A 72,089-nucleotide genomic window follows, 5' to 3' on the forward strand; every position below is an offset into this window, starting at 1 on the left:
AATTTTTAAATAACATTTTTTAAGAGAATGACTTTCACTTAAAATGAATCAAAACCAAAGGCTATTCCCCTTAATGTTTTCTTCTTCCTAAATTGTTATAAAGGAGACACACAGTCTTGAAGCAGTACTGCCCTTTTTGCAGACTGGCAACATCACAGTATGATGCACAGAGGAACGGTCACCAAGATGCAGAAAGGGATTATGACACAGGACTTGTAAAGTCGAGGTTATTTTCACTGTACTTCATGGCCCCCAGAATTCCCCACATTGACATGAAGAATTTCTTAGGCATCATGTGTTTGGGATCCAGGCACACAGGAGGCTGGGGCAGGATATTAGATTCCAGCTGGAGCTGCATAGTGAATTCCAAGCCATACTGGTGAGATGGTGTCTCATTATGAATATATAATCTCATAAAAATACATAAATATTTTAATTTTTTTAAATAAAAATATGCCTTTTGTTTACTAAAATTGTATCTTTGTTTTATTTTCTAAGAAATGCTGCTGTTAAGTGTAAATGGCCATGAGAGGTGAGGGCTGACGACATTACCTGCTCAGGCCATTCTCTTGTCTGGAAAAATGAAAGATTTTAAGTAGTTTATTTCTAAAATTCCTCTACACATTAAAAGTTTACTGAATTGCTCTCTTTCCACTATGATTCTCGAATTCTATAGAACCATCTATAGGACTTATGTGTGTAGTTAGAGTTTTCCTGCCTGGCCCAGTCAGGACAAATCTCTCTTACCCGCCAGTCCCACAGTTGCTCAGACCCAACCAAAAAAGCACACAGAAACTTACATTGTTTACAAACTGTATGGCTGTGGCAGGCTTCTTGTTATCTGTTTCTTCTATCTTAAATTAACCCATTTCTGTTAGTCTATACTTTGCCACATGGCTCGTGGCTTACCAGTGTCTTTACATGTTGCTTCTCATGGCGGCGGCTGGCGGTGTCTCTCAACCTTCTACTTCCCAGAATTCTCTACTCTCTTGTCCCGCCTATACTTCCTGCCTGGCCACTGGCCAATCAGAACTTTATTTACACAGAGCAATAGCCACAGCATATATGCTAGAATCCTAAACTGTACTTTAAAAACTATTTTATTTTCTTAAATTATAATTATGTCATTCCCTTCTCTTTCCTCCATCTAACCCCTCCATACACCCCTCTTTGCACTTTCTAATTCATAGCCTCTTGTAACTGAAAGGAAACTCTGTCCTACCTGGCCCGCACAGTCAAGACAAATCTCTCTCACCCACCAGTTCCCACAGCTGCTCAGACTCAAATAAACACACACAGGCTAATATTAATTTTAAACTATGGCCATAGCAGGCTTCTTTTTACCTAGTTCTTATATCTTAAATTAACCCATTTCTATAAATCTGTATTTTGCTACCTGGCTTGTGGCTTACCAGTACTTTTACATCTTGCTTCTCATGGCAGTGACTAGTAGCATCTCCTTTGCTCTGTCTTTTTCCTTCCTCTCTGTCTGTTAGGATTTTCCACCTGCTTCTCAGCTGCCTTGCCATAGGCCAAATGGCTTTATTTATCAACAAATCAGAGCAACATAGTTTCACAGCATATAAAAAGACATTACCCCACAGCCTCTTTCTTCTTTAGTTGTTGTTACACACACACACACACACACACACACACACACACACACACACATACTCCTCCTAAATACATAAATATAACCTTCTCAGTCAGTTTAATGTTACTTGTATGTATGTTTTCAGGGCTGACCATTAGTGTGCTTTTCCACATAGACAAAGCTCTCACTTAACTGGTCATTGTCATCTAAGTCAGAAGACATAGTTGGGCATATTTGTGACTTTAAGCCAAGTTGAAACATAAGCTGTTATCTGTCATTAACATTCCATACATACTTCCACTTACTTGACTTGACTGAAGCTCTTATAGCCTAAGATAACCACTAATCTGGAGATAAAAGGAGAGAGAGAGATAAAAAAAAAAAAAGCTATAGAGAAGAAAATAGTGCAAAACCAGACCAATAACAGTTGAGTCTCAACATAAACAATTCCTAGAAGTAAATCACAGATAGCAAAAGGGGAAAAAAAAAGTATGGCTTTAGTATTGGCTCTCAGAAATGTAGTAGTCTGTGAAATGAAACTAACTTGATCCATTTTGAGGAAGCTGAAAAACACACTCCACTGAAGACACAAATTACTTCCTTACTAGCAAAATTACAGAACTATATGAAATGAAGACTTTGGCCTATATATCTGTACATTTAAAAAAACCACACAACATGATTTTTGCAGGTGACAGGAGATTCAAAAGCACCCCAGGTGGTTGACTAATGCAGTTTGAGGCAGAAGTGCCTCAGGATGACAGCAGGTCGGGAAACGTGGCTGGTTGATCATTTTTTACTGTGTGCTTTCCAACAACGTACTTAAAACATAACCTTTATGTGGCTACAGTTTCCCACAACTCTTTCCATAGTTCATAAAACATTTAGGAAGTGTTTATAAAACTTTCTCAAAGAAATGGAGCCACAATGAACTTGAACTTCATGGTTCTCCATGGTCTAGCTTTAATTTAGTTTACAAGGAAGGAATTTTTTTCATTGTAAATATAATGGTAACATCTGTATTTCAGGTTCTTTTGGAAAAACAAGCCGAAAAGCAGTTCTGCCCAATGTGTGTTATTTGGCCATCACTCTGAACTATGTGATGCTCCAAATATTGGTCTCATGAAATCCTACTCCAAAATGAGCTTTCCTTCTTCTGCTAACCTCCCCCTCCTGTGTTGGCCATTTACAGTTCTCTGACCATGGTAGAAAATCATTATCTTATAAGCATCATAAAAACATCTGCAAAGAATGCTTTGTAGTACACCCGTTGTATGACCTGTCAAAATCAAAGTGGACTCTTGGATTTGATGTTCACTACGTGCAAGGGCTGACTGTCATGTCAGCTTTCTAGACTCTCTTCCCATATAGGCTGCTAGAAGTTACACAGCCACAGGAGAGGCTGGGGTAGATCTCAGCTAACAGCTGAGCACACAGAGGAAGAGCAGCCTTTGTAAGTATCAGATTGCCTTTCTTATTTTGTCCTGGTGTTGTACAGGATTAAGTGTGGAAGTGATCAATTTGGGTTTAATTGAATGTGTAATCTTCACTCTGAAATGCTCATTTGGAGCTCTATCCTTTTGCACTATGCTGAGATTCATATACTATAACTGTTAGTGTTGTATCCTATTAAATATACAACATGTTAAGTGTATATGAGCATGAGTATTATATATATTTATATGGCTGATACACAAACTTTTGTGAAGAAAGTACTCATGATAGTCCTATTTCATGTGTGTAACTCAAAAGAGAATTTGTACAAAGTTCCATGTCCATTTATTTGATTTAAAAGAAGGAATAGACCCTGTGGACACGTAGGAGGTTTTTTCCTTTCAAAGTGATGCACTTAAAAAACTAAACAGAGGAGGGCAAGATGTTAGAGCCAAGAGTCCCAAGTTCTAACTGCATGCTGCCTATGTGAGATTAACTGTGCTGTCTGTATTCAGTCATGGCTCATTACCACATGTCTGTTGGAATTTGCCCTATGGGGAAAAGTTTTCAAAATCTTGTCAAACACATGTTGTGTTTCTAGTCTCCTGAGGAAAGGCAAGCCTAGCCCGCCCTTCACTCCCATGAACTCAGAACCGTCAAAATCATTACACTATAAATTACCTTTAAAGTGTTAGAGAAAATGTAGGTAGTGGAACCAGAAAGACTAATGTGTAGAATGTGTGATTAAGGAGGCCTATTCCTTAACAGAAAAGGGAAGAATGGCTTCAACATGTGATATGGAAAACACTCTTTGACTTAGCAGATATATTTTTGATTAATTGTCCCAGCAATAAGCTTTATCATGACTTCTCCAGGAAGATATTTTGTGAGTCTCTTCAAAAGTAAACAAGCAAAAGCATGCCAAAAGTTAGCAAGTATATTCCAAACTCATTCTGGAATAATACAGTTTTGGAAAATATGAGGTAAAACCAAATCCACCCTTTAAGGAGTCATTCTCATTCCAAGCCTTGCTTATCATGTACTGAATGAGCCAGAGCAAAGAGACCCAAGCTGGTTCCCAGGAGAACCCAACCTTAAGGGTTGCTCTCAGCTCCTTTTTGGTCTCTGTGTAGCTACAATGTGACTGACCCACAGAGATTCCATCTACTAAGCCCACTGCTGCTCCCAAGTCAGGAGACAATTTTATCAAATGGTAAAGGCTGAAATCTCGTATTTTCCACAGAAGAAAAAAGCTTGGGGATAACTAATAGTGACCATGTTACTTTACAAAGTATACTGAGCTATATCAAAGAGTGCCAATGGGGGTAAAGAGGGAAAAAAAAAAATAAGTGAACTGGAACTCCCTGGTGACTTTAAGTAGGAAGGCCTGATTAACAGGCTCCACCTTGACTGATGGCCTAAGAACAGCTTTAATGAACTTGTCCTAGACACAAAATATAACTAGAGAGATGATCATTTTAAGCAAGCTGGGTTAGCCAAGGCAGATTCTAAGTGTCTTTGTGCCTCAAAATTATTGTAGTGAGCAAAGAGAAAATAATAGCCCAAGAACATGTCAAGCTATTGCTAATGGGATAGGGTTTGTCTTTTCTTAAAAGGATGGTCACAGGATGGTGGAGAGAGAGGGAGAGAAATAAGCAGAATCAAGATCCACAACAGGGAAAGAAAAAGGCAAGAGACAGGTTCCTCTATTCTGTATGAGTTTCAGGAGAGACAGTTTCACAGAGAACCATAATGAGACATGATAAGCAAACAGACTATGTGTGAAAGCACCAAGACATGGACAGGCCTATCGCAAGAAGTACTGAAAAGTAGAAACTAAATTGTCTCTTAAATAAAACATGATACAAGTATGATTGTTAAATTTAATAACTGCAATTTAAATTTTCTTCTGCTCCTAGATTTATGGATCGTGTCTCTCTCTCATACACACTTATAACTATCATTCATACTGACTTTCCACTTCATTATTTTTTTTTCTTGTATGACCATTTTCCTGTTTTTGTTTTTGTTTTTCTTTCTTTGTTTGTTTCTTTCTTCTTTTTTTTTTTTTTTTTTTTTTTTTTTTTTGAGGCAGGGTTTCTCTGTATAACTTTGGAGCCTGTCCTGGAACTCCCTTCTGTAGACCAGGCTGGCCTCAAATTCACAGAGAGCTACCTGCCTCTGCCTCCCAAGTGGGACTAAAGGCGTGCACCACCACCACCCAGCATATTTTATTTTAACTAAAACAATGTAAGAAATATGATGTAACACTTGACTGATTTCTCTTTTACAAATCTTTGTCTTTCTTTAGTTGAATATAAAGAAACAATGCTGTATCAATGAAACAACTTCAGCATTTCAGCCAACCATATGATTTGCAACTCTTTCTTGGTTTCTAAAAACATCTTTGCTGTTCCTGGTGGTTCCAGGAAGAGCTGTCAGTGATATAATTTACTCCCTGTGGTAAAGGAGTGGGCACATGACCAAATCTGGCTCAATAAGCACACATTATTCTCCCTTCAGCACAATGACACTTTAGGTCCTTGACCTCAGGTTGGCCAACCTGAACCTTCTCAGAGTTGTTCTCAGCACTGGCTGCTCTATTTGTCTCACAAGTGCCAGTGATCTAGATAGACCAGAAATTATTTTCTACTACATAGTGAGAGCCCATCCGTGTAAAAATGCCAACACACATGTACGAGCAGGGAGAAGCAGAACCAAGAGACAGAGACAGAATTTCAGCCACAGACACACCACTTGAGCCCAGATCCCATCCTTGACCTGCCAGTTACACCAGCCAGTAAATGCTGTACTTAGCTTAAGCTAGTTTAAATTGGGTTTCAGTCACTTACAACTGAGAGAGCCCTAGGGTATATAAATGTCAAACACCATTAACAAGAACACAGCTGAAACTAATACAGTGCCTCTGTGGCTTAATGATAAATGACTAATGTATGTTGCTCATATTTTCCAGAAATCTGCATTGGCTCATGCCAGTATTCATACACATGCTCAGTCTATATCATCAACTTAAGACTTACCATAGTTTGTGGAAGAATTTCTAGGACACCAATGTCTTAATATTTCTGACTTGGGATTGTAGATTTGGAATATGAGATGATCCATATTTTCTTGACTCTGGAAGACAATATAATTTTAGCCATGACATAACTAAATTATATATAAAACAAATAAAGCCAGAGATTAAATCTCATGTTGTACATAAAAAGTGTTTCCTTCTAGCTTGTCTACAATGTGAAAGAAATTTTCTTTGAGTTCAGATTTATTTTGAAGTTGTTCTTATTTTCAATAACAAGCATAAAGGATAGAAAATGCTGTTTTCCCAACATCAAGTGCATACATCTACAAAACATAATTTTTTGGTGGCTTACTATGGATCAGATGATTCAGCATATGATATGGATACAGTTTGGCAGGCACAGCACATACATCAGTGCTGAAATTAGACAAAAAAAAACCCTCTTAACTAATAGCTAATTTGGTATGTTAATAAATATTATACAGAATAAGGCAAGTATATGAATAGGAAGAGATAGGATTCCCTGAGAAAGTAGCATTTGAGACAATATCAGAATCACTAGAAGAAATCACGTGAGGAGGGCAGAATATTAAAACTGAAGTCTTGATTAAGGAATGAGATCAATATTCTGAAAGAACAAGAAGAGCAGAGCAGGGGGAGCTGGGGGAGAAGTGAGCCTTTTCAGGCTTTGGTAAAACATCTGGGTTTCTCTCTAAACATGACACTAAGTTACTAAAGGGTTTTGAAGGCAACGTACAGTGAGGTGTCAATGTAAGGAAAGCAGCAGCCATAGACACAGGGAATGAATAGCAGCTAGACAAAGGTTTCTTGCTATGAGCCAGATAAGACCATATGGTAGCTTCAGTTAGAATGAGAAAGAATACCTTGGAAATCGAATAGAAAGTGGAGTTAAGAAGACTGCTTAATTTCCAATGAAGACACAAGAGGAAAAGAAGAATCAAGAGAAAGTCCAAGCTTCCACTCCAAGTACCAGTGTGTGATGTATGAAGGGCATGATACCATCTATTATGAGGGCGAGGATGGATGCCAACAAGGGAGTATGTTTCAGTATGGAAATCCAGAGAGAATTTCTGCTTACCATTTCTGAAGGGGCTTGGGGTTCTTCATGCCCAGCATGAAGTAAAAGAGAAGTGGTTTCTATTTTCTGAGCAGAGAAACCTGGGGGTCAGTCCACAGAGGGTGATGTTGGGGCACTGAAATCATTCACCTACACCCAATGACGATGACGGTGTAGCAGAGAAACCTGGGGGTCAGTCCACAGAGGGTGATGTTGGGGCACTGAAATCATTCACCTACAACCAATGATGATGACGGTGTGGCAGAGAAGATTGGGGCTCTCAGGCCTTGGTGATGTTGACAGGAGACAATACATCCATTGTTTGTGAGAAAACAGTAAAAGATCTGGTGAAAGGCCCCACTAGCAGCCAGACTGAAGGGAACAGACCATTTAACCTCTCTTCAGTGCTGCCCAATTCCCAGAAACCAACAGAAACGCAAACCTATTCAAGAGCAAATTTGCACGGATTTAGATGAATAAGGAAAAGAATAGGAATGGCTGAAGTTCGTGAGAGCTACACAGATATAGTTCTTTGCATAGTTCTGGACCAAGGCTCACTAATTTCTGTGGAAATTGAGAGTTGATGCCAATCTCTGCAATAGATGCCTTTAGATGCTGGCAGTACCTAATATTTGAAGATAATTTTTTTTAAAAAAAATGTTCACTCTAAAATAGGCTCTACAGCAAACAATATAACCACAGATCCTTAATGTAGGTTTGGTCATTTCTAATTAATTCATTTGTCTCATGAGAAATGCAAATTTTAAGACTCTTTTTATTGTCATGTATGGTACATCTCAACTGGCAATGGCTGTCATATCAGTGATCAGACAGAATCTCTCACCTTAACCTGCTAAGTTGTGTCTTTGGTGAGATGCAGAAGAATGGTAAGGATGATTGTGTAAACAAGTATATGCTGCATAGCACATTGTTCTCAAGTAACCTTGCCTCAAACATTTTCTATCTGCTTAAGAACCACAAGTTGGAATATGTCTGATCTTTATAAGAATTAAAAAATTCAAATGCCAATTACATCCCATGTGAAAATACTTTAGGTGTCAAATATTATAAATTATAGCCTTGTAATATTTAGTCTAAAATATGGTATAATTATATTGCATATAGAAATATACAAATTTATGACTTGTTCAAACTAAAGGACTACAATGATAAAAAAATATATAATATAGTTTCTCTTAGTTCTCTTTTTCCAATAATGATTTTCTTGTTCCAAACAATAGGGCTTACCTGAAATCAATTTGTGAGTTGGTTATTATTTTGTGAGCTCATCTTGTGTTGAAACCATTACCCACTTCTAGTCTATCAAACGGACAATTAAATATGAAATCTTTAAAAACAGTGCTTCCAAAGGATATTAAAGAATCTCAGGGATAACAGGCCTTTCAAAATGAGGATGATTTCTCATAAAAAACAATTCCATCAAATGGTCTTAAGAAGCAAGCGTGTGTAGCCATCCTAATATCCAGCAAAATAGACTTCAAACTAAAATCAATCAAAAGAGATTAAGAAAGGCATTATATACTCATCACAGGAAAGATCCACCAAGATGAAGTTTCAATTCTGAACATTTATGCCCCAAACACAAGGGCACCCATATATGTAAAAGAAACATTACTAAAGCTTAAATCACATATAAAACCCCACACATTAATAGTGGGAGACTTCAATACCCCACTCTCACCACTGGACAGATCTGCCAAATTGAAACTTGACAGAGAAATAAAGGATTTAACTGATGTTATGACTCAAATGGACTTAATCACTATCTACAGAACATTCCATCCTAACAAAAAAGAATATACCTTCTCAGCACCCTATGGAACCTTCTCTAAATTTGAGCACATACTTGGCCAGAAAGCAAATCTCAACACATACAAAACAATTGGAATAACCTCCTGTGTTCTATCAGACCACCATGGTTTAAAGTTAGATTTCAACAACAACAAAAACTACAGAAAGCCTACAATCGCATGGAAACTGAATAATGCTCAACTGAATCACCAAAAGGTTAAGGAAGAAATAAAGAAAGAAATTAAAGATTGCCTGGAGATCAAAGAAAATGAATATACCACATACCCAAACTTATGGGATACTATGAAAGCAGTGCTAAGAGGGGAATTCATAGCACTAAATGCCCACATAAAGAAGTTGGAAAAATCTCACACTAGTTACTTAACAGCACACCTGAAAGATCTAGCACAAGAAGAAGCAAAGTCACCAAGGAGAAATAGACACCAGGAAATAATCAAATTGAGACTGAAATCAATAAAATAGAAACAAAGAGAATATAAAGAATTAATGAAACAAAGAGTTGGTTCTCTGAGAAAATCAACAAGATAGACAAGCCCTTATCCAAACTAAGCAAAAAACAGAGAGAGAGAAAGCATCCAAATTAGCAAAACCTGAAATGAAAGGGGAGACATAACAACAGACAATGAGGAAATCCAGATAATCATCAGGTCATACTTCAAAAACCTCTACTCTACAAAACTGGAAAATCCAAAAGAAATGGATAATTTTCTGGATAGGTACAACATACCTAAGTTAAATCAAGACCAGATAAAATATTTCGATAGTCCAATAAACCTAAGGAAATAGAATAAGACATTAAAAGTCTCCCAACCAAAAAAAGCCCAGGACCAGATGGTTTCAGTGCAGAATTCTACCAGATCTTCAAAGAATAGTTAATAACAATACTCTTTAAATTGTTACACACAATAGAAACAGAATGAACATTACCAAACTCCTTCTATGAGGCTACAATTACCCTGATTCCCAAGCCAAACAAAGAAAGAAAACTACAGATCAAACTCCCTCATGAACATTGATGCAAAAATACTCAATAAATACTGGCAAACAGACTCCAAGAACACATAAAAACAATTATCCACCATGATCAAGTAGGCATCATCCCAGGGATGCAAGTGTGGTTCAACATACAAAAGTCCGTCAATGTAATGCACCATGTAAACAAACTGAAAGAAAAAAAAAAAAAACACATGATGATCTCACTAGACGCAGAAAAGGCATTTGACTAAATCCAATACCCTTTCATGATAAGGTCTTGGAGAGATCAGGAATTCAGGGAACATACCTAAACATAATAAAGGCAATCTACAGCAAGCCAACAGTCAACATCAAATTAAATGGAGAGAAACTCAAAGCAATTCCACTAAAATCAGGAATAAGGCAAGGCTGTCTGCTCTCCCCATACTTATTCAATGTAGTACTTGGAGTTCTAGCCAGAGCAATAAGACAACATAAGAAGATCAAGGGGATACAAATTGGAAAGGAAGAAGTCAAGCTTTCACTATTATCAGATGACATGATAGTATACATGACTAACCCTAAAAATTCAACCAAGGAACTCATACAGCTTATAAACACCTTCAGCAACATAGCAGGATACAAGATTAACTCAAAAAAAAACCAGTAGCCCTCCTATATACAATTGACAAACAGGCTGAGAAGGAAATCAGAGAGATATCACCCTTTATAATAGCCACAAATGATATAAAATACCTTGGAGTAACTCTAACTAAGCAAATGAAGGACCTGTATGACAAGAACTTTAAGTCCCTGAAAAAAGAAATTGAAGAAGATGTCAGAAAATGGAAAGATCTCCCATGCTCGTGGATAGGCAGGATTAACACAGTAAAAATGACAATCTTACCAAAATCAATCTACAGATTCAATGCATTCCCATCAAAATCACATGACAATTCTTCACAGACCTGGAAAGAACAATACTCAACTTCATAAGGAAAAACAAAAAACCCAGGACAGCCAAAAGAATCCTGTACAATAAAACAACCTCTGGAGGCATCTCAATCCCTGACTTCAAGCTCTACTATAGAGCTACACTATTAAAAACAGCTTGGTACTGGCATAAAAACTGACATGTGGACCAATAGAATAGAACTGAAGACCCTGACATTAATCCACACACCTATGAACATATAATTTTTGACAAAGAAGCCAAAATTGTACAATGGAAAAAAGAAAGCATCTTCAACAAATGGTGCTGGCTAACTGGATGTCAACAGGTAGAAGGCTGCAAATAGATCCATATCTGTCACTGTGCACAAAACTTAAGTCCAAGTGAATCAAAGACCTCAACATAAATCCAGTTACTCTGAACCTGATAGAAGAGAAAGTAGGAAGTAGTCTTGAACACATTGGCATAGGAGATCACTTCCTAAATATAACACCAGTAGCACAGACACTGAGAGAAACAATCAATCAATGGGACCTCTTTAAACTGAGAAGCTTTTGTAGAGCAAAGGACACTGTCAACAAGACAAAGCAACAGCCTACAGAATGGGAAAAGGTCTTCACCAACCCCACATCTGACAGAGGGCTGATATCCAGAATATATAAAGAACTCAAGAAATTAGACATCAAAATGCCCAACAGTCCAATTAAGAAATGGGCTATAGAGCTAAATAGAAAATTCTCAACAGAGAAAGCTCAAATGGCTGAAAGACATTTAAAGAATTGCTCAAAACCCCTAATCAGCAGGGAAATGCAAGTCAAAATGATGCTCAAATACCCCCTTACACCTGTCAGAACGGCTAACATCAAAAACACAGAAGACAGCTTATGCTGGAGAGGATGTGAAGCAAGGGGAACTCTCCTCCACTGCTGGTGGGAATGCAAGCTTGTACAGCCACTTTGGAAATCAATATGGCACTTTCTTAGAAAATTGGGATTCAATCTCCCCCAAGACCCAGCTATACCACTCTTGGGCATATACCCTAGGAATGCTCAATCATACCCCAAGGGCACATGCTCAGCTATGTTCATAGTAGCATTGCTTGTAATAGCCAGAACCTGGAAACAACCTAGATGCCCTTCAACTGAAGAATGGATAAAGACAATGTGGTACATATACCCAATGGAGTACTACTCAGAAGAGAAAAACAATGACATCATGAGGTTTGCAGGCAAATGGATGGATCTAGAAAAAAATCATCCTGAGTGAGGTAACCCAGACTCAAAAAGACAAACATGGTATGTACTCACTCATAGGAAGATACTATATGTAAAACAAAGGATGACTAGACTGCTACTCACAACTCCAGGGAGGCTACCTAGTAAAGAGGACCCTAAGAAAGACACAGGGATCGCCCAACAACAGAGAAATGGATGAGATTTACATGAGCAAACTGGATGTGAGGTGGGAGGGGTAATGACAGGCAAGGGTTGAGGGAAAGAGAATTTAACAGAGCAGGAGATCCTAGCTGGATCAAGAACATGATAAATGAAGACCCCATGGGAATAGGAAGAAGCAAAGTGCTAAAGAGGCCCCCAGAAATCCACAAAGATACCTCCACAATAGACTACTGGCAATGGTCGAGAGAAAGCCCAAACTGACCTACTCTGGTGATCAGATAGCCAAACACCCTAACTGTCATGATAGAACTCTCATCCAATGACTAATGGAAGTAGATGCAGATTTCCACAGCCAGGCTCCATGTGGAGCTCCCCGGGAGTCCAGTTGGTGAGAGAGAGGAGGGATTGTATGAGCGAGAAATGTTGAGACCATGATTAGAAAAAGCACAGGGACAAATAGCCAAACTAGTGGAAACACATGAACTATGAACCAATAGCTAAGGAGCCCCCGTGGAACTGGATCAGGCCCTCTGGATAAGTGAGACAGTCGATTAGCTTGAACTGTTTGGGTGGCCCCCAGGCAGTGGGACCCAGACATGTCCTTAGTGCATGAGCTGGGTGTTTGGAGCCTGGGGCCTATGCTGGAACACATTGCTCAGCCTTGGTGAAGGGAGGAACAGACTGGACCTGCCTGGACTGAATCTTCTACCAGGCTGAGCTGAATCCCCAGGGGAGTCCTTGCCCTGGAGGAGATGGGAGTGGGGAGGTAAGGAGGGGACGGGAGGAGGGAGGACAGGGGAATATGTGGCTGATATGTAAAATTAAATTAGTTATAAATTTTAAAAAGAATAAATAAACAATTCCAATGAGAGGATACTATCTGTAATTCTAAAGAATATCAGTTGTCACCTGTGGAAAAACTGAGTAGTGACAAATCTTTCAAGGGCTTTCTATCATAAAGAAAAGTAAAAATAGGGCCAGGAAGATGGATCACTGGCAAAAGCACTTGCTACCAAGCCTGGCAACCTGAGTTCTGTCTCTGTGACCCGCATGGCAGAAGAAGGAAACTATGGCAGAAGAAGGAAACTGACTCATGCAAGTCGTCTTGTGACCTCCCCACATGTGCTGAGGCACAGGCATGTGTATGCACACAAACACAGTAAATTAATATTCAATTTAAAGAGTGGAAAGCAAAAGTACACATTTTCAGGAACTTGTAAATTCTGGTGTCTTATTCACAGTGCTTTTTATAGTCTATACAATTGCTTACTACAACAGTAGGACAATTACAATATACACAGAGAATGGAGACTATCTCAATTATCTGTTTAAGCTATAAAACTAAGCTGTGGTGTGTAAAATAGCACATATAGACAATGTATATTACAGATGAATATGTTTCAACACCTTGTTCAAGTAATAGTCATTAGAACTCAGGAGAGTTACCTATTAAAATATATGTGGGCAGTATAGTTCAGGAATCTGCCATTTGAAACAAGACTCATAAATGAAATCAACATAATTTCCATTATTATGTGTTGTGCCTGCTGGAATTTGATGTGCATGTGATTCAGTGTTCTCATTACCACTAAGTTATCCCATTCCCCCAGAAAACAACTTTGGAGAATCTAATATCAACTATGTAATTCTGGAAATAAATGTGATATATGATCTAAATAACTTTGATGAAAGTCTCATAAGAAAACATTTAGAATTCATTCTTACTTTATTTTTTTAAAATTTTGTGTGTGCATAAATTTTAAAAATGTGTGTGTGCATACATGTTTATGTGTCTCAGCATGTCTGTGCCCTGATGTGGATACCCACAGAGGATGTCAGATTCCCTAGAGCTACAGGCAGTTGTGAGCCACCTAACTTGGATGCTGGACACCCATCTCTGGTCCTTTGCAATAACAGCTAGTGTCTATATCTGCTTAGCCATCTTTTTTGTCCCTAAGGTCCCTAATTAATCATGGAAGATACAGAGCAAATACTCTGGGTTTGCTAGCCTCCTTTTATTTCTGACTGAAATAGTACTCTATCTTAATTTGCTAATCTATGCATTTAATTAAAATGGTCTTAGTAAAATAATAATTCATATTCCTCCTACATCTTGCCATTGCAGCTACAGTGAGAGGTAATTTGGATTCTACATGTTCTAAAACTGATTGTTTGAAAGTTTTTAGATTCCCTGAACTAACCCATATGCTTCCCATAAGTTCTTTTCATTTTCTTAAGCTCAAAACAACTCCAGGAGACACAATACATAATAATGGAAATCAGCAGTTGAGTTTCATTTATGAGTCTTATTCTAAATGCCACAGATCCATGAACCACACTGCCCATCTACATTTGAATGGCCAGTTCTCATGACTATTGCTTGAACAAAGTGTTGAAACATATGAGGCAATGTGCAGTTCATCTGGAATATCCATTTTCTGTATCTGTTCTTTTTTATGCACTACCAACAATTTTTATATTGGAAATTCTCTTCTCATTTTTCTTGTATGTGTTGATACAGTTTCACTTGCAAAGACATTTTCTTAGGCTATGAAAAACATTAAATTTTGTTCAGTTCATGGAAATTGTAATAATGCCTATAATAATGTATTTTATCACAGAATCTTATTGGAACATTGCCTGCTTTATTGGTCTTATTTGACTAGAATTAGATAAAAACTTGGAAGCCTACACACATCTGAAGTGGATGATGGTCGCATGTCTCACCCCATGCCACAGAGGACTTCTCATACACTCAGAGCCTGTGAGGCTTATATTGGGAACTAGTCAGAAAAAGGCTTTGGTGCTGCAACAAATAAATAAAAATTAAGTCAAGCCATGGGTTTTTGGAGCTTATATACTGATGAACAGACCTATGCTGTGTCGATGGTTGTTGTGGGGATCCAGACTACCCACCCTCCAGATTAGGTTTTGATAAGATACGTTCGTTGCATTTTGGTCAAAAGTGTAGTAGAAGCTGAAAAAATAGGCAAAGTTCTAACAAACTCTTTGTCTGCTGAAGCCAAAACTGATCTGAGTTGCCATCTCTTAAATTAAGAAGAAAAAACACTGTAAGATTTTTTTGTTTGGTTGGTTGGTTTTTGTTTGGTTTGTTTGGTTTTTTGTTTGTTTGTTTGTTTTGTTTTTTGAGACAAGGTTTCTTTGTGTAGCTTTTGAGCTTGTCCTGGAACTAGTTCTGTAGCCCAGGCTGACCTTGAACTCACAGAGATCTGCCTGCCTCTGCCTCCTGAGTGCTGGGGTTGAAGGCATGTGTCACTGCTACCGCCGCCTGGTGGGATTTTTGTAAGAGTCCATAAGCACTATTAGCAGATCTCAACATGTATTCACACACACACATATCAACACTGGCTCTGTTTTCAAAATAGTAAGTCTCAGTTCATGACACATGGCTTGTTTGGGGTAATACTAACATAATTGAAATCCTTTCAAAATGTTATTCTCACAAGAAACATCATCCTAGAACAATAACCAGAGAAGGATCTCACTACACAACCAGGGTCTCTCCTTCTACATTTACCAGTAAGACTGACACATCTGTCACTTACTCTTCCATGCAGGCTGGAACCTGATTTTGGACAGGGTGCTCTTGTCTTGGTGCACACCTAAGCTTCTCACTTCCTCTAAATTTCATTATCTCCCCAACTTAAAAAAAAAAAAAAAAAAAAAAGATGATTCCTAGGGAACTATGAAACTGTCCAGAACAAAATAGGGTGACATTTCTTGATCTCTGTAGGATGTTCCCATCATGGTTACATTGAGAAACGTTTTGCTTTGCCTGGAAAGAAAGATTCAGAACAACTCCGCACTATAGTGGCACAGAACTGGGGAGATTTACTAGGAAATGTGAGCTAAGCATATTGTGGTTTTTTTTTTTTTTATCTGTTTTCCCAAGTCCTTGAAGTATGGTACTTTCCCCAGCAAGTTCCCAGTCTCCTGGTACAAGCTTCTTGAATTATGGTCACACATCTACACCCTGTTGCTCTATAAAGATAATAAAGAAACATTGTAACGTGTTAGGTTTGGACAGCCTCTCCAAGAGCCAACACAGATGGCAAGAGAGAAAGGCTATCAATCTAAAACTAAAGCGAGAGGGGAAAATTAAAATGAAATCTTCAGAATCAATCATTTGCTGGCGAGTGGGTAGATGACAGCGTGTGACAGAGCAGAACAGCAGCTCCGGGGAGGAGGCTCCAGATCCTGTTTCAGAACCCAAGTGTCATATGTGCCTGGGGTTAAATTAGAGCATGTATGGGTGGGAGAAGGAACTGCCAGGCTCAAAAATTCCTAAGAATCCAAGCAGTGGTCCTTTCAGAAAGGCTGATTCAAAGCCAGTTATAAATCTACAGTCAGCAAAGCTTCGTATGCGTTATTCTCCAGCCACCAGCTCCAACTCAGAGCTCTCAACATGTGTGTGCAATTGTACAAGGAGAGAGAGGGAGGTGGAGAGAGATGGAGGGGAGGAGAGGGAGAGAAGGAGGGGGAAATAGGGAGAGGGAGAGAGGCACAGAGTGAAGGAGAGGAAAAGGGAGACAGAGATAATTCTCTGTAACACGAATCTTAAAAGGTCTTATTAATAAAAACAAACCTAGAGCCAGGTATTGGAGTGAATGCTGAAAAATCAGAGAAACAGAACAATCCAGCCAACCTTGCCTCACCAATTAATTCCTCAGCTGATCTTGTTTCCTCAAACTGGAAGCCTCCGTGTCCTCAGCCGAATAGATCTCAGCTGAACTGCTGATAAAAGCCTAAAAGCTGAACCTGCCTAGTTCCTGGTCCTCACGCCATACATACTTTTCTGCTTTCTGAGATTAAAGGCATGTGTCATCTTGCCTGGCTGTTTCCAGTGTGGCTTTGAGCTCACAGAGATCCAGATGGATCTCTGCCTCCTGAATGCTAGGATTAAAGGCATGTGCCTTACCTCTGTGTTTAATATAGTTGCTGTTCTGTCTCTGACCCCCAGATAAGTATATTGGGTGCACAATATATCAACCACAATTCTCTTGCTGCTTTGGTGGTAGTTGTTATCAACATTACTGGTAGTGAGGCTCAGGCTGGGAATTGAACACAGCCCCATGTACGCCACAGAAACAGTCTCCACCTGCAAACAGTCCAGACCCAGCCTCCTGGTTTCGTTTTTATTTCTTCAGTAAAATAAGGTTTGAGCTACAAGGCTTTGGGAAACAGGAACACCATCTATCCTTACGCATAGTGCATATGCATGGTGCACTTGTAGCTGCTAAGAAATACTTCTCTATAATCAAATTAAATGACTCATGAGTTTTAAAATTCTTTGACTAAACAATGGAAAGTATGTATGTAACAAAATATACACAGAAGAAGGAAATACCTTTCCTTTGAGTATTTTCAGAAGAAAATAAAAAATTGCCCAAATTGGCAAACTCTGCTTGGCAAAGACATCTGCCTTCATTTTGTTTCGATAGGGTTTCAGCAGACACATGACAGGCCAGAATTCAATATTTTAAAAATAGAGAAAATCCTTAGAACCAGCAGTTTATTTCCGTTTTGGAAGAGTTACATTTTGGTGCTGGGAAACTTTCATTGGGGCAAGTTGACCATCCTGTTCTTGATTCTGTGGCACATAATTGGACGTCTTCATAGCAACAGTCTGATTCATCTGAAATTCAGAAGGCTCTGGTTAAGCAAACTCTTCATCTTGCCTAAGTGAAGCTGCTAGAAGCTTACCAGAGAACGGGTAGAGAGCAGTTGTGCTGGAGTTCTCAGAGGAGGTGCTGCTCCAGGAAGAGGGCACCTGTAGTTTCCATCTCTATCTCCATGCTTGTCTCTAAAGCAGTCGAGCAGCAGGGAGCAAGATCAAAGGCCTCTTCTTGAGTAGCTTATGAGGTTTTACCCCAACTCTTTCCTTGGGGGTTCTGGAAGGTGTGCAGAATCTTGCATGTGTTAAGCAAACATTCTATTATAGGGCTTCATCCTCAGCCCCTTTGTACCTAACTCTCCAGAAATAACTTCCTCTTCTACTCTACATCAACCCAAAGCATCATCATCAATATCATTCTCACCAGTTACTGAAAAGAAAGTCTCCATCCTTACATCTCAAGATCACCCTTTCTAGCCTCTTACTCTACTGGTACCAAGTTCAGACCACTTGTGACTGGTAAAGTTCGAGCCCTATCATTTTTTGTAACCTGAAACAGAATCCATGCTAACACCTGACTATACCAAATACATATAAGGAAGAACTAATATAACCTCTTCTAAGCATGAATGACTCAATAAAACTAGATATGGTCTCAGGAAGTTAAGGCAGGAGGATTGCCAAGCTATTTGAGACCAGCCTATGCTACATATTAAGAACCAAGCTAGTCTGAGCTACAGTAGAGACCTTGTCTCTAAAAACAAAAATACACCACTAACAACAACAACAACAAAAAGGAAGTCAATAAAACTTTTTGAATGTCTGAAGTACACTGGTCAAAGCAACATATTTTTCTTATAGTTTTAGACAATACAGTAATTTATTTATGTATGCTTTCTTTGCACATTGATGGTGTCCCAAGAGATCCTAGAATGTCTTTCTGGATGGCTTTAGGACTTTAAATTTGATGACCATCACAGGGACAAGAGGCCTTGCATTTCTACGCACCAAGTAATGTAAAATAGTTCCTTCATCCCCAAGCCTGTTAAGAAGCGAGTAGAGTCACTGCATTGCATTAACTTGTACTTCTGGGCCTCTAGATGGTAGTTGTAAAACTGTAAGTGTTTGGATGAACACTTCACAGGACTTGATGATGAGAGCTTTTCACAGAAAAAAATGACTCACACAGCTTTTACAAGGGTATCTGCCTCAGGAAGAAAGCCTGGAGACCTGGAATGAAATGTTGGCCAGTGCCAGAAGGCTGTTGTGAGGCAGACCAAAGGACAGTACATGAAGCAGAGGAAGTTACATTGTGTAAATCAAAGTTTCATTTTGCTGTTTAGAAAGTGATCCTTGGCTGCATGCTCACACCATTTGCAACAATAATGAGCGATAGAAGACTGCAGAAAGGCTCGGAAAGTTTTCATAACCCTGAGTTTCTGCACGTTCCTCCACATTGGGTATCATTGCAGTGTCACTTTCTCATGGCCAAAAATGATGGAAATGTTTCCATCAATGCAGTACATGGGCTGTAGAAATGGGTCAGGGGTCAAGAGCACTCATTGCCTTCAGGGAACCAGAGTTCAATACCTAGCACCCACATCAGGTAGCTCATAACTATGTGTAACTCCACCTCTAAGAGATCTGATACCCACTTCTGACTTTCATAGTCACCCCCTCACATACATGTCATGTAAACATAAATAAAAACTAAAAAATTAATTATAACTAAATACTATACAATCCCTATGCCATATTGAAATGAGCCTTAAGTCAATAATCACATTAGGATTTCAATGGGCTAAATGTAAGAAGCCTGTCAAACAGTTAATATCCTCAGTGCTTTGGACTTTTTGCACATTTACTCTAGATACAAATATCTCCTATTTATTCAAATTCAATGTACTTCTGGTGAGGAAGAACAATTATATGTAGAAGCACATCTCTAAGAGTTAAAAAACAAAAAAGTGGCACTATTAATGTTTAAAGATTTTTTTTTGACAAAATGTGCATTATGCTTTCTCTGAATCTGTTCCCACATAAATCTAGATCTTTTCAATTAGAAGTGACAACCACAATAAAGGGGCAATGAAAAGAATTTTAATCTATTTTTATTAGAGAATGCAATTTAAATGTCAATCTAGAAAAGTTGTTAGGGGGTTACTCAATGAAAGTCCAACTCCATTTCTTTTTTGCTTGTTTGATTTTAATTAAATTAAAATATTATTACATCACTGTGTTAGTTAATTGCTGTGAAGAGACACCATGACCATGGCAACTCTTATAAAGGAAAAACATTTAATTGGGGTGGCTTACAGTTCAGAGGTTTGGTCTGATATCATCATAGTATGTCATAGTGGTGGGCAGGTGGACAAGGAGCTGAGAGTTCTACATCTTGACTTGCAGGCAACAGGAAGTGGTCTGAGACACTAGGTGTGGCTTGAGCATATGTGAGACCTCAAAGCCCGCCTCCAGAGTGACACATTTCCTCCAATAAGACCACACCTACTCCAACAAGGCCACAATTCCTAATAGTGCCACTGCATTTAGGGACCATTTTCTTTCAAACCACCACAATCACTTCCCATTTTTTTCTTTCCTTGCTCCGACCCCTTTCATGTTATCTCCCACACACAGATTCCCTCTTAAATTCATGGCATTTTTCTTTGATTATTATTGTTATATGTAATATATAAATACATAAATATAAATATGACCTGATGAGTCATTTAATATCCCTCATGTGTATATGATTTCAGGGCTGACCATTTTCTAACAGATAACCAAATCAAAGGATCATCCCTGGCACAGACTAATAATCCCTTTCTCAGCAGTCATTAGTTGCCTGTAGCTCTTTGATTAGGGGCAGGACAATGTGAGATTTCCCCTTTCCACATTAGTGTATATATTGTAATTGTTTATGTCTTGTTGTAGAAGCCTTATTGTTGAGGAATCAAGGGTGTAGACAGCATGACAAGATAGTAACTAAACTGGCTGGCCAGTAAGCCCCAGGGATCCTGTCTCCACCTCCTCACGCTGGTACCAGCTGATTTTTATACGGATGCTAACCACCTGATTTTTACATGGATGCTTAGAATCCAAACTCGATCCTCAAGTTTTCACAGAAAACACTATCGTGACTGAGTCATCTCCCCAGCCCCTAAATACTGGTTTTTATATAATATGTATTACTGATGTTGTATCACATCAGTACCTATGAAAAAGAAGTCACACCAACAAAAAGCATAGGCTGGAGACCACACAGAGGCACAAAAGTGCCCGATTAATCACACAGTGAAAATATAACAGTTGATTCATTTTCTAAATCATAAGCATTTGTCCCCAAAGCACCTTTTCCCAGACCACCAAACAACCTTAGGACATTTACTCTTGTGCTTAAATGCAGTTAAAACAAGTTGATATTCTGTTGCCCCTAAACATATCCTAATGTTTCCCATACTGTACAAGTAAATAATTCTAATTCTTAATTTCTGCAGTAAAATGCAATAACTTCTGGCAAGCAAAAAGCTAAGAATTAAAGCATCTCCCAAGTGACACCAGTCACTAAGAATTTTCTAGAACTGTATAGATAAAAATATGCCCAGAGAAAAAATACATGTAAGGCTAACGATAAGGATAAGTTCCATGAAGAAATGAGGAAAGTGGTATTTCTATTTGAAATCAGAATATATTATAACATTTTCCATTCCTGAAACTAAAATGCCTTTGGGATCTTTCAAAAGAACTGGGTTGGATCCAACCTCTTCTCTTCTGGGGATGTGCCATTTTTTTTTTTTTTCTGAAAGCCCTTAGTAAATACCTCTGTCTTTCTTGAGGTTTCTTTCTTGGAAGAATATCAGTTCAACCTCAGGCTTACCTAGTATATGTCACATTCCCAGGAAGATTGCATTGCTAACCACATCAACACATGGCATGCATGCAAAGCCTTGTTTGCCATTAATCCCTGGGTCTCCATCTTAAAATCAATACCTTAGGGATATTTTGAAGGGAAAGCTTGTCAAACACATGGCAAAGTCTTCAGTTTCCATCCAGGGACCACAAACGTGGGAATGCATTTACACGAATTTGAAAAGAAAATATTGTCGCATAAACACAGACACTGACATTTCAAATTGGAAAAGTTAACATCAATCAAGTTAGCATTGCTGACGTCATTGGGGAGGGAATGAGAACCATGCGATCTTCTCCATTTATCCCGCAGTAGAATCTGTCTTCTTTATCTCATCCCCACAGGACAAAGTTCATTTTTTTGTCTTAATCAGATTTTCTTTTTGTTGCTGTGATAAAATACTTGGGAAAAACAATGTAAAGGGTTTATTTGGGCTTATACATTGAGTTCATGGAGGACTGGCTCTATTGCTTTAGGCCTAAGATGAGGTGGAATATTATGGAAATAGATGAGGTCCTATGGAAGAGGAAGCTTCTCACCTCATTACATCTAGCAAACAGAGATAGAGAGAGGAAGTTAAAAATGGTCAGGAACAAGATATCCCCTTTCCAGCAGGCCTTCAGTTAACTACTTTCTCCAATCAGGAAAAGTTCCTCCATCACTTACCAATAATGCCATCAACTGGCAACAAACCATACCTCATGTGACCAATAGGAGAAATTTCATATACAAACAATATCACTTCCAAACCTCTGCTACTTCCTGTCCTAGAATGGTTACATGCTCAGCCACGGCTTTGCCACTTGCTAAGTACAAAGCTAGGCTTCATTTTCTAGGCTTCTTGTGTGTTTGTACTTTGGGGTTTGGTGGTGGTGGTATAGTTTTATTTCTACATAGAGGTTGTTAACAGTAGGTATCTGCTTTTTGTTATGCCTTTTCTTCTCTTTAAGTTCAAATAGATGAGACCAAGCTATCCAGCCACAGTCTATAGGGATCTTAGGATAGTAAGGAGACCCTGTCCCTCTGAACTGATATAGAAGAAAATGGTCTTTATTGTGTTGTTTCTCTGTTTTCAGGTGTTGTTTTTTTTTTACAGTATATATGTAATACTATTAAACTATCCTTTCATTTTGCCTCAAATTTCTCTTTGCTCCACCTTACACACAATTTCTATCCAACACCAAACCGAAAGTGTAGGAGTATCGGTGGGAATTGGACTTTGAGTAAAATGACATGAAAATACTATCCACAAATTGAGAAAACATCCTCAGTAGTCATTTCTTGCTTAAATACCCAAGATAGCATCACTGTCAAGTCACACCACAGCCAAGTAAATCTGTTACTCTTTGGAAATCTAAAACATTTTCATTGTGTAAGTGTCAGCCATGGCCAAGCCAGTAGGAACTTTACAAAGTGTCTCTCAGCTGGAGTTTCTCTTTGCATCTTTCTTACCCATGACTCATCCAATGACCATCCTAAAGCTATTTCCTCCTTTGCTACTATAATTCACTTGTAACAACAGAGGCATTCTTATAGTAGGATGCTGACCTTGGAGATCCACAGAGAGCATACAGGATGAAAGGGAGATGAGATCATTTTGCATAGAACTTACATAACTATGATTTCAGAATCACTGAAGTGTTAAATCATGTTAGGCCACTACTTTGGGTCTTGATAGAAGTGTACAGTACTCTACAGGATAATAGCCAATTCCACAAACCAGAGATATGTGGGGAAAGAAGGAAACCCAAGTAGCCAAGTGAAATTAGTCTTATCTTGTAGCTATTACAGAGTTTCCCACACATAACCTTTGGGAGCAGTCTGCTACAATTCTTTGGTGATTAAAAAACACAGGGATCTCATTAGAAATCCAAGCCCTGTTTGACACATTGGAATTTTCAACTATTGCTTCTAATTGAAAAAGCATAAAATAATAAACTTAGATGTTCTGAATGTGGCCTTTGGAACTTTCTGTGTTGATGCTATCATGAGCACACTTATTAAAAGTGAAATGGAAGATGAATAGTTTACAGGGTAAAGAAATATTTCCCATCTTCACAATCTATGGTTTCAAGGCTCCCTTAAGACCTTAAAATGAAGTCTACTTGGTGGTCTCAACTCTAACCCCTGGAGAATGGATTCCACATCTCCAGCACAGAACACCTGATTCTGCAGAATTTGACACTTTTTTGCAGCCTCCACACAGAAGAACTGGAGGACCTGACATGCATGGAAATTAAATTATCTTCCACCCCAGAGATATGCTGTCCTCCCAGGTCAGGGTTACATGGAGGCCAAAGGAAGGAGCTCACATTTCAACCAAATCTGCCCTAGATGTGAATCAACAGAAAACATAGCCTTCTGGGTTTTTGACATGATGCTACTTCCTATATGATCCACCATGGTATGAGTGAATAAAACCATCAAGTCAATCAACTTAAAAAATATTTTTATTGTCAGATTAGGTCATTATCTCCAAAGTCTGGAGTTGCCTTTAAATAGTGACTTTGCCAGTAGTTTACAGATGCATAAAGAAGTCAGAAGCTGCCATGGAGTCAGCCTGTGTTGGAGAAGTCTGACCCTTACTATTTCAAGACCTTCTGAGAAAGTCGGAAGCCTCACACTTGGTTTTGCTCATTGGTAATTCACAAGCCCATGTAATCCCAAGTGGCATAAAGGCTGTTAAAACAGAGAGATAGGACTTCTCTTCAGGGTATTCATAAAAATTCAGAAACACTCAAAAAGTGAAATATATATTTTCAAATAAGGATTAATCACTGGTTTTCATGGATACCTTTTGAATGCATCATTGTAGCAGACTGATTTAAATGCTATCCATAGTAGAAGAGGACACCCCCACTAAGAGTGGTAACATAGACTACACTTCCTTTGCTCCTAGGCTCAGTTGCTTCTCAGCTGGCATATTCTGCTACCCCAAACACAATAAAAATAAACTCGGCCAAATAAGGAAAGTTAGAAACATATGCAACCCCTCAGTCCAACAGAATGCATTCATCTCATTTAGGATGTGTACCATTCCCCACACTCAGGCAAACTTTCAAGAATTTAGTGAATTTTATGCAATTTCTGGAAATGAAAATGTGTGTTTGTCAAAGCCTCTGAAGACACCCCAATCTTTTTTTTTTTCATTTTTCTTTACTAATCAATTTTCTACTCACTCTATATACCACCCACAGATCCCACCTCCTCCCTCCTCCCTCCTCCCATCTCCCAGCCCTCCCTCCCACACCACCCCACATCCTCACATCCCCCAAACCAAGGTCTCCCATGGGGAGTCAGCAGAGCCCAGCACACTGAGACTAGGCAGGCCCAAGCCCCTTCCCACTGTACCAAGGCTGCGCAAGGCACTGCAACACAGGCAGCAGATTCCCAAAAGTCTGCCCAGGCACCAGGGACAGATCCCAATCTCCCTGTCTGGGTGCTCCCCAAACAGTTCAAGCCAAACAACCAACTTCCGTATCCAGAGGGCCTAGTCCAGCCCTGTGGGGGCTTCACAGCCTCTAGTCTAGAGTTCAGGGGCCTGCACTAGTGTGGCCGTCATCTCTGCATGACCTCCCGTCATGATTTCTCTTGAAGTTCCCCTTCTGCAGAATCCCTCCTCTCTCTCATCAGTTGAATTCCCAGAGCTCAGCCTGGTGCCTGGCCACGGATCTCTGCATCTGCCTCCCTCAGTCACTGGATAAAGGCTCTATGATGATAGGGTATTCGCTAGACCCATCACCAGAGTGGACCAGTCCAGGCACCCTCTGGACCACTGCCAGCAGTCCAATGTGGTGTCAACCTTGTGGATTCCTGAGAGCCTCCCCAGCACCCTGCCTCTTCCTTTTCCTATGATGTCCTCATCTATCAGGGTGTCTTCCTCCCTGCCCTCCCACCCTGTCCCTGTTTCAGCTCAACCCTCCCATTTCCATATGTTCTCATTCCCCACTCCTCACCCTCTGCCACACACATACACACACACACACACACACACACACACACACACACACACACACACACACAGTCTGCTCATGTAGATCTCATCAACTTCTCCTTTGCTGGGTCTCCATGTGTCCCTTCTAGGGTCTTCCCCTGTTAGCTAGCCTCTCTGGAGCTGTGGATACCCCAATCTTTGAGTGCAGAAAATATGAAGGTCCTCTCCTCCTTTGTCCTTTGTACTGTAAAATGCAGCCCCTCACCTTATGCAAGAGAACAAGCTTTTCTTCATTTCTGTGTTTTACAGATATACTTTCCTGTGGACCCACAGTTTGATGGAAGGTCACCAGATCACACAACCTCTGCTGTCTTATGAGGAACAGTAGATAAGTAAGATTAGGCCTGATTCTTCAGAATTCCAGCAATCCTCTCAATAGTGTGCATGTCTGATTAAACCAAGCAGCCAGCCTCCCAAGTCTTTGGTCAGCCGTGCTCACATTTAACCACCCTCTGCTACATCTGCGAGACTTCCTGCCACAAGAAGTTTATGTACAGGGAAAATATACATGACTGAGCAACCTTCTCACTTTCAGACTCAGGGAGAAAACCCTCCTAAGGATAAGAAGTACAAACAAATGCAGAGGTCTTTCCCAAACTGATTAAAACAAGCAATGAAAGGCAGTGAGTCCCAGCTACCAATTACCACTGCCTGATTTTCATCAAATTACTTATCTTTTCATTATTATTAAACATGGAAAATAAGATTTTAACCAGTGGATGCATAACACATGTGAATATAAAATGTATAAGACAAGTAATTTTCTAAACTATCAAATCACTTGAAAATCATATTTCAAATGGAGTTTACAAATAAGTTATTTCTAAGATGTCTGGCCATGACAACCTGTTCTTATAGTGAGTCTAGGTCCCAAGACTACTTTAGGTCACTATAGAATATCATTATTCTTGTGTCCTCTCAGACTTTAGATCCCTTTGCCCAGATGTGTACAAAGATGTAAAAAAAAAAAAAAAAAATTAAGTCCTTTTTTCTGATTAAAACTGCAAAATCCTCTATAAAGGCAACAGAAATGCTCCATAGGTATATAAGTAGACATAAACAACTGCCACAGCAGCCTGCTAAATATGACAGCCCCCAGAGAACTGTGCAGAATGGGACTCTCAGGCTCCTGGCCTCAGCTGATATCATCTGAGGACAGTTTTACTGACACTCCAACTGAGATTATCAATCAAAGCAAAACCACAGAAAGTTCCCATTACCAAGAGAAAAATATATATAACCAACCAGAACATATTACTCTATTTATTTTCATTTAGAAGTAATAACAAGTAATATGTGTTGATAATAAAAAAATTAGAGAAAAAGTCACTTCCCTCCAGTACCACAGCCAGCATATTTCTGCACACTAATAGAAAATGTTTGCGTTTACTACAATTATTACAATGAAATACCACAAACTCCATAATTTATGAGCAACAAAAATTCATTTACCACAGTTCAGGGGGCTGGGAAGTTCAAAATCAAGATGCTGGTAGATGAAGTATCTGGGTAGAGCCTATTTCCTCATTTCTAACTTGTCTCTCTTCACTGCATCCTCTCATTGAAGAAATAACAAGGATGATTCTCTCCAATAGAAGGTAATTAATAAGAAGATATTAATAAAAACAACTCAATCAAAAGGCACCAATTCCGTTCATGAGGTCTTGACCTTTACTACCTAGTCTCTTTCCTAAAGGTTCTGCTAATACCATCCCCTAGACAGCTCAGATTTCAACATACAAATTTGAGGGAGAAAACATTCAAACACAGCATATGAAAAAATTAATAGTTAAATTTTATATAGCTCTAACTATGTGACAGCCAAGCATGTCTGTAAATTCTAAATCACATAGTCCACGCAAAAATGGTTTCTATGAGACTTACTTTTAAACTCGACAATGCATCTTAGAAATTTTTCTAAGAGAATGGTGGAGTTGGAATACAAAGTGATTTGGGGATATAATACCTATTAGACAATGTATTACTGGTTTATCATGTCTCCAGGTTTTGGTAGTATGTTAGAAATGGAGTACAGAACAGATATTTATTTCTCTTTCAAAATCCACAGCAAGGCTGAACAAGAGGAGCATGAACCATATGACTTTTCCCTAAGGGAGTGCCGGATACAAGGACGAAATGATAGCATCAGCTTCTCCTCCTATGGTTTATTGCAAGACAAAAGAAACCACTTATGAGAGATGGTGAAGAGGGCACAGAGAAAGGAAAGGGTCATTAGAGACTGTGCAATAATTTGCATTCTTTCAAACTATAAAAATGAGCTTGCTGTGTATGATGACATACACCCACTGGAAAATTTCACAAGCCCTGCCCTGTAGCTGAGGCCATGCCCGCCCACCCAAAAAACATGAAACAACCAGAAAACAAAGGTTTTGAATGACTATAGGGGAAATTTTCATATTCATGGTTTCCTGGTGCTGAAAAATGAAAGTTTGAATAACGTCCTTAGTGTAACACAACCATGCATGACCCACAAACATCAGACTTACTATTTGTCTCGTTTAGAATTTCATGTTTCCATGAGGTTCCAAAGGAGAAAGCCCATTTTTTTCCCTCCAGATTAAATTGCTTTTAGCAAGCTAGAATGTGCCCAGAGGACTCTCCAAGCTGTTATTGACTAACACAATGATAAATTGTAACCCAGCCAGCAGCTGGTTTTCATGGAGTTGCTTTGCTGTGCATTGAAATGATGGGGGTGGATTATCTGTGGGTTCTCTGTATGGAGTGCATCTAAGAGAGTATAAGACTATAGAAAACCATGCTCTCATCCTGAAAAATGTCTGCTATACTTATTTTATGTGTTCAGTCAGACACATTGGCTAGAGCAGATGTAACGTGGTGGTAGATGTAGTATCTGGATATCCATGGGATGGATGACAGAGTTTTAGGCCCACACTCAAGACAATGGAAGTTCATAAAGGGAACATGTGAGGTTTCTGTTTCACAAGATACGTTATGTTCAAGAAGTGTGTGAGAGCCAAAGAGTCTGAGTTTTAACTGGCCAAGATGCGCTAAAATGAAGAGGGATGTCTAATGTATGCTTGCTAAGGTAACAGTAAGGGTTGGTGGTCTCCAGGGGACTTTGTTAAAAAGGATGCTGCTTTGTTCACTCAAGATGCTGGCACCCCTATTCCATCTGATTTTCTATCAAATTTGGCACACAATAATACATAAGACAAAATCCCACCCCTCTTCCTATAAAGTACGAGATTTACTCCTACAATAAAACACTGCCAAATGTTACCAAGTGGTTTACAGACTTGAGAAGGATAGCACATGTTAACTAAAGAGAAAGCTGCATTTGTTGAAGACTCCCATTCATGTCTCATCTGGCTTCAGTAAACTCCCGATTCAGGCCATTGAGTAAAAGCATCTGGATCAAATACAGAAGCTCACAGCCTTCTCTCCTCCTCAGCTATTTCAGCAGCCCCTGCCTGAAAGATGGGTACAGTTAGTGGATTGAGAACCATAGGTCAAGTGCCTTTGCTACATGCTTTACACAGTTCATTTTTCATCTCTTGCTGCATGAAGATGTATGGTATATGAGAACGCCTGACAGCATAACCTTCCATTTCTAAATGTGGGCAGAAGATTTAAGTTCAGAAGTGATGCAAGCATGCTAATATCAAAACTCAGGTAGAAACTGTTATGCCAATCAGGAATGTATAGTTGATACTAAAGAAGCCACATCTACCTACTGCTTTCTCTCTAGCTTGGGTTCTACAGCTTCGGTTATCATTCATTGTTTGTACAAGACAAATGATATTTGGCAATTGTTTAGCACTTCATTTTAAACATTTTATGTGATTAATACATACAAATAATTGATTGGGTAGGCAATGATATTCTTGATTATATAACAAAATGGAGCCTCGGAAAGGTTCTTAGCAACAGGTAGCTTTTTAGACAATGTTTGAGCTAACCTGACATCTTCCCTCTTTGGGTAATATTCAAATACACTACAGCTGTCATCTAAGCCACTCAGTCACCACAAAAAAGTGTGAAAGCCACAATAATTAAGAAGATTAATTTGAGATGACAATAACTTCTAAAACTAGCTATTAAAAATGTTTTTGTAACATACTAAATCCACAAATGATTTGACTTATAAATGTTGGACTCTCTTTATCTTGCCTGAAGTCCCCCAGGTTGAATCCTGCAGAATGTCCCAGAACTTGAAATAAGATCTTTCTCAGTGAGTGGGAACCAGAATATGGGAATGAGAAATGAGGCCTTTTGTTGAGTCAAGAGTTCTCAGGGCTTTTGTGAGCCTCTGGGGGATAATCTGGTTCTTAGCATTAAAACATACAATAAAAAGAATTGAACTTTCTAGAAGACAGTTAGCAGCTTTCTTTATGTATTTATTGGAGACACAAAAAAGTTTAAATTTCCATTCGCTAAGTCTAAACTCAAGCATAAGTGCCTACAGTCAAAGGAAAATGAGATTGCTATCTCAAAGCAAACAAACAAAAACACCTCATGTTCAAACAAAACAATATCTTGTAACTTATAATTATTTGTATCTCTTATGAGAAAGTTTTCTGGTATTCTATGATTGAGTGTATATTTGCTCCATTGTGACATAACTACCAAGTTGGAGAACAATTGAGAGTCTTTTCAATGATGTTTGTTACATATAGATTGTTAGAGGCTTGATCAACAGTATGGCACTATTAGATGATAAAGGGTCATGAGTCACAACCCTTTTGGGGGTTGAACAATCTTTTCACAGGGGTCACCTAAGACCATCCTGCATATCAGATATTTACATTACAATTCATAACAGTAGAAAAATTACAGTTATGTAGTAGCAATAAAAATCATTTTATGGTCGGGGGTCACCACAACATGAGGAACTGGATTAAAGGGTCATAGCTTTAGGAAGGTTGAGAACCACTGCTCTAAGAGGTTGAACTTAGTAAGGTCTTGAGACTATTGAGGATTTGTCATTGAAGGGCTCTAGTCTGAGATGATAATTAAGAAACTGGTGAATCCAGCCAATTTGTTCTGCTGTCTTGGACTCAATTTCAATAAAACATGATTGTGAAGCACTGGTACCTGGCCATTCTCAAAGTCACCAGATTATGGTAGGCATTAATCCCAAATGCTGAAATCCTTCTGACAGTGTCTTTTTTGACAACATAACTTTTTGGTGAGAGGAAGCCTACTTGACAGATGGTCCTAAATGAAAGTTATGTGATCTCTGGCCTTTGTGTGATAGAAAGCAGTTTTTGGAAGAACGGTGTCTTGTATAATCCATCATGAAATGATCTTTCAATCTATCTGTCATGACTCCAGTTTTCCTAGCACCAACATAAATGTGCTTCAGATCATGTGAGTCCCAGTTCAGATGAAATTCTGCCTTTAGAAATCTACCAGCCATTGCCAGCTGGAACAAAGCCTCCTTGCATTAACACACATATTTAACATCCAGGCCCAGATATAGGACAAGATCTTTGTTGAACACGGATCATGTGTGTGAATGTAGCAGATGTGGAAGTGTTGTTCCCGCCAGATCTACAGTGCAGGCAGAGAGAGTTAGATGGCTCACTATAACTCTCTTTGTTGAGAGATCTGCAGGCCACCTGGTCATCTATAGCACCAATTAGTGCTAAACTGGCCATACATGTTAACACAGTAGGAGTTTTGGTTTTAAGCAGCTGCATCCCTGGACAAAGAGTTACCACATGTTTTCTCACCATGTTTGTGCAGGTAATAAACTAAAGGAGAAACATCTTGATGAGTTACAAATAAACAAATTTTAAAACCACCCTTTGTCACTCGAATCATAGCTTGGTACAGCAAAGATTTCATTTCTGTTCAGGCTATGATTTCACAATCTTGAGGAAGCCAAACTGTCAATGTGCAAGTTGCTTAATTAGTTAAAATATGATTCTTAAGTCACTCATTCCCTCTTTGTTTCAAACAGCACCGTGAATGATGTGTTCTCAGTAACAATAGGCATCAAAAGTCTTATTTCACCCTAGCTAAGTGGATGCTGATACCAGAACCACTGTGTTTACTTTGCACCTGAATTCCACTGTGGTGAGTACTAGGGAGATTCATATTCTAGGAGAGGATTCCAAATGGTGTTCTGGCAAATGGCAAAGAATACAAATGTAGTTCATTTTTGTATTAATTTATAGGCAGCCTTGTCTCAAGTCCCTTGGGCATGCTAGCAAAATTACAAAAGAAAAAAAAATGAAAAGTAACTACAAACACTTCCAAGAGAAACATATCCCAATAAAACCAAGATCAGGAGCTCAAAATAAACGGTGCTATAATGAAAACCAAAAACAGCAAAGGGAAAACCAAGCTTTATATTACCCAGAGCCCTTGGGGCTGGAGATATGATTAACTAATTAACAGTTACAAAGCATTTTGGAGCTCCAAGCTTCCTTTTGGTGCCAGCACTGTGAGTCTGTCACAGTGATTCCCAAAAGATGCCCTTCTCACCCTGACTACAACCAGCAGGAGAAACTCCAGCTCTGCAAGCTGTTTCTGGTGATTGAGAGAAGCAAATACACTGTTTGATGCATCTTGTACATTTTCAAAATAATTGACATGAGCCAGTAGATCTATCCCCATGAAGTCCCGAACAATTTCTCCTTTAATACACAGAAACTGCTAGATTTAAGAAGAGAAACTAGGAGGCTAAAGAGACAGCTCAAGATTAAAAACATGTAGTGTTCTTGCAGAGGACCCGAATTCAGATTCCAGCACCCATATCAGGTGGCACACAACTTTCTGTAACTCCAGCTCAAGCACACACATGCTTTTGGCTTCTGCAGACACTTATGCTCATGTGAGCAGACACACATACCCATATAAATATTTTAAAGGGGAACTGGAAAGAAAAAAGTCATGATATTAATTAAAAGAAGAAAGACATTTTTTAAAAATATTAAAGAGTTAATCAACTAGATGCATTACAGACTTACCTGGCAGTGACTTCAAGTATGTGAGGTGTCTGCATCTCAAAATAGGTACATATGGAATCCTTCATTCAAACTGGGTTCTTGGTGTTAATTGAAATCTGGATTTTAAATACACAGATCCTCTTTATGTGAAGCAAAAGGGAAACAAGAAACAGAAAACAGATTGCATAATATTGTTGATGTGCAGTTAAATAATAATAATAATCATTGATTTTTGCCTCCCCACATTTCTGAGCTCTCAGACTAAGAAATTGGTGCTTGATCCATAAGTTGTTGAGACCTCAGTGCAGGAACAACTGTCAACACTCCAAACTATCCGCAAACTATGCAGCAAGCTTCTAACAAGCTTAGCTTCCTTTGCATGACTTGATTTTCAGTGTGAAAAAAAAAAGGAAAATAAAATTCCTAATGATCAAGATCAAGATCAAGGTTTTAACTGGATGGATTTAGAGTCTCTTCAAACACCAGAAGAAAAATAAATTGAAACTTTTTTCTGTTAAAATTCAACTATAATGAATTTTATATAAAATACAATATATAAGTTGCAAAAAGATAAATATATAAAATACAATATATTTGCAAAGAAATGGCACAGTTTAATGTAGTGGTTCCCAAACTAATATGTACAGAGAAGAGCAGTGAGACTTTTCAGTGGAAGTTTAAGACCTATCTTCAGAATTTTATCGCCAAAGCAGATAAAAGTAGGATTAATACTGTAGGCCCAAGACTAGAGAGCTTCAGCCTCTTTCCAAATCATAATTATTTAGTTGTTTTATTTACCTGCTTTGGGTTTTTTAATGTTTTAGTGATGTACAGTCCTAGGTCATAGTGAATTATAAATAAATTTTGAGGAACTAAAGGAAGGGACAAAGGAGAGTCACATAAATGAAGCTTGGGGTACCTATGTGAGATTCGCTGCATGACCGCTGATGTGGTTAGGTGTGCTCTCAGAAGCCAAGGTGTGAGGTGGATGGGCATTTGGAAGATAAGAACAAAGAAAGGTTCACAAAAGTGGCTCCATAATGCTCTTTACATTTCTTGACTGTAACGTCATCATGCATGTGGCACTCCACAAGTCGGAATGCACAGAGCTGGTGACTATTGCTTCTCAATGTCATGTCTATACCATTCTTCAGAGCACCTAAAACATAGAGTGTGCTCCCTAGAAGACTGTCAGATCAAAACAAAAACAAAAACAAAAACAAAAACATTTCACTATGAAATTTTCATACCTGTTACATCTACACATATATGAATGATTACATCCAGAAAAGCATACTAGAGAAATTATCACTAAATTAATCAAAGATGTAGTTTATTCAATGTATCTTTATTTAAATCCTCACCTACTTCTAAACATGATATCTAATATTTATTTATTTCTATTTATGTGCATGTGTGTACTTGTGTGAATTTATGTACACCACCTGTCTACAGGTGTGATCAGGCCAGAGGCCATCAAATCGCCTTACTACTGGAGTTACAGACCATTGTGAGCTGCCTGCTAGGGATTCTTGGAACCAAATTTGGGTCCTCTGCAAGAGTAGTAAGTGTTCTTAACTGTCAAGCCATCTTCCCAGCCTTGTGAACTTATTTTTATAATTATCAAAGATTATAAATCATCAAAACACCAAAGAAAAAGCTACTGGACAATTTTAGAAGTTATTGTATTTCCATATTTGTAAATTTTATACATACATATACTTACATGGAGATGATTCTGAAAACCATTTAGACACACTTAAAATGGTGAAGATTCTGTTGACCTCAAAAGATCACAGTAACATGGGATCTCCCTGTATCTCAGTGACATTGGATGCATCATAATTTTGTCAATGATGACTCTCATGTAGAATGGAAAACTATTTCCTTGTCCATATAATACATTTATTTATAGGTGAAAATCAATTTTTGTTCTGAGCCTCTATAAATTCAGCGATGCAAGATATTTTAACTTCTGACTTAGAAAACAACCATTATTTTAGTAGATACTAAGTAATTCTTATTTAAAGGACATAAAAGAAAGGGAAAAAGTTTTTAACAGCCTAGCATGATAAAATTCTGTTAACATTCAATTAGATCTGATTCTTTTTGTTGTTGTTGTTGTTGTCATCATGGTAGTCCAATATGTGACAAGAAAATAATGAGTAAAATCACCTCTACAAGGCAGCACAAAACACTGGCCCATTGAGCCTTTGAGATTCTTCATTGATGCCTGGCATCCACAGTGGCTCTGTAGACCTTGAGCAGCTTACAAATTATTCTTAACTGTAGTTTGGAATTTTGCTAATACCCAAAAATGAGAAAGTTGCCAAGCTCCTTCATAGACAAAATGAAACCCAAAGTGATTTTGACAAATCAAAACAATAACAAATTGCCAGGAAAGTGGTGGGGAGAGAAAAACAAATACCTGTCATGACCTCAGGGGTCATGGAGCATGAGTCTGCTAAAGAGGTTGAGAGGGTCAACCATGAGTCACAAACGGACCGTGAGTCAGCAGTGCATGATTATTATTTTACAGCCAGCAAGATAGAGGAATGTGCTAACAAGAGCATAGCAGGCCAGAACTGTGAAGCAACTGGCCCCCTGAGCATTGGGCAGGCAGTTGTTAGTGTCCTCAGTCCAGTTTGAGATCCAGAAAGTAAAGGATAAGGAAAGTTGGAAGGAAATGAGAGAGAAGCAAAAGAAAAGATTCAAAGTTTGAATCAAAAGGCCCATGAGGGATTGCAATTCATAAAGAAGCATTTGCAAAGGTTGGATTCTCTACATGCAGAATGTTTTCCAGAAACTTGGCATTGATTGAGGAGATTCTGTTGGTCTCCTGGGTCCCTTGCAGCCTGTTAATGACAATGGATTAAAACTCTTCAGGTCAGTGGTGGTAAATAAAAAGGAAAGGAACACTGGCTGAGAAATCTGTCACTTTGTTAACAGTGGAAGGAAGTTCCATATCTTCATCTGCAGAATTGCTATTACTGGGTAGCTTAAACTTGTTTCCTCTATCAAAAATCTTTTTCTGCCTTATTTAGTAGGATAACTATATATCTAGTTACTCAAGAATGATTGTGAAATCTTTGATTTCTTCTCCATCATCCTTTTCAGTCACACTCAATTAAGTATGAAGTCCAATTGGCTCTACTCACTGGTTTCTGAGTCAACCCCTACCTCTCCTTCTCCTGTGATCTTCATCACCTCCTTGCTACCTCTGTAATTCCCACATCACACACTAGTACCACTATTGCCCTATCACAATTTTTCTAAAGAACTAAATTCAATGATGTCTGTCCTCTGATTTAAGGTTTCAGTTGGCTTTGTGAATCTTAAGAAGCCAATCAAAGCTTTGTAGCATGACATGCAGTAACCTTCATGCCCCTAAACTGGCTGCTGGCCTCTCTCCCTCCACATCCCTTCCAAATACCCTGTCTTCTAGCCACAGTGAAAATAATCACCATTTCCTGGCTTCTCTGGTGTCCTTCCGTGCTTCAGAATATTACAGAAGATTCTTTTTGGCTCCTTTTTGCCCTCCACTCTCTTTTCTATCTCTTGAGTTCTTAGGCACTCCCTTTGGTTTCTCAAAATTCACATCAGATGTTATGGCTCCACAAGAATACACATAAAACTCATTCACCCAAATCAGGTCATTTTCTGTATTGCATTTGTCTAAGTAGTTTCTCACCATTTAAATTGTGAGCCCCTTAGGAAAAGAAAGTATATCATTTGCTCTAGTTATCCTTTTGTATCATCAGTGCCTATATCAGTATATATATCTACAAAAGTGTGTGTGTGTGTGTGTGTGTGTGTGTGTGTGTGTGTAAAATGTATGTGGTGCTTACCTTAGGAAATGAGATATCAAGAAAGAGGGAGAAAGGAGGGGAAGAGGAGGAGAGGAAGATTGAGTGAAAGAGGCCTAGATAAAAACTGGCCAGAGTTACAGTTCCACCTGACAGGTAACCCAAGGAAACATCTGCTTTTTAAGCCATTTACCTAGAGGGAAATAAATTATATCAATCCAAAATTTTCTCATAAGCATTCAAAAATACCTCTACCAGTAGTTGGCCCATGATAGAAAAACTAAATATAAAGCCAGATAAAAATCAATTCATTCAGCAAAATTCAAAATTAGGGATAGAGACTGAGCTCCATTGTGCAGCAGTATTTATCAAACATTTACTATACCCAGGATTTAATGTCTAGTAACACACACACACACACACACACACACACACACACACACACACACACAACAAAGGAATTCTTTTCCACTATATCATACAAGAATAAACCCTTTCATGGGACTGGGTAGATGGCTCAGTAGACACGCGTGAGTACTAAAGTGCAAATCCCTAGAACCGATACAAAACTCAAAATAGTAGCCCACACCTGTAATCCCAGCACACCTACAGCAAGGTGGGAAACAGCAAGGAAAATCCTTCAAATCTCACTGGCCAACTAGCTCGGCATACATAGCCCTTACCTTCATCACTGTGCTATTGCTGTAAAGAGATGCCATGGCTGAAGAACTCTTAAGAAAATAAGCCTTTTGTTGGGTGCTCACGTTTAGTCTCACAAGTTCAGTCCATTAGCCCCATGGTGGGGAAGAGCATGGCCATCGTGCAGGCAAGTGTTGATGCAATAGCTGAGATCTGTTGTCAGAGAGAGAGCCATGATGGCCTGGGCTTTGAAACCCTGAAGCTTATCACTAATCCTTCTCATCCTTTCAAATGGGGTCATTCCCTGGTGACTAAGCATTCAAGTACAGGAGCCTATGAAGGCCATTCTTACTCAAACTATCACAGCTATGAACAATCAGAGTTCCTCAAAACAAGATAGAAGGAGATTACTGACACCTGAGGTTGTCATCTGACTGCCACACACATGCTATGACATCTATGTACCTGCTCACACATGTGAACATTCATACATAAACACACACATACATACTACACAAAAAATAAATACTATAAAAGAATAAACACTTTAAGCTAATGAAATAGACCTTGCAATAACCATGCCTCCTTAATTTTATATATCAGCCTCATTTATGGGTACTGAAATGTATTTAAAAATCTACCATGTGTGTAACAAGTCTACATCTATTATTTCTTCCAAATTACAAGCTGACTACATTTACATATAAATGATCCTTATTTATACATTTTCAGCTTAAAAAAAAAGGGAAGAAAAAAAGAAAACAATCTCTGCTGTTAAGTTTCCCAAAACCAAGACCAGTTCCTTTCTGTATGCACACTTCCCTTATAGATAACCTCCACAGAGAAGTAACATTTCGTACTTACTGAAATAAATACTATGTTTCTAAATATAATTTACATGTAAAAGTCCTTTAATGTTAGAACTGGCCAAACTATAATGAAAAAATTCCATGTACACTTTGATGATTTTGGAGAATACATACGTCCTTTACACTAAACTAAAACAAAATTTAGAAGAAAGCTATCTGCACCATCACAGACTCTTCCCTCAGGATCTTTCCCTGTCAGTTTAGGGACCATAGTTTGGATTTCTATCACAGTGGATTAACTGTGACTTTCTCTGAGATTTGCATAAAAGCACTTTGTGAGGCTAAAGAGATAGCTCATTGGTAAAGAGCACTTGTTTCTCTTGCAAAGAACCTGGGTTCAGTTTCCAGCACCCACATAGTGGTTCATAATCACATATAAGTCCAGTTCTAGGGGATCTGATACCCTCTTGGTGGTGCACAAGCATACATGTGAACAAAACACCCATTTACAAATGAAACAAATAATTTTTTTAATAAAAAAAATGTACTTTTTCATACCTGTATCCATTTCCTCTCATAATATTGTTTTATATTTGTTCACATTGTTTATTCATTCTTCGTTTCTTTATGGTATATTACTTGATGGCAAGATTACTTTGTTAATCTCATATTGATATATATCTATATCTAAGTAGACACACACACACACACACACACACACACACACACACACATTATTTCTAGTTACCAAGCTATTAAATCAAAGCTGTATCTTCCTGAGGCTAGCCTGCACCAGATTAGATCATATATATAAGAAACAAACAAAAATCTGTGGCTCACAAACATGCTGTTGCTACTTAAAGTTACCTTAAACTGGAGTGGTGGTTTGAAAGAAAATGGTACCCAAAGGTAGTGGCACTGTTAGGAGGTGTGGCCTTGTTGGAGAAAGTGTCTTCTTGTTGGAGGAAGTGTATACTGTGGGGATGGGTATTGAGGTCTTTTTTCTCAAGCTTCATTCAGCGTGACAGTTTACTTACTGCTGCCTTCTGGTCAAGATGTAGCCAGCACCCATGCCTGTCTGCACTCCAATCATGCTCCTCATCATGATGAAAATGGACTGAACTTCTGAAACTAAGCTGCCACCTCAATTAAATGTTTTCTTTATAAGAGTTGCCACAGTCATGGTATCTTTTCACATCAATAAAAAACGCTAACTAAGACAGCAGGAAATGACTTCTCTAAAATCTTTTCTAATACATCTGGCTACTAAAATGTTTTAGCATAGCCATTACTCAAGAACAAGCTAGGAGACGTTCCCTGCCATCTTTTTCACAATGCCCTTCTTCTCCAGCACCTCATTAAAAAACAAGTCTGCCTGGGGATGCATCTCAATAGCAGATTGCTTGCTTAGAATGTGACAGGTCTTGGGTTCAACTCCCAGTACTAGAAAGCAGAGCAGTCTAAGCAACAAAGCCTATTTGAATCAATTTGTTCAATGTTAAGTAATAGGGTAAAGATAGATTCATAGAAACACAACTTTTGCTGACTTCAGAGTATTTTCTGTGATGTGCCCTAGAATGGGCAAACAGGCAATCAACCATATCATCTAGTTCAGGTTGTCTCCCTGAGTTAAGCATGTTAACACATACTATTCCTACATCCACTGTAGACTAACAGGGATACCTTCCATGGTCCTTTCTCCTTAGGCCACGGGCCTAGTCACCCAAGAAAATTAGCCTGCTGTCCCTCCTCTATTCTTAGCTTTACTTCAAAAGATAAGAAAAAAAGTTGAAATAAATACTTATTGACTACAGATACCATGTAGTGCTTCAAAGTTTATGCGATTTATTCTCTGGAAGTCACATAACCTTCTAAGTTATTGAGATCTCATAAAGTAAAGGGGATACAGACAACTGAAAAATAAGATGAAATATATTAAGTATGTTTAAATATAGGAGCATTCACAGAAAGGCAATAACAAAATAGCTACACTTAATGAAAACTTAGTGTGCATATTGTTATTTTAAGCATCGTAAGTTTGATACATCTAACGTTCAGTTAGTTACCCACTGAGATAGCTACAATCATCACCATTAAGAAAAGATGAGGCACAGAGATTAAAGGTCACACAGCTGGGAATTGTCAAACCAAGAGACCAGAACAATAAGAATTCACTGCAAAAACACAAAGAGAAATCTATAAACTTTGATGTCAAATTAGACATCATGAAGGAACAATCTCATGAATCTCTCAAAACATAATGCTGAGAAGTTTTTAAAGGCTCCTTTGCTTTTCATTTTTCACAGATTAAACATACAATTTTCTCAAATGGAACTGCTTCACATTAAAACACACTTTCTAATTAAATTTTGTTTTTCCATACTTTCATCATGACTTTTGCACTACTATTGTTTTTATTTTTTTTCCTTTGTAATCACAAGTATTTCAGACAAAGAGTGAAGTGGGTGTTTAGAGGCCAGCCTGGAAATCTAATAATCAGATTTCTAAATACCACTTTCAAGTGAACATTTGAAGCAGCACTGCTCCTGAGCCAAGAGCAGAGATGCAGATAAGTTTGGCACTGCACTGGGCTGGGGGCTGGTGGTGGGGGACAAAGATGACTTTGACAAGAGGTATTAAGTTCTGGGAACTTCTAATTCATTTTCCATATAGACTGATGCTAAAGAGTCTCTAGAATATGACAAGATATGAGACAAGTAAATAAATATTCATAATTTAAAGTAAATGTGTTACATGTCATGCAAGAGAAATATAATAACTGGTGGGGCAATGTGGAGAGATTCTGTGTGAGATGTGGTGATAATTAGTGCTAAATGTCTACTTGACAGAATCTAGAATTCCCTAGGACATGGACCTCTGGGGGTGCTATGGGGGATTATTTTGAGTGTGTTTACGGAAGTGGGAAGACATGTCTGCTGTGCATGTCAACAGTCCTGGCTGGGATCCTGGCCTGTATGTGTAGTGCAAGGAAGCTGATTTGGACGAAGCATTAGCCATGCTCTGCTTCATACCATAACTGCAATGTGAGCAGCCACTTCAGTGTCCTGCCCGCTTGATTTCCTGGCACTGGTGGGTGGACCCTTAAACTGTGAGCCAAAATAAGCCTTTTCCCCTTAAGTTTTTTGTCAGAGTATTTTATCACAGCAATAGGAAAACAAAAACAAAAACAAAAACAAAACAAAACAAAAAAACCAACAACCTAAAAGACACCAGTTCCTTGAAGGCTTTTCAGAACAAGCTAAGGGCATAGTTCTAGGAACTGTGCACATCATTTGACAAATATTCTCACTGTTAAGTAACTGGTGTTGATTGTTGTTTAGTAATTAAAAAAAATAAGACTGTGAGGGGGCATGAAGAAAAGATAAGGGAAGGGAAGGGACAAGATGGGACTGGAGAGGGATGGGGAAGAGAAGGGAAGGGAGGGGAGAGAAGGAGGGGAGAGGTGGTGAGGAGGGAGGAGAAGAGAAGAGAAAGAGAGAAAAGAAGATCAGAGAAAGAGAAGAGGAGAGAAGAGGAGGGGAGGGGAGGGGAGGGGAGGGGAGGGGAGAGGAGTCCTGAAACCTCAGAGCCACACAGTACTTCTACTGCATGAAAATCTCTCTCTGAGGAAAAGTTAGTTACGGAATAAGGACCCACCTCCTCCTTCCCTCCCATTTCCTGCACCTATGCTCATGTACCTGAACATTTTTCTCTTGCCATTAATGTTTTGAATAATTTTTATTTTAAGTTAGCATACAAATATCATTGGGGCATGTTCATATATATATGGCATTATATTTTGTTTTTATTTATCTCCTTCCTCTATTGCCCTCCTCCATGCCCCCTGCTCTTCATTACTCAATCCTTACAATCTTTATCCTGGGAACTTACAGGTTCAAACATGAAAAATACTTTATGTATTTGTAAAATTAGCATCTAAAGTTAAAACAGCTGATAATCACACTTGTACTTCAGTTTGTGGGGGTGTGCACATAAAATTTGTGTAGGTGGGTACATGTGTGTTTGCATGTGCTTGCCTGAGGTTGGCACTGAAGGTCTTCTTAGATTTCTCCAACTTACATTTTGAAACAGTCTCTTGCAAAACCTGAAGCTCATCAATTTGGCAAGGCTGCCTGACTAATGATTTACAGGAATCTGCCTATATCTACCACATAACTCCCAGCACTGCAGCTTTTGGATGCCTGGATTTTACATGGGTGCTGAGGATCTTAACTCAAGATGTCATGTTTGTGTGATAGGCACTTTGCTGGCTGAGCCATCTCCCCATCCCTATACTAGCATTTTAAGTGATCTCATCTCGAACAGTCACGCTGTCATAAAGAAATGTACATACAGAGTATAAACATTGTACTGATTCCAATGAATCCTATTTCTTTCTATTATTTAACTATCTCAATAAGAAGATTTATTTCTTGTTTTTGATCATTACCCATAAACAAAATCTTCATATTGAGCAAAAGGGTTATTATCTTACTACTACTTCAAGTTATAATTTCAATAAATAATTTCCCCACTTGACTACCAAGTTAAAGATATGAAAACAAAACTCTGAAGTAACCTAGGAGATAATATTGGGCATAGAGAAGCCCTGAGATGTAGCAGCTGTGTGATTTTAATCAGACATCATTCTAGAGAATGAACAGAATATCCTCCTTCAAAGCCAGAATGTCTAAGTCTGTGCCCTCAGGTACTGATGTTGGCTAACATCGTGAGAACACTAAGAAGATGGGCATCCACTTCAAATTAAATCACCCTAATCAAATTATAAATTTGTTCCAACTTCAGCAATGGAAATAACTTCAGGGCCATCTGAGTCACAAAACATTTCACACCTTTTCTTCTAACTTTATAACAATAAAAGCTTTTGTTTTGACTCTTTAAAAGACTGTTGAACTTTGGGGTTCACAACATATATCCTCTGACCCCTCCTAGTCCCCCACTATCAACACCCCCAGGAGAACAGTACAACTGACACCTCTCCATCAAGGTCCATTGTTTGCATTAGGATTCATTTTGGTGGTGTGCTTCTAGTATGATCAGTCCTGTTCTGCATACTCATCCATCTCCCATATCCTAATCCCTGGGAACCACGGACTTTTTTCTCCATCTTTACAATTGTACATTTTCCAATATCTTATAACTGTTATCAAAGAGTATGGGTTCACATTGGCTTCTTTCTTTCTCTTCTATTTTAAGTCATTGTTTTCCAAAGGAAATTTGATTTTGAACGGTCCTTCGGGTAAGTACAACTTTCTGTTAAAACAAACATCAAAAAATTATACTAAATAGAGGATAATATCAGTGATATGCTGACTAGAGATGCCTGGAGTATTTCTCCCCACAAAAATGAACAAAAGGGAACAACTGCTCTCCCACTGGAATGTTGGTGCTAAAGCACCCGTGCAGCAAGGAGGGAAGCTCACTGACTGACTCCCTTATAAATAAGAGAGGTAAGCACACAGCACTCACCATCTCTTCTCTCCAATCCAAGTGAGCCCTGAAGAAAAACCAGCTTTTTACAGTGGGGAATGAAAGGCAAGATGCACCCAGAAATCTTCATAAACATCAAGGACATCTGAAGTATTTCCCGCTGAAGGAACCTGCAAGTTCACAGACATAGAGCCCAGTGTTGCGTGCTGCTGAACTCTACACTGTGATATTACCCTAGTAAATGGGTCCTGCCCACATTATTCCTGCCCTGTCTAGGTCCTGCTGCACATCTGGACACTTTACCCATCTAGCATCCTGTGAAACCACTACCACCCATGATGGAGTGGGAAGCCCATGCTGAGCAGTGTGAACTCCCAAGACTTTAGGTTGGATAAACCCATCTACCATTCCCAAACCACAGCAAGTTCTTGAGTGAACACGCCCACTTTGCAAGGACTCCTACACTCCTTGAGCCCCAGGAAGCCACCAGATAATTCAGCATTAGGGACTTGGGCTTTCTTGGACCATGAAAGCTGTTAGGTGGCATCTCCCACTTATCATTGGACCCCAGAGCATCTGTGAAGCCTTAACTGTGCAACTCAATGTACCCAGGCCATGAGAAAACATGTATGACTCCCATAGATGTTGAAAAGCATCTCTTCCAGATCTGTGATACAGTCTGGCCCCAAAATGCCCTTCTCTTCTACTTTTATCACTGTTGTTGTGATAAAGTGCCCTATAAGTGCCCTTGTACAATCACAACAATCTGAAAGGAACCCCATACTTATAATCATGCATGCCATACACATAAAACTGCATAAGAGAACTACAGCCCAGTTGTCTAAGACTCTGAGATAGCCAGAGGTATTGGTGACATTCATCACAGCAGAAGCTACATGTACAGTATGCTACTATGCCTCACTCTAGAACATAACTCCAAGAAAAATTCTTTTACTATAAAAATATACTTTGTAAATTTATATAGATGACTGATCTACCAGTTATATAGTGGCAATGCAGGGACATCAGAAACATGGAAAATCAAGGTAGCATGATGACAATTAATAAGCATAATGACTGTAGCAAAGATATAAGGCATCAGCAAGATACCAGGAAATACAGACTATGCATTACCTTTGGGAATATGATTAGTGATCTGAAGAAAAGTTAGTAGAGACAGAGAACATAAAAAAGACCCAAACAGAAACTTCATAACCAAAACACTCAATAAATAAAATAAAAATACACTTAAGAGCCTCAATAACAGACTAGATCAATTAGATGAAAGGATTTCAAGCTTAAAAAAATCTCTTGAAATAATCTGGTCAAACCAAAACCAAAGACAAAAGAAAAAAATGAGAATGAAGAAAGCCTATGACAATGGTGGGACATCTTCAGGTAAGCAACGCTTGCATTATAACTGTCTCAGAAGAAGAGGGAGGCATAAACTTACTTTAAAATAGCTGAAAAGGCATAAATACTGAAAACAGATGGACATTAAGACAAATAATTACCAAGATGTATGAAGAAATAAAAATTGTCTCCAAGATATATTATAGTAAAAAAAAAATACAACTGACTATAAAAGCAATAAAAATGTGAAATTACATGTAAGAAGATTCTCATTATATTGACATCATAATTCTCAACAGAAACTAGAGTAGAGTAGAATGATGCAGTCAAATCTCTGAAAGGAAAAAGCTGTAATCAAGAATATTATACCCAAGAAAACTATCCTTCAGAAATGAAGATGAGAAAAAGCCTTTCAGAGACAAGAAAAGTCCAAGAAACCAACAGACTAGTTTAAAAGAAACATTTTAGAGAATTCTACACTGAAAGAAAATGGACATTAACACTCATCATAAAAACACACAAAACTATAAAACTCAATACTAGGGGAAATACATAAAACAGAAAAAAATCAGATCTTATGGTATGGAAAACTATAAAAATAAACAAGAGAGAGATATACAAAGCTGGCACAGAACAGAATCTTTACAGGATTATGTCATCAGTTATCAGTAATACCTTAAAATATTGGCCAACTGAATTCTCTAATTTAGAATTTTAGAAGGCTTGGGTAGAGGAAAAAAGCAGACCCAGTGAGATGCTGGATAGAAGAAACTAAGTCATTTTATTAATAAAAACACATACTAACTAATGTAAAGAATAGAAAAAGAAATTCCATGTTGAGGAGACAGCTCAGGGGGTAAAGGTCTATGCACATGAATAGAAGCTGAGTTTGTTCCCCAGCATTCTTTAAGAATCAGACATGGTGTCTTGTGTCTATAGACCCTAGCACTGGGAGACTGAATCAGAAAGAATGTGAGGACTCAGTGGCCAAGTGCTCTAGCCAATTGGTGAATTCCAGGTTTAGTGATGGGCCGTGTATCAAAAACATAAGGTAAACAGGCATAGAAAAAGACACCCAATATCAAACTCTGGCCTCCACATGTGCATACACACACACACACACACACACACACACACACACACACACACACACACACACAGGGAGAGGGAAGGAAGAAATAGATTCCACAACAACAGCAACAAAACATCCAGGAGCAGCCAGGCGGTGGTGGCACACGCCTCTAAACCCAGCACTCGGGAGGCACAGGCAGGTGGATCTCTGTGAGTTTGAGGCCAGCCTGGTCTACAGAGCTGGTCTAGGACAAGCTCCAAAGCTACAGAGAAACCCTGTCTTGAAAAACAAACAAAAAAATCCAGGAGCAATTATATCACATAAAAATGTAATAAGTCATAAACTATAATCAGAGACAAGGAAGATAAGTATATAATAAGGGGATCAATTTAATGAAAGGAAATAGAGGAGATAACTGTATCATGATAAAGTGATTGGTTCAAAAATAGTGAATAGCAACTATAAAAGTACATGTAAACAGATTTAAAGAAGTAGCCACAAGTATTATAATACTTGAGGTTATTGATACTTCACTTTTGACATTCAGATGAAAAATGATCAAAGAAATGTCAAAGCTAAATTATGTTGTAGCCCCAATGGAGCTAAACAAACTACTCAGGAGATAAACATTTTGTCCATCAGTCCATGGGCTACATTGCTTTCAGCATTATATTCCAAGTCCCCAATATCTAACTAAACTCTGAATATCCAATGGTTTTTCCAGCCCAAAGCTCTAAAAATCCCTCATGATTCTCCCAGAAACAAACATGGCCAGGTCCATTACAGCAACATACCCTGATCTCTTGTGCTTTCTGTAAATAAAACATTGACCAAACACAGCTTGGTGGAGAAAAGACTTTATTTCACCTTACAATTACAATCGTCAAAGGAAGCCAAGGTAGGGACTTAAGACAGGAACCTGGAGGACCACAAAGGACCACTACTTACTGGCTTCCTCTTGAAGGCTCACTCAGTTTGCTTTCTTATACTAGTCAAAGCCACCTTCCCAGGAGCTACACAACACACAGTGCAGTGGACTTTTCCACATCAATCATTAATCAATAAAATGTCCCCAAGACGTGTCCACAGGTCAACCGATGGAGGAAATTCTTCAGTTGAGGATCCCTTTTGCCAACTGACTCTAATTTGTGTCAAGTTGACAAAAAACTAACCAGGACAGTACTTTAAACCATGAAACAAGGTTCAGCAACTCTGAAAGTCAAAAATTGTACCATGGATCTTTTTTGACCACATGGAGTGAAACTGGACATCAACAAAGGGAACTCTAGATATTGTGTCAGTACACAGTATTTGAAAAATGGCCTCAAACCCTGATAGCTATATAAGATGAAGAGCCTGAAAGATAATCTTAGGTTCATGCCTTGTAATTTCCCTATGGACTCTAAACTCAGGGCAAGAGTTTCTCCCCTTCTTTAAGTTCTGTTTAGGGAATCTTGATAAATGCTTTTTGGATGGTCTTTACCACCTAAAGTAATTGCAATGAATATGCTCATAATGCCTGGCTTCTTTCACATGAGGATTTATTTCCAGAAAGTACTTTTAAAGGGACAGAAAAAACAATGGGCCCTTAACTACAATCCAATTATCCTTGTGGGACTTAAAAAAAATCCAGAGCAAATAATTCTTCTCATGGCTAAACAGACAGTGTCTGAACATGCACTAATTAATGAAGCCACTATTTAGTAGTTACTGCATCACTTGAGATTCCCCTGCAACTTTCTTAACTATAGAATTTGATTTATTTTGCCACTCTGAAACTAAAATAGACCATTTATGTGATTAATCATCTCTTCATATATAAATCACCAGGTTTTCTCAAAATGGTCTCATAAGTAGAAAAAACATAAACAGAATATATAAAAGGACCCTTCTCTGGGAGAACTCAATATGGAAACATTTTTTTTCACTATCCTGTTTCAAAAAATGGAAAGTTTATTTCCAAAATGACTCCTTTGGCAAGCCTCAGAACCATATTTTCCAAGATTTGCTTTTTTATTGAAGCATAACATACACATATAATTTAAAATATACAAAATCTAAATATACAGATGTACACATTTTTTATAAAGCAATCACACCTGTGTGACTGCTATTAAATGCAAATGCACAGCATTATTAGAAACTACATTCTGCACCCAACACAATTTAAATAAGAATGCTCAATTTGGATTTTATTTTGGACATAATTATCATGATTTACCTTTCTTGTTACTTGTCCAGATATTGATTATTTTTCACAGGGTATTACACTGTACTGTAGGGATTCATTGTGGTTTATTTATTCTAGTTTTGATTGGCACGAGTTATTTCTAGTGGGATATTTTGAATCGTATCATGAGTGTTCTGAATCATACGTCTTTCTAATATTGATTTATGGAAGAATTCATATACATAAGGAAAATAAACCTATTGTAAAAATATGTGCTTATGCCTTCTTAATTCCATGAGTTTGTTATGCTCTTAACAGTGATTTTTGGTGACCAATAGGTGATCATTTTAGCAAAGTCCAATGTGTCACATTCTTTCAGGTTTTCCTTACTGTTTCATGTCCTGTTTAAGAAATCATTACCCATTCCTGAAATCATGCTGATAATCCCTCATTTTAACATTAAGAGTCTTATTTTGTGTTGGTAAAGTTATTTTATTGTAAAGCAGATGTATAGATGGATCTATTTCTGTAATCCTCGCTTTATATTTACTTAGTTATACACTGTCCTGATTACCATAATTTTAAAATAAATATTTCTACCTAGAAATTCAGTTTTAACTTTTGTTCTTCATCTTCAATTTTCCTTGGATATTCTTGATCATCTGCATTTATTTTCATTTACTTTACTTTTTTCACTCACTGCATTTCCACCTGAGTTTTAGAATCACTTCATCAATTTTTCTCAAAGTATCTTGATAGAATTTTATTGAGATTGTCTTAAATCTGTGTGTCAGTTTAGAGGAAGCTTACATCTATATAGTATTAATCTCTTCTAACTGGTTCTGTTATATATTTCTGTATACAAACCACCCTGAGACGGTAACTTAATAATAACCATTTCTTTTCCTGATAAATCTAGGAATTGGCTGAACTCAGCTGGGAAATTTTCATTCCAATTTTTCATGCATCTGTAGTGGGTAGCCATCCCAGCCTTGCCCTGAAAGTTCCAACCCCTACTGAGGCTTTGGTAATGGTCACGCCCACAAGGCGGGGCTGAGGCCATACCTTTCCCAGACTCTGCAATCTATCCCTTCATTTGTAAGAGACCCAAAAAATAAACCCCCCTTTTAACTATGTGGAGTGGCCTTAATAATTTCACCAATATGCATCTGTGTTCAGACACTGGATGAGGCAGAGGCCATTTCCTCAGTGGCTCCTTCAATCATTTGTCTGCTGTCTGGGTTGAATAGACACAAAGAAGCCAGGCCATGAACAGTTAGGCAAAGCTGTTCATGACATTCTTCCCATTTGCCTGGGTTTGTTTTCTTCATAATGAGTATGTGTTCATATGTGTACATTAAATATGTAAATCCATATTAAATTATGTAATTATAACATTATTTGGATGGAATCAAACCCAGGACCTCAGCTACATCCCTACCCTCTATTATATGATTTTTCTGACTTCATTTTCACTTTCTTATTTCTACTGCTTTTGTCTTCAATTTTTATTTATGTGTGTGAGTCTTTTGCCTACATGTATGTATGTATGCCACATGTATGCCATGAGGCCAGAAAGGGACATCAAATCATTTGGAACTGGAGTTACATATGGTTGTGAGCTACTTGTGGGTGCTGGGACTCGAATTCAGGTTTTCTAGAAGAACAGCAAATGGACTTACCTGACGACCCATATCTCCAGACCTAATTGAATTTACATATGCTTTTCTTTGCTGTACAGCTACAGGCGTATTATGTAATTGACCTTTCACTGTTTTCCATCTATATATATATAATGTCTAAAACTTCCACTAAATATTTCATATGTTCATTTTTGTTGTATCACATTTCACTGAACAATTCCAAGCATTTAAGAAATTTAGAATTTAATAACTTTTTAAATAGCATCACAATAATAAAAGTCAGGGTAGAAATGAGAAAATTTGAACTGTTAAATTAAACATGAAGCTTCCAGTTGATGTTTTTATTTGGCTTACTGAGTTTTTCACTTCCAACATCATTTTAGCTTGTGTGTTCTCCATCAATTCTATATTTACTCTCATATCCTCTATTTACTTCTTCATTCATCTCTTGACGTTGGTTCATATCTTCTTTGACTTGAACACACTTATGATCATTCTTATTGATTCTTTGTCTGGTAGTTCCTCTAAGTCATGTTCATTAGGTGCAATTATTACAGTATTAGTAATTTGGGGGGGGGCAGACATGTAGTCTTCATTTTTATGTTATTTCTGTTTCTGTGCTTGAACTAGCATATCTGGAGTTAGGTGTGTGTGTGTGTGTATGTGTGTGTGTGTGTGTGTGTGTGTGTGTGTGTGTGTGTTTTCATTTTAATTTTAATTACTCATTTTTCTTTCATTGGTGGCATTTGCAGTAATCAGTAGGGAACTGAGTCCTAGATAAGTTGAGGTATCCTTTCCTTCTGTGGGACTGGAATTTTTCTTCTCCTTTCTTTTATTTCTTATATTTGTGTTTTAATTTTACACATCAGCCATGGGTTCCCCTGTCCTCCCCCTCCCGCTCCCATCCCCACCTTTCCCCCAGCCCCTCTAGCCCTGTGGGCTGAAGACAAATGCCCCAACTTTACAAAGGAACATTAGGTGACTGTCCAGGCTGCCAGCTGTCTCTGTCTACTTTTGCAAGACTCCCAAAATTTGCTTGCATCCTTCTCCCGGTTCTCAGATAATATTATATCCTTCTGAGGTCTTTGATGTGGTTGAAGACTAGATAGTTATAATTTCCTCAGTTATGATACAAGATAAGTTAGATATAAAACTTTAGATTCACAAATATAAGATAGATAGGATATCTTCTTTAATATTGTAACTGTAATTCTTGCTCGATAATTGTTTTGTTATCTGTAATTTTACTATGTAAAAGTTAACCCTCCTTTTTTAACAAAAAAGAAAAGGGGAAGTGCTATGGATATCACTCTGTATAAATAAAGTGCTGTTTGGCCAGTAGCCAGGAAGGAAGGATAGGGTAGGCGGGACAAGGAAGAAGAGAAGGCTGGGAACAGGAAGGCTGGGAGGAGACACTGCCAGTCACTGCCATGAGAAGCAATATGTAAAGACACTGGTAAGCCACAAGCCATGTGGCAAAGTATAGACTAACAGAAATGGGCTAAATATAAGAGTAAGAGCTAGACAATGGTAGGCCTGAGCTAATGGCCAAGCAGTTTAAATAATATAAGTGTCTGTATGATTATTTTATACGTGGGTTGTGGGACCGCAGGGGCTTGGTGGAACTTGGAGAGAAGCTCTCCAATTACACATCATTTTAGCTTGTGTGTTCTCCATCAATTCTATATTTACTCTCATATCCTCTATTTACTTCTCCATTCATCTCTTGACATTTGTTCATATCTTCTTTGACTTGCTTGAACACACTTATGATCATTCTTATTGATTCTTTGTCTGGTAGTTCCTCTAAGTCATGTTCATTAGGTGCAATTATTACGGTATTAGTAATTTGAGGGGGCAGAGATGTAGTCTTCATTTTTATGTTATTTCTGTTTCTGTGCTTGAACTAGCATGTCTGGAGTTAGGTGTGTGTGTGTATGTGTGTGTGTGTGTGTATGTGTTGTGTATATGTGTGTGTGTTTGTGTGTGTGTGTGTGTTTTCATTTTAATTGTAATTACTCATTTTTCTTTCATTGGTGGCATTTGCAGTAATCAGTAGTGAACTGAGCCTAGATGGGTTGAGGTATCCTTTCCTTCTGTGGGACTGGAAATTTTTTCTCCTTTTTTTTATTTATTATATTTGTGTTTTAATTTTACACATCAGCCATGGGTTCCCCTGTCCTCCCCCTCCCACACCCACACCCACCTTCCCCCAGCCCCTCCCCTCCATTCCCATCTCCTCCAGGGCCAAGACTCCCCTGGGGATTCCATTCAGCCTGTTGGATTCAGTCCAGGCAGGTCCAGTCCCCTCCTTCCAGGCTGAGCAAAGTGTCCCTGTGTAAGCCCAAGGTTCCAAACAGCCAGCTCATGCACTAAGGACAGGTCCAGGTCCCACTATCTTGGTGCCTCCTAAACAGTTCAAGCTAATCAACTGTCTCACTTATCCAGAGGGCCATGGCCAGGCCCCAGGTGGAGCTCCAGAAGACCAATTGTTGAGAAAGAGGATGGACTGTAAGAGTGTGAATTGTTGAGCCCAAGATTGAAAAAGCACAGGGACAAATAGCCAAATGGATGGAAACACATGAATTATGAACCAAAGGCTGTGGAGCCCCCAACTGGATCAGGAACTGAAATTTAAGACCAAAAATTCTATGTCCATTCTTCCTCTGATGGTCAGGTATGTCTTATGTCAGTGTGGGTCCTGTTCCTGGGTCTGAAGATTTCCCTATGCCTTGGGAAACTCCCCACATTCTAGTTGATCCTACCCAGAGTCAGATGGGTGGGTACCCACACTGCTTCCTCAGCTGCTACTGCAGCTGCTGAGAGTAACTGGGAATTTATCCTTTCCCCATCTAGTATTCAGCTTTGTCTGAAGCTGTTGCCAAAATGTCCCCAAACAACACTGAGTCTTATCCTAGTTTAGACCCGCTCTTCTCCCTGGGTCTGCAGCAACGATCAAGGCTGTTAAAGGTTGTGGAAATTCAAACACCACTTTCTCTTCAATTTTGCATGGCATTTTGGCTAAATATAGAAAACTAAAAGTATTTTTCCTCTTAATTAAAAAGATTAGTTCTGAAAGACATTTAAGGAATTGCTCAACATCCCTAATTATCCAGGAAATGCAAATCAAAACGACTCTGAGATACCACCTTACACCTGTCAGAATGGCTAAGATCAAAAGCACAGAAGACAGCTTATGCTGGAGAGGATGTGGAGCAAGGGGAACTCTCCTCCACTGCTGGTGGGAATGCAAGCTTGTACAGCCACTTTGGAAATCAATATGGCGCTTCCTTAGAAAATTGGGAATCCATCTTCCCCAAGACCCAGCTGTAGTACTCTTGGGCATATACCCAAGGAATGCTCAATCATACCACAAGGGCATTTGCTCAGCTATGTTTATATCAGCTTTGTTTGTAATAGCCAGAACCTGGAAACAACCTAGATGCCCTTCAACTGAAGAATGGATAAAGAAAATATGGTACATAAACACAATGGAGTACTACTCAGCAAAGAAAAACAATGACATCATGAGGTTTGCAGGCAAATGGATAGATCTAGAAAAAATCATCCTGAGTGTGGTAACCCAGACTCAGAAGGACAAACATGGTATGTACTCACTCATAGGAGGATACTAGATGTAAAACAAAGATGACTAGACTGCTACACAACTCCAGGGAGGAGAAAACGGGACCCTAGGAAAGATCCAAGGATCACCCAATGACAGAGAAATGGATGAGATCTATGTGAACAACCTAGACATGAGTAGAGGTAATGAAGGGCAAGGTTTGAGGGAAAGAGAGCTTAGGGGAACAGGAGATCCCAGCTGGATCAAGAACAGAAAGGGAGAATGACAAATAACAGACCATGATAAATGAAGACCACATGAGAACAGGAATAGGCAGAGTGCTCAAGAGGTCCCCAGAAATCCACAATGATATATCCACTGTAGACTGCTGGCAATGTTCGAGAGAAAGCCTGATCTGACCTAGTCTGGTGATCAGATGGCCAAACACCCTAACAGTCGTCTTGGAAGTCTCATCCAATAACTGATGGAAGTGGATGCAGAGATCCTCAGCCAGGCCCCAGGTGGAGCTCCAGGTGTCCAACTGTCAAGAAAGAGGAGGGTCTACAAGAGCGTGAATTGTTGAATCCAAGATTGCAAAAAGCACAGGGACAAATAGCCAAATGAATGGAAGCACATGATTTATGAACCAAAGGCTGTGGAGCCCCCAGCTGGATCAGGCCCTCTGGATAAGTGAGACAGTTGAGTGACTTGGACTGTTTGGGAGGCACCCAGGCTGTGGGACCAGGACCTATCTTTAGTGCATGAGCTGGCTGTTTGAAACCTTGGGCTTACACAGGGACACTTTGCTCAGTCTAGAAGGAGGTGACAAGACCTGCCTGTACTGAATCCACCAGGTTTAAATGAATCCCCAGGGGTGCCTTGATCCTGGAGGATATGGGAATGGAGTGGAGGGGCTTGGGGGAAGGTAGGGGTAGGGGCGGGAGGGGAGAGGACAGGGGAACCCATGGATGATGTATAAAATTTAAAACACATAATAATAAAGAAAAAAATATTAAAAAAAATATCAACATGTCTATAGCTTTATATTGTTTCTGTTAAGGTATTATTCTTACCTGAATCAATATGTGTTTGTGTTTCTCTGATATCAAAATTTTCCTTTAGACTTGGCTTTTGTAAATTGAGCTTCTAAACTTCTTGTTAATGTCAATTAACAAATTCTCAAATATTGTTTCTTTTTTAAATATTGCTTCTTACCTTCTTGTAGCTACATATATGTAACTGTAAATATATATATGTATGTATGTATGTATTTACAAGCATTAGGCCCTGGGTTCAGTCCTCAGTTCCAGAAAATTAAAAAAAAATTTTTTTAAACTTTCTAGTCCTATGATGATTTTTTAAAAATAAATTGTACATATTTTAAATCCATGTCTTATAAATTCAACATAGGATTATCTATTTTTCTCTTCCTAATGACTAGCTTTAATATTTAATCATGTGATACTGTTTCATGGCATGTCTGATAACTTTATATTGAATACTATATATATTCTAGATATCAATTCTATACATCAATATATTATGCATCATAAATATGTATTATGTAATATATATATCTATTATATAATATACACTCTGAATAAACCTCCACTTTTTCCCAGTGGACAGATAATGACAAATCAGACTGATCTACTTGAGACATGTCTATTTTCATTTGTAGATGCCACAATAATTCTCCTAAGTATTGGTTTCTCCTGGAGGTTAGTTATTTCAGGAACATGGTCTTGCTTTCTTGAAGAATTCTAAACCTTATTTTTCTCCCTGTGTTTCCACATTTCATATAGCCAAGAACCACTTTGATAGAAAGTTATATGTTACTCTAAAATCCTACTGCCTTCAAGACCTTCAACATTGTTCTTGTTTTTCTTGGCATTCCTAAACTCCAGTGCTTTTTTCTTCAGCCCTGTGAGATAGATACACAATCTGTATGTGTTTACCTGTCAATATGTGTCCTCCACTGAGAACTGACTAGCAGCCTGGAAGTCATGTGGGTCACACCATAGGCTTCACTTCAATGCAGCTCCTTCATTTATTGCAGTCTTGACAACCAAAGTCTTGGTTGCCTCTGTTGCAATCCACAACCTTTAAGCATTTCTTTGTTTTGCTTTCATGGTTTATCCATATTCTACATATGTCTTCTATAAGAGGCTTAACTTTGTGAGTTATCCCACCATGACTGAGAAGCCAATGAAGAAAATTTCAATATATTTTCACCTACCACAATTTAGAGAGAAAATTCATGGACATTGCTGATTTAATTGTGGAATTTACTTTAAAAATAATCATTTTTAAAATATTGATTAGTCTAACTATTAAACATCTTACATACATAAGGGTTTTTGTAAGTACTTTCTTCAATGTCTTGGGCAGTCCCAAAGAAATAGGGATCCTAAAAGAATCCTTGGTGTTTGAAATGATGTGTTTATTGTCCAGTTCTTATTTCTAGATCTCGTGAAAATTATAGTTCCACCACATATTCAGCCCTCAGTATTATGCCAAAACCTTCCAATGCACCACCCTATTTCTTACAATAATTTTTTATAGTAAGTAAATCACTGCTCACATTTCAGTGGATAAGAAACCGAGGCACTAACAAGGTCACATGAATTATCTAAGGTTGATCGCTTAATAAGTAGAAGAAACATGATTTCATTTCATAGACCTATAGGTGCTATTTAAAATTCAAATAAAATTTAACAAACTTTCCTCAGATAAACAAGAATCTAAGCTAACCTTTAAATTTGGAGACAGGCTAGTAAAGGATGCACTAACATGTTTTGTTTTGGTTTGGTTTGGTTTTTTTTTTGTTTTGTTTGGTTTGGTTTTTTTACTAATGTATGATGCTGGTTTAGTCCTACAGATACATAGTAGTGGTATCTACAGGTATCCTTGTTCATGATTTTTTTAACCATGTTTTGGTTAGGATTTCTAATGCTGTAATAAAATATCGTGACCAAAGCAATTCATTTGTCTTACTCTCTCATATTACTGTTCGCCATTGAAGGAAGTTGGGACAGGAACTCAAACAGGGCAGGAACCTGGAGGCAGAAGCTGATACAGAGGCCATGGAGGTGTGCTGTGTACTGGCTTGCTCCTCACGGGTTGCTCAACCTGCTCTCTCATGGAACACAGGATCACCAGCCTGGGAATAGCACCACCCACAGTGCGCTGAACACTCCCCCCATCAATCACTAATTAAGAAAATGCCACACAATCCAATTTTATGCAGACATTTTTTTTTTTTACTTGAAGTTCGCTCCTCCCCAGTGATTGTAGCTTGGATCAAGTTGACATAAAACTAGCCATCACATATCATCTCTTCTCAAAGAATGAATACAGCCTCCTTCCTTCATTTACCACTGACACTTAATTGGCAGAAGTCATATATGTGGCAGAATTAAGTGAAAAGTTGTGATAATGATGAATAAGTAAATATCACAATTTTTGTTTTGTGTGTGTATATGTTTTTGTAGCCCAGGCTATTCAGGAGCTTACTGTGGAGCCCAGACTCACCTCAAGCTCATGACTATCCTCTTGCCTCGGTGCCCCTTATAATGGGACCACATATACAAGCCACTAAGCCTGATGTATCATAATTTTCAAACAGAAAAAATATATAATTAGACTTCCCTGTGCTTAAGAAGTTCAGGAAGTGTTTTTGTCAAAATGTAGTTTACCATATGCCCAACTTCGTCTTACTTCCTGAAACTTTTTCTTCTTTCTATTGTCTTCTACTCAACATGCTTGTTTATTCTATGAGGATGCCCTCTCTTTATTCTCTGTCCTACCAACCTAAATCTTAAGATCTCATTACCATTACCTACACAAGCTAAGATAGCTTTTCCCCATAAGAAATCCTACTGTCCATTATTGTGATTGTTTGGTGTGTATCTACCACATATGTTGATTTTCAATGGGTTCAGAAGGCATTGGAGAGCATTAAATGTATTGTCCCCGTCATCTTGGATTGTTTGACTTGATTTGATTTTTTGGGGGGAAGGTCTTTTCTTTTGGGATTGAGGATTCAAATTATATCTGTTCAAATATTAGGATGTCTACTGTCGGTTCATTTGTGTGTGGGAAGGAGGTAATCCCTTCTTTGCATATTGTTTTGAGTAAAGTTTCTGTTCTCAACTTTGATAAGCCAACAAAAGATTTAGAGGCCTGGCCATCACTACTTCTATGACTTCTTAGAAAGTCTGGTTCAGTTTTTCAACTGACACCTTTATCTCTTACTTGTTCCCATGGTCTCAACACTTAGTCTATTAATTTCTTTTCAGAATAATCCATCAAAACATATTTCCTCTCTTAAACCACAGGCTTTTAAGTAGAAGTTTCCAATAATAAATCTAAGAAGAAAATGCGTGCTCATCTCTAGAGCACGCTGACAAACTGCTGTAACAAGCTAAACAGTGCAGATGTTTTCCGTTAGGTTGGTACGGTGTTTGGTTTTGAAAGAAGTCTATGAATCCTGCTTTTCTATTGTAATTTCTGTAAGAGAGGTGAGACTTTTTTTGGCAAAAGGGCTCCAACACAGCTCTCTTGAAAGAAAATGTGTTATATTTTTATTCCATTTAAGAACCTTTATGTCTCATTCTTTTTTCCAAAATTTTGATTACTTTAAAATTATTTTCCCACCGGGCAGTGATGGTGCACGCCTTTAATCCCAGCGCTCAGGAGGCAGAGGCAGGCAGATCTCTGTGAGTTCGAGGCCAGCCTGGGCTACCAAGTGAGTTCCAGGGAAGGCGCAAAGCTGCACAGAGAAACCCTGTCTCGAGAAACCAAAAAAAAAAAAAAAAAAATATTTTCCAAATCAATATTTTGGAATACTTTTCATTTTTATTTAGTTATTATTATCCCAAATACATGTGTATAATGTGTCTGAGTGAGTCAGTTCTCTTCTTCTACTGGTGGTTCTGAGACTTGAACTCATGTCATCCTGCCTGAACATCAAACACTTTTACCCATGGAGCCATCTGGAAAGTCCATGTTTGGGGACTTTTGTGTGCTTTATTATTATACAATTTCACTAACACTCAGCTGAATCTCTTCTCAACATGTACACCTAGTCTTTATCGTGTAGAAATCATTTCATTGATAAGCAATTTTAAAAATCATCCTGGCAATTATTTCACAAAATAAGCCTGCCAAAAAAGTTCATTATCTCATCAAAATGCAGTTTTCTTCTGTCCCACCATGCCTATGATACTTGTAAATGCCTAGTATAGTATAGAGGTAATTAAAATTACCTTAATAACATATCCTAGAAAATTAGTTAAAAACTGCTGTATTGCGTGGGTAATTGTCCTTGAAAGGTGCATGATGGAATGAGAGCTTAGGGGAACAGGAGGTTCAAGGTGCATGAGGAGCAGAGTGGGAGAGCAGGGAATGAGATACCATGATGGGTGAAGGCACCATGGGTATAGAGAGGGGCAGGGTGTTGGGAGGTCCCCAGGAATCCACAAACATGACTCCACCATGGACTACTGACAGTGGTCAAGAGGGTGTTTGAGCTGACCTACTCTGGTGATCGGATGGCTGAATGCCCTAGCTGACATTATAGAACCCTCATCCAGTAACTGATGGAAGCAGATGCAGAATGAAGGGATGACTCTGTGGTTAAAAGAATTTGCTGCTCTTACAGAGGATCCAAATCTGGTTCCCAGCATTTACACAGTGACTAAAAATTTTCTATAATTCCAGTTCCAGAGGATCTGAAGCCCTCTTCTGGCCTTCACAGACACTGTACCCATTGCTGCACATACATATATACAAACACTCACACAAATAAAATAAAAATAAATAAACCTTAAAAGAAACTGAAGGAAGTCAAAACCACCATGATTAACATGGATGAGGATCGGACAGAAAAGAGTTAGAGAATTCTGGAGACTGATTATTCATCTAGCTGTGCACAAAGCAGTTACTACATGTAAGAAAAGCCCCAAGAATGGGATAAGAACCACACAGTAGTGTTAGATGGGACAAGCTCCAGGACACTCAATTCTAGGAATGCATAGAAACAAAATATTGGCAATAGCCAATGTCCTCTAAGCAGCAATGCCATCCCTGAAACAATGAAGAAGCTCTAAGGAACAAATGAATAATTAAATATGTTCTTAGCATATTTAGTAAAAAAGAAAAAAAAAGGTCAAACACAAAGTTAAAATGAAGACCTTGTCAGACATTTTTAAAAAGTTGAAAGATCCATCACCAAAACTCATTTATTTTGTAATCAGGTAATGTATTGATCTACAGAAAGAAATAAGAAGCATTGAAGATGATCCACATGTGAGCAAATGGTTTTCTTCCTTGCTATTTTAATTGTTCTGCAGAGTACTGATTAGAGTAAAACTAATGGCAGTGTAATAATGACTTTGAAGCACAGATGGGACTAAAATGCTGGATAATGACCACACAGGTCATGGGAGGGGTAGGAATAGAAGTACAGACTAACCAAAAGGCAGAGAGAGAGCATCCAAATTCACAAAGTCAGAAATGAAAAGGGAGACATAACAACAGACAATGAGGAAATCCAGAGAATCATCAGATCCAAATACCTATACTCCAGAAAATTAGAAAATCTAAAAGGAATGGGCAATTTTCTGGATATGAACCACATTCCAGATAAACTATTTAAATATACCTATAACCCCTTAGGAAATACAAATAGTCATTAAAAGTCTCTCAACCAAAAATATCCCAGGACCAGATGGTTTCAGTGCATAATTCTACCAGAATTTCAAAGAAGAGCTAATATCAATACTCTGCAAATTGTTCCACACAGTAGAAACAGAAAATTGTTTTTGTGAGGCTACAATTACCATAATACTCAAAACACAAAGATGCAATAAAGAAAGGGAATTATAGACCAATCTCCCTCACAAACATACATACCAAAATACTCAGTAAAATACTGGCAAACCAAATCCAAGAACACCTCAAAATACTTATCCACCATGATCAAGTAGGCCTCATCCCAGAGATGCAAGGATGATTCAACATAAAAAAAAAAAAATCTGTCCATGTAATACACTATATAAACAAACTGAAAGAAAAAACAGATGATCATCTCATTAGATATTGAAAAATCCTTAGGCAAAATCCAACACCCCTTCATGATTAAGATCTTGGAAAGATCAGGAATATAGGTAACATACCTAAACATAATAAAGGCAATTTACAGCAAGCTGACAGCCAACATCAAATTAAATGGAGAGAAACTCAAAGCAATACCACTAAAATCATGAACAAGACAAGGCTGTCCACTCTCCCTATATCTATTCAATATAGTACTCAAAGTTCTAGCTATAGCAATAAGACAACAAAAGGAGATCAAGGGGAGACAAACTGGAAAGGAAGAAGTCAAACTTTTGCTATTTGCAGACAATATGAGAGTATATATAAGTTACCTCAAAAATTCTACCAGAGAAGTCCTTCAGCTGATAAACACCTTCAGTAATATGGCAGGATACCAGATTAACTAAAAAAAAAAAAATAGTAGCTTTCCTATATACAAATGATAAATTGTCTGAGAAAGAAATCAGAGAAACATCACCTTTTACAACAGCCACAAATAATATAAAAATACCTTGGGATAAGTCTAACTAAGCGAGTGAAAGACCTGTATGACAAGAACTTTAAGTCTCTGAAGAAAGAAATTGAGGAAGATATCAGAAAATGGAAAGATCTCCAATGTTCATGGATAGGTAGAATTAACATAGTAAAAATGGCAATCTTACCAAAAGCAATCTACAGATTCAATGCAATCCCCATCAAAATCCCAACACAGTTCATAGACCTAGAAAGAACAATACTCAACTTCATATGGAAAAACAAAAAACACAGGATACCTAAAGCAGTCCTGTACAATAAAGAAACTTCTGGAAGCATCACCATTCCTGCCCTCAAGCTCTACTATAGAGCTATAGTAATAAAAACAACTTGGTATTAGCATAAAAACCAACTTGTAGACCAATGGAATTGAAATGAAGACCCTAAAGTTAATCCACACACCTATGAACACCTGGTTTTTGACAAAGCCAAAACTGTACAATAGGAAAAAGAAAGCATCTTCAACAAATGGTGCTGGCATAACTGGATGTCAATATGTAGAAGATTGCAAATAGATCCATATCTGTTACCATGCACAAAACTCAAGCCCAAGTGGATCAAAGACATCAATATAAATGAACCTGATAGAAGAGAAAGTAGGAACTATCCTTGAATATATTGGCACAGGAATCTAATTCCTAAATATAACACCAGTAGCACAGACACAATTAATAAATAGGACCTCCTCAAACAGAAGCTTCTGTAAGGCAAAGGTCATAGTAAGTAGGACAAAACAATAACCTACAGAATGGGAAAAGAACTTCACCAACACCACATCTGACAGAGGGATGATCTCCAAAAATATATAAAGAACTCAAGAAACTAGACATCAAAATACCAAACAATCCAATTTTAAAATGTGCTACAGAGCTAAATAGGGAATTCTCAACAGAAGAATCTTAAATTGCTGAAAGACATGTAAGGAATTGTTCAGCACCCTTAATCATCAGGGAAATGTATATCAAAATGACTTTGAGATACCATTTTACACCTTTCAGAACAGCTAAGATCAAAAACACTGAAGACAGCTTATGCTGGAGAGGATGTGGAGCAAGGGGAACACTCCTCCACTGTTGGTGGGTGTGCAAACTTGTACAGCCACTTTGGAAATCAGTATGGTAGTTTCTCAGAATATTTGGAATCAATCTTCCTCAAGACCTAATGATATCAAATTGGGCATATACCCAAGGAATGCTCAATCATACCACAAGGACACTTGCTCAACTATGTTCATAGCAGCATTATTCATAATAGCCAGAACCTGGAAACAACCTAGATGCCCCTCAACTGAAGAATGGATAAAGAAAATGAGGTACATATACACAAGGGAGTACTACTCTGCAGTAAAAAAAAAAAAAAAAAAAAAAAGACATCATGAATTTTGTAGGCAAATGGATGGAACTAGAAAATATCCTGAGTGAGGTAACACAGACTCAGAAAGACAAACATGGTATGTACTCACTCTTAAGTGGATACTAGATGAAAAGCAAAAGATAACCAGACTACAACCCACAGCTCCAGAGAAGCTAGCTAACAAGGAGGGCCCTAAGAGGGATGCATGGATCACCCTGGAAAGTGGAAATAGAAGAGATGGCATGAGTAAATAGGGGTGAGGGGAGGCAGTAGAGGGGAGGCAATGGGGGATGAGAACAAAAGGGAATGGGATGATTGAGCTGGAATAGTGATGGAGTAGGAGAGCAATGAAAGAGATACCTTGATAGAGGGAGACATCATGGGGATAGGGAGAAACCTGGTGCTAGGGAAATTCCCAAGAATCCACAAGGATGACCCCAGCTTAGACTACTAGCAATAGTGGAGAGGGTTCCTGACCTGGCTTATCCTGGTGATCAGATCAGTGAATACTCTGTCACCAGAGAGCCTTCATCCAGTAACTGATGGAAGCAGATACAGAGATCCACAACTAAACACCAGGCTGAGCTCCAGGAGTTCAGTTGAAGAGAGGGAAGAAGGATTATATGAGCAAGGAGCATCAAGATTATGATGGGGAAACCTACAGAGACAACCAAACCAAGCTGCTACGAACATATGAAATTTAGACAACACCTGTGGAGCCTCCATGGGACTGGATCAGGCCCTCTGCATAAGTGAAACAGTTGTGTAGCTTGATCTGCTTAAGAGGTCCCCAGGCGGTAGGATTGGGATCCATCCCTGTGCATGAGCTGGATTTTTGGAGCCCATGACTTATGGGCTTGGACCTGCCTCAACTTAACGCACCAGGCTCTGCTGACTCCCCATGGGAGGCCTTACCTTTTTAGAGAAGGGAATGGGAGTGGGTTGGTTGTGGGGAAGGCTGGGGTGGCTGGAAGAGGTCAGAGAGGGGGATCTGTGATTGGTATATAAAATGAATTTTAAAAATTCTTTAAAAAGTTAAATTAATGCCTACTATGATCATGAGTTTATTCTAAATGTGCAAAATTGGCTTAATATTTAAAAATCAAATGTAATGATGCTCTATCATCTCAACAACAGACCAAAAAACAAAATATGCATACCTGTATCAATTGACCCAGAAAAGGCTTTGATGAAAATCTAACATCCATTCTTGATGATAAAAGAAAAAGTAAAAGCTCCCAGCAAACTACAGGAACTTCCTAAGTAATAGAACTCTGTAAGCATAATAATGCCATCTATTGGCTCAGCAGTTAAGAGCACTTGCTGCTTTTGCAGAGAAGACAGGGGTTGGGTTCCCAGCACCTACATCAGGCAACACCTGTCAATAAGTAAAGATGGAATGAAAAAGAACAAAAAGAAAGGAACACAGAGGTGTAGGAAGGAAAAAAAAATATGTTCCTTACTGTGGTGGCAAAGATGAACTTATAGTATATAGTTGTCAAATTTGATCATGTTTTATAGCTTAAATGTGTGCAATTTATTGTACATCTGTATACCTGAATAAAGCTATTTCGTTTTTTTAGTGTATGGATACTTTAAAACTATTTCTCGGGTTGAGGATTTAGCTCAGTGGTAGAGCACTTGCCTAGCAAGCGCAAGGCTCTGGGCTCGATCCTCAGCTCAAAAAAAACAAAAAACAAAAAAAAAAACTATTTCTCATTTGATTTCTCATTCTAAAGCTTTCTTATTTGATAATCTTTCAGAAAAGAACTCATAATGGAAAGACCACTCTAGATTTACCAAGAGCAAGAATAAACTAAATAAATACATAGTAGCAAACCAGAATTCACATTTCAATATCATAAAATAAATAAGACCTTAGGTCTACTTAGCAGGTAACAATTAGGTACATCTGAGTACATAATTGTACTGATGACCATTCATATACCTCCACTGTACAGGATCCAATACGTGGCATGTCTTTAAAAGCTTCTGGTGTGAGTAATCAGAGGCCAAAAAAAGTAGTCAGAAGAAAGAGATTTAAACATGGAGTCTGGCTTGGGAGACATGCATGTGGAGGCCAGAGGACAACATCAGGTGTCCCTCCTCAAAGACCACTCACCTTTCTCTTGAGGGTTTCTCCACGACCTGGGCCTCACCAAGAAAGTAAGAGTGCCTGGCCAGTGTCTCTCTGTCTCTACCTCCTTAGAGCTAGAAACAGATGTGGCCCAGCATACCCAGCTTTCTGTTTTATTCCCATCAGTTCTGATGGTTAAACTATGGTCCTTGGGCTTACAAGCTAGCCCAACACTCATGAATCAGAAAACATGGGTTTGCCAGAATTTTGGCTGGCTGTTTGATCTGTGGCTTCTAATTTTATGACCCTAAAAAGTGAAAGATTCTGTGAGGTTCAGTTTGTCACATTATCACGAAAAAGATTTTAAAAATGACTTTCTAGGCATATTTTCTGAAACCATATAGCTAACATGAGTAACATTGTATTTACATGATACTCTGACAGAAAGGGTAACAGGAAGAAAGCTGTGGGATCCAGTGACCCTGGCATCAGTCACGCTGAGAAATAAGTCATAGATGGTGTCGTATAACTTTCATTTGAACCATTAAACTGTCTGATGGGTTTTTCCCCATTTGAAAATAATTAAAGGTCCATTAATTTCATTGTCTGAGTTACTTTCTCAGACATTCGTTTCCTTGGTAATTTTCTCATTAGAGAAGCACAGCTTTCACCAAGGGCACAAGTCATGTCAGCACATACAAAGGTTCCTGCAAATAGCATTTGGTGGTTAATCCTACGCCAAATATCTGAGGTGGAGCAAAGATGGGTCACTAAAGGACTCAACTTTCAGGAAAAGAAAGACTGAAAAGATGCATCTTTTACTTAGCAGCCTTACCTAGTCACTGCTGTGACAAGATGGCATGGAAGAGCAGATGCTATTCTGTTACGGATGGAGACATTTAAGAAAATGAAAACTACAGTCACCAGAAACTATGGTTTATGCTCAATTTTATTGTTTATGTCCTTAAGACTTTCACGTAAGCTTGTGATATAGTTTTATTTTAAAGAGGAAAAAGAGAAACATATTAAACATAAAGTATTTGAATATGCATTAAACATAGTCTAGCTCTTACCTTGCACCACCATAGTTTCATGGTTTCTGACTGAGAGCTATAGGACTAAGCAGAAATACGATGAGTTAAATTTTGACTAAGCTCTGCTAGCTTGTGAGAACCACTTCCTCTAACTGTGAGAAATCAAACACCTGCAACACCCTGACTTAAGGAATAAATACCAAAGCTACCCAATTCAAGTTCATATTACAGATCTTGTTTGCTAAAGAATGTTTTAACTATTACCTTCAATGTTTGGTCCTGCAATCATGCTAACTGCAGTGGAAATTTCCACTGGTGGGAATGGGACTTGAAGGCCACCCTCTACATTTTGGGGGGAGTCGCTTGGACTACCCTGACCAACCAACCATTCTAAAGGAGAGCTTCTCATGTCTGGTACAGGAGGTTGTGTTAATCTATGGTTTTTGTGGGGAGTATTGTCTGCCCAAGTGGCTTAACTTTGTGTGTGTGTGTGTGTGTGTGTGTGTGTGTGTGTGTGTGTGTGTGTGTGTTGTGTGCTGTGTCTGTGTGTGATGTGTAATTTTAGGCAAATACAAAATAATATGATTCCTTGAGTCTTTATCAAGCAAGATCATGGGGAGCCCAGCCTGAAGGAGTCTATCTACATCATAGCCCCTGCATCTCTATGGCTCAGAGAACATTATAGAAAGGAGGGCAAAAGACTGTAAGAGCCAGTACCAAGAAATATGCTGTGAAACAGTCTTTCCTAGAAAAGACAGAACAAACATAACTGGAAGTACAGTAATATCAGTGGACATGTTAGCATGGAGGGGTGAACACTTCAAGGGATCTCACCCCCAGAAAACGAACTACAGGCAACTAATGACCTCTGTAGGATGACCCAGAGATGAGCACCTTTATTGGTTGTCCAAAACAGAGTACTCATCCCTGAAACCACATATATACAATATATACAAATACATACAACATATATATGTATATATACATGCAAGTAACAATAATGAAGCTAAGGAAGCTACTAACTTGAAAATGGGGGACATTAAGAGGTTCAAGGAAGGGTAGCTGGGAGAGGTTAGAAAGAGGAAAGGAAGAAAGGAAAGTGATGTATTTCTATTTCTTTTGAAGCATGAAGATAAAAATTAAAATTTATCTGTTTTTATTTTAAACAAATGTGTGTATTAATTTTAGTAAATATTGGCAAAACTGCTACTTAGCAGAACAGCAAATAAAAGTAGTAAATGACAAAAACTCCAATCATCATCCAAATGGGCCAACACAGAAGTGAGTTCATTTGTGCCCCAATTATTTTTTCATCACTAAGTTAAAGTATGCAGCAAACTATGGGCTTATGACTGAAATGGGTCTTCAGAGCAAAGTGGGCAAGCACCATTGTTCTGATGCTGAAGGGTTCTCCTAAAATGCCTCAGAGAGATGCAGAAAGCTGTGATCACTAGGAAAGCTAATTAGCCTCTCTCAACATCAATGTCTTCATCAGTAGAAAGCTATAATAATAATAGTATTTGTCTCATCATGTGGTCAAAATTCCTTCACCAGTATAAATGAAACAGTTGAAAATGTTGTAAATTGTAAATAATCTTATGTTCTATCTATTATAATAAACAGCTTAGTAGTGTAAACTTAGCCATTTAAGATCTTAGAATGGAAACAATGATATCTTTAGCCACCTTGGTGTTTTTGTTGTTGTTGTTGTTGCTCTGTGCACATTCTGGTCCCATTGAGTGGAAATATAGACCTTACCCAAGCTCATTTCCTTCTTTTGTTTTCCTGTATCTATCAATATGATGGTATGGAATGGAAAAGACTGAAATAAAAAGAGTGAAGTAAAATAAAGTTCATGGTCATCCTCCATATGCAAAGTGCTAGCCCATTAAAAAATAACTTTAAAAAAAAAGCTTTTTAGACTAGACTTTTGCTTTACTTTAGAAATAGTCTATACTCATCACATAAACTAGCAGGTAAACAAGCAGAAGTTTGAATTTGAGCTTATAGATCATTGCAATTAAAAGGTCTTTTGTTCATTTGCATGTGGGCCATAGTCAGAGATGGGCTGGAGATAACTAATGCAATTTGTGAGAGATGATTGTGTATATATCTGTTCCACTTTCTGGTTCAGTGGTGATCACTTAAAATTAGGCAGCTTATTGTTTGTTTAAAAGAAGTATCTATAATCTCCAAGCATCTAACCAACCAAGTGTCTTCCATATTCCTATTTCTTCTTTTTGGTTTCCATTCTATCTCTATTCCATTCCATTTCCACTTTCTCACTCATATGTTAAATATCTATACCCATACCCATTCATCTGTGTATTTATTTGCCTACTTGTCATACTTACATCCAACAGCCCAAATCTACATCCATCTACATCAGTATTAACATCTACCCTTAACTTAGTACCTGGAAACCATTCCATGAATGTTGGCAAATGCTAAAATTATATTCTTGTTTTTTAGTTATTGTTTCTTCTTTCTTTACATTGCTTTTGTTTTTTCTAGAGATGTAGTAGCTGAGCATCCCCCCCCACACACACACACACTACTGGTAATGACCTTAAAACTGGGAGAATGAAACAGAAAGAAAGAGGGATGTGGGTACAAACTTCATAGAGGATAGTAAAAATTAAATGGCACTTTTCTTAGAAAGGAACTTAAGGTTTATTTGTCAGTCTCTATACAAGTCTGGAAATCTAATTTTAGCATTCATCACTATCCCTTGAAGAAACATTTAAATTCAAGTCCATAATATCATCATGTGCACTTCAGGGGTCATTGGTGGCCTCATAAACTCGTTTGGTCAAGGATTAACTGAGTTTCATGTTTTTTCCCATCATTAACTCACTTAAGGTCACTATTGTCTATTTTACTGTATTGGAATATTATATTGCTCCTGCAAAATCTGAACCTCGGGAAAACCTATGAAACTTACTCAGGAAAATTTGTGCAGACACTTTCCACAGGGCTTTGACTCCCAGGGACTAGGGTAGTATGGGGAAGTTGATTACTTAGGACCATTCTACTCTGAACCACACCAGAATTTCTGATTGTTGCTGACACCTCCACTTTCTTTTGGACTAGAGCAGAATCCTTTCCACAGAATTCAACTAAACGAGATGCTGCATTCCCGTGTCCTTTTGTCCTGCCTTGGGATAAACTTTAGTTATATAAAAATATTTGCTTTTATGACATCATGCACTTTCTGTTTTCTAAGATATTTAACAATTAAAACTGTGATTTAAAACTTAAGATTGTGCATCTTCAAAGAGTTTCCCCTCATTTTATGCTTCACTTTTTTTTTTTTTTTTTTAACGTGAGACGGTACTTCTGGAGATACAAGCAAACTATTAGAGACAGAAATACTATTAACTCCAGAGAACTGTAAGTGCATACAATAAAATTTTCAGCTTTCAACCAAAGCTGCCTTTACTTATTTTCTCATATAACAAGGGCAGAAATCTCTTAAGATAATTACATAACATACACTTTATAGGTAGTTTTGGAGTCAAGTTAGGAGTTATGAAGCGTTTGTGCTGGAAACACGTAAAATGATTGGGGTTACATCCAGGAATATCTAGTGTAGAATGTGATCTGACACCTGTATCTTTGGGGAGTAGTTAAAGAGACAAGAATAGCTGCAGGAGTTAAACAATGAGCCAAAATAAGAAAAAGGAAAAGAGGGAGGGAGAGAGGAAGGGAAAGAGGAGGAGAGGAAAGAAGAAGGAGAAGAGAAGGGGGAGAGAGATTTGCTTTATATATTCCATATGTCATCTTACCTTTCTCTCTTCGACTTGTGAAATGAGTGAGCACATATATCTCAGGGGATTCATAAAAGCTGAGTCTTTTGACTTTCCATTTTAAAAGTTGGCACTGGAGGATTAAATTAAGGTCTAATCAGGAAGGTGAGCCAGCATAAGATTCATTAAATGCTGTAGCTCAGTAATGTCTTTGAGTAGTTAGGAGATCTTAAATCAAACCTCTCCTCAATATCTACTTTTTCTGGACGCATTCTGCTGCTATCACATTTACATTTTTGTTGCCCCCTTCTAAACTTTCTCAATATTTCACAGCTTCTAACTTCCATAACTTTGTAAGAAGACAATTAATCATTATGAGTGTGAAATCAATATGTTATTGCACTTAGGCCCAAAAAAGACATGTCACACAGAACATTCTAAATGAAAGAACTGGTCCTGAGCCCATACTATTCCAAAAGAAGGATTCACTCAAACATATCTGTTAATCTTTCTCACAAAAACAAATTTTATAAGAGTTGGCTGAGGACAGATAGATAATATAACATGGAAATCCCCTGCATGATCACAGCAATTCTCTAGAGCATGCTTACTGTTAATTTATGACTTTGCACCTTCCACAAGAACTATTGGGAGGAAATTCTTCTAGGCATACTTACTCCTTTGAATGTAAGTTCATAAATCAAACAATGTACCCCTGGAAAAATTATGGGCAATATACATTATTTTAAGTAATTACTAGATTCTCTTTGATTTCAAAGAGGTAAGAGGCAACAATTAATATAGTAAACAGTGTTTAATGTGAAAAAATCCATGGAAGTCTTATCAAAACAATGTAGCAAACCAAAAAAAGAATAAGAAAAGAAAGAAAGAAAGAAAGAAAGAAAGAAAGAAAGAAAGAAAGAAAGAAAGAAAGAAAACACAGAACCCAAATGACTAAACATAAACACGCAATAAAAAGAAATTAGTGCCAGGTGGTGGTGGTGCATGCCTTTAATCCCAGTACTCAGGAGGCAGAGGCAGGCAGTGTAACTGAAACTTTTCTTTGTTCCCACCTGATGCCCCCCTCTCCTGTGGCCCCACAGCCATTCAGACCCAAGTAAACACACAGAGGTTTGTATTAATTAAAATTGCATGGCCTACTGGCTCAGGCTTTTCACTAGCTAGATCTTACATCTTAAATTAACCCATTTCTATAAATCTATACTTTGCCACATGGCTCATGGCTAACCAGTATCTTTATATCTTGCTTCTCATGGCTGCAGCTGGCAGCCTCTTGACTCAGCCTTCCTATTCCCAGAATTCACCTTGTCTGTTTATCCCGCCTGTACTTCCTACCTGGCTACTGGCCAATCAGCATTTTACTAATCAACCAATCAGAGCAACACATTCACAGCATGCAGAACATCCCCCTAGCACAGGCGGATCTCTGCGAGTTCAAGGCCAGCCTGGGCTACAGAGTGAGTTCAAGTTCCAGGAAAGGCTCCAAAGCTACACAGAGAAACCCTGCCTCAAAAAAAGAAAGAAAGAAAGAGAAGGAGAGAGAGAGAGAGGGAGGGAGGGAGGGAAGAAGGAAGGAAGGAAGCAAGGAAGCAAGCAAGCAAGCAAGCAAGCAAGGAAGGAAGAAATTAGTTAGCTAGTCAAAAGTCAACTCAGAAAAAGCTAAAGCAGCATGAGGGCTCAGAACAAGAGAATGTCTGGTGAGCATACTTTCAATTAATGTTAGTTTAGTACTTCATACAGTGAGAGAAATGTTTTATATTGAAGGTTAATACATTATAATTGAGTAGGGTGGCACAGTGGTTAAGAGCACCTACTGCTCTTGTAGAGAACCAGAATTTGGTTCCTAGCATTTATGTCAGATAATGTTAGTTCTAGGGTACCCAGACACTCTCTTCTGACCTCTGTCTGCACTTGCCCTCATGTACACATACACACACACTCAAACACACACACATTGCAATGAATGAAATCAAGTATATAAAAATGACTTCCAACCAAAGAAGAATGCTAGACTTTATTTTCTCTTTTGAAAAGAATTTCAAAAAGTGACAAATAAACTTATAGATATTGCTGTTCTCAAATGATCATGGAAGAGCTATGTGTATGGCAACTGAGAAGACTGCTGGCTAAGGTCCACATTAGATGTTTGCAATACACATAGTACATGCATCTGCCATAGTAACTGTAAATAATATTAGTCCTACTCTAAAACTCTTAACAAAGATTTTTCATCTTCAAAAAGTTGCAGAATAACGTTGAAGTCAAGCAGAATGACACAGGAGATAACCCTGTTTGTCTTAAAAAGCTTTGGGGGTAAATAAATGAGTCGTTATTTTGTCATTCATTAGATATTCTTATAAGCCACTTAAAATCCTTTCTGGAACATCATTTATTACTGACTTAATAACATAAACAGATTAATGAAACACACACACACACACACACACACAGAGAGAAAAACAAATCTTTTTATAAAGCATATTGATTGTTAAAAGGGAATACATCTGCTTTGGGAGGCAAAGAATTCTGGCTTTTATTCCCAATGCCTTCACTTAATAAAAATATTTAAACATATTACCTGAAATGTTTGTTTTTATTTGGTTGTTCTATCAGTGCTGGGTATCAAACCTCAAGCATGCTACGCAAGTGTTAGTTCATTGAGATACAACTTCACTACTACATAAAGCTTTTTAGATGTCCATTTCCTCATTTATAAGATAGGAACAGCATTAAGTAAAGTATAAGAGATGACTATAAAGTGGGTTGAAGCTTTATAGAGTCAGGTAGAAGCTCAATTCAAGGGAAACTTCCAGAAATCTAGATAGAACCTGAAGCAAAGCTTGAATTAGTGATAATTGATTGGCAGTTTTCAAGATAGCAAAAGAAATACAGGTCACAAAAGAATGGGAGGTAAATAGGGCATGTATGGCTCAGAGGTCTCTGATTTATAAAT

This window comes from Onychomys torridus, chromosome 6 (assembly GCF_903995425.1).
Source record: "Onychomys torridus chromosome 6, mOncTor1.1, whole genome shotgun sequence".
NCBI lineage: Eukaryota > Metazoa > Chordata > Mammalia > Rodentia > Cricetidae > Onychomys > Onychomys torridus.